This window comes from Sorex araneus, chromosome 3 (genome assembly GCF_027595985.1).
Source record: "Sorex araneus isolate mSorAra2 chromosome 3, mSorAra2.pri, whole genome shotgun sequence".
Classification (NCBI taxonomy): Eukaryota; Metazoa; Chordata; class Mammalia; order Eulipotyphla; family Soricidae; genus Sorex; species Sorex araneus.
In genome coordinates, this window is record NC_073304.1 from 10207030 (window position 1) to 10278492 (window position 71463).

General features: G+C 46.0%; 2 protein-coding genes across 3 annotated transcripts in view; both read left to right on the forward strand.

Moving 5' to 3' along the window:
* Positions 1 to 14052: 14052 nt before the first annotated feature.
* PPP4R3A (protein phosphatase 4 regulatory subunit 3A) lies at positions 14053 to 53095 on the forward strand. Of its 2 annotated transcripts, none has more exons than XM_055131491.1 (15): positions 14053 to 14280; positions 26136 to 26191; positions 29876 to 29974; positions 33038 to 33655; positions 35770 to 35847; positions 35921 to 36037; positions 36732 to 36887; positions 39444 to 39575; positions 39680 to 39782; positions 41000 to 41158; positions 46875 to 47044; positions 49024 to 49166; positions 50305 to 50495; positions 50894 to 51120; positions 52235 to 53095. In XM_055131491.1, exons 1-15 carry the CDS (start codon positions 14139 to 14141, stop codon positions 52346 to 52348), a joined length of 2505 nt encoding a protein of 834 aa, XP_054987466.1. In that variant the 5' UTR covers positions 14053 to 14138; the 3' UTR covers positions 52349 to 53095. The 2 variants fall into 2 exon arrangements, with proteins under 2 accessions (XP_054987466.1, XP_054987467.1); XM_055131492.1 differs by having other exon boundaries at positions 36732 to 36848.
* An 18335-nt stretch (positions 53096 to 71430) lies between these two features.
* Positions 71431 to 71463, forward strand: part of CCDC88C (coiled-coil domain containing 88C) — a 96016-nt gene continuing 95983 nt past the window's right edge. Inside the window, exon 1 of the mRNA XM_055131924.1 lies at positions 71431 to 71463. This exon is cut by the window's right edge and continues 130 nt beyond it. The gene's annotated coding sequence lies outside the window, so the exon portion shown is untranslated.

Sequence of the window (71463 nt, forward strand, 5' to 3'; positions counted from 1 at the left end):
CACCAGAAAATGGATATGTGTACATTTTGCCGGTTGGGTTTGGCTTGGGGGCCAAATGCCTGGTGCTCAGGGCTTAGTGCTGACAAGCTCTGTCCTGTCAGGCCTCTCTGGCACCTGAATGTATATATTTTCACTATAATGGGTTACATAAAGACTTCAAGAAATAGGTTTCGAGAGTTCAGGGGATAATGCACCTGCCTTGCATGCAGCCAACCCTAGCTCCATCCTGAGAATCACATGGTCCAGCAAGCACTGTCAGGTGGAGTCTTGGAAGCCCCCAAGCATGGCCCTAGAGCCCCACTAGAGGTGTCAGGATGGTCTGAGTAGTCCCTGGCACCCAAGGGCACCCGAGGACCTGAGCAGCATCCTCAGGCATGGAACTGCCATTTCTGTTGGCTGGGAATCCCGCAAGGAGCCCCCGGGCTTCTGAGTATAGCTTAGGAAGCTGAAAAGCAACGAAGAAAACACCAAAGACTATATAATGGAGAATATAAAGAGTGTTTTATTAACATAAACTCAATAAAACAAAGCTCTCAAGAAAATGGCTTCTTGGGAGCTGGAGCAATAGCAGAGCGAGTAGGGCGTTTGCCTTGCACGCAGCCTACCCAGGTTTGATTCCCAGCATCCCATATGGTCCCCCGAGCACCGCCAGGAGTAATTCCTGAGTGCAGAGCCAGGAGTAACCCCTGTGCATCCCTGTGCATCGGCGGGTGGGTGTGACCCCCCAAAAAAAAAGAAAAGAAAAGAAAAGAAAATGGCTTCTTTAGAAAGCGTATATTCATTACTTGAAGAAAAGCTATAAACTTTTAATAAACTCTATTTATTTATTATCTGTTTATTATGCCCAAATCCTAGCTTCCTCTTTTTTTTTCTTTTTGGGTCACACCCGGCGATGCACAGGGGTCACTCCTGGCTCATGCACTCAGGAATTACTCCTGGCGGTGCTCAGGGGACCCTATGGGATGCTGGGATTCAAACCCGGGTCAGCCTTGTGCAAGACAAACGCCCTACCCGCTGTGCTATCACTCCAGCCCCCTAGCTTCCTCTTTTCTCTTTTATTTCCCTTCATTTGGTTTCTGGCCACACCAGGTGGTGATGCTCAGGGCTTACTCCTGACTCACAGGACCATACGTGATGCAAGGGATCAAACTTGGGCCCTCCATGTGCAAGCAAAGTGCTCTAGCCGCCGTGCTATCACCCAAGTTCTGAGCTTCCTCTTTTCTGCTCCTGCTCTCTCCAGTGAGTCCTAATCTTCTCAGGAAGAGCAGTTCAGTCCCACACTGATCATGTGATTATCTTTTTTTTCCTTACTCATTTTTTTCTCCTTAATCACATTTACCGGATATTGTTAGGCTACCAAATTAAATTGAAAAATGCCAAAATCTTTTTTAGCAGGAGACCAACAGGTATAAAATAATAAATTAAAGGGGAAAAAAAGACCCTGTCTTGCATGGGGCCCACCTGGTTTCAGTCTCCGGAACCACGGTATGGTCCCTATGTACACCAGAGTGATTCCCTGAGCACAGCGAGGAGTAAGTCCTGAGCACAGCCTGGTGTGGCCTAAAAAAAAAAAAAAAAACAAATAAATAAATAAGCACAAAACTATCCCATGAAACATATTATCATAAAAGAATTTGAAAGTATGATAAGTTTCAAAACGAATCCTGGAGACAGAGAACGTGGAGCCTGTGGCCAAGCCAGGCTCAATCCCCGTCATGCCCATGCTCCGCTGAACACCACCAGGAGTGATCCCTGAGCATAGAGCCAAGAGTATTCCCTGAGCACCACTGGGTGTGACGCAAAGAACAAGTAAGAATACCAATAACTTTACAAATCAATTTAATTTTTTTAATTTATTTACTTTTTTTTTTTTTTTGCATTTTGGGTCACATCCAGCAATGCACAGGGTTACTCCTGTCTCTGCATTCAGGAATTACCCCTGGCAGTGCTCAGGGGACCATATGGGACGCTGGGAATCGAACCTGGGTCGGCAGCATGCAAGGGAAAAGCCCTACCCGCTGTGCTATTACTCCAGCCCCAAATTTAATTTTTCTTAGGGACCAGAGTGATAGTACAGCAGCTGGGGACTTGCCTTGTATTGTGGCCCAACCTGGGTTCAAACCCCGGCATCCCATATAGTCCCTTGAGCCTGCCAGGACTGAACTCTGAGCACAGAACCAGGAGTAAGTTCTGAACTGTTGGATGCCCCCCCAAGAAAAAAAATTAAGTTTCTTTTCAGATGTTACAATATTTTTAGAGAAATTTTCTAGGGACTTTCTCTTAAGTAATATGTTCTCCGATATATAGCAAACTTTCAAATTATATATTTAAAATGTTATATGTTCAAAGAGTATCACTGTATCACTGTCATCCTGTTGCATTGCTTGAGTGGGCAACAGTAACGTCTCCATTGTGAGACTTGTTGCTAAAGAGTAACCAAGCAAAAATTTCTACCTTTATTCATATCCATGTATAGGCTAAAAGTCCAATTTGAGAATATGTTGGTTGATAGATCTCATAGATTTCTTTAATTAAATCTATGGGATAATATTTGCATAATAAGGTTATGTGAATTTGAATGCTAAATGACATATCAACACTTAACAAATTATACTTACAAAAATGTTGTTAATTAAAGCAGGATTCTATTAGGTCTTGCTATCTAATGTTTATTATTTAATTTGTAGTAAATCGGTCAATATTCTGTTTGATTTTATGGTTTATAAAAGTCAGGAGCAAGCCCTGAGCACCACCAGGCATGGCCCAACCTCTTCTCTCTAATGTTTATGTTAAACTTTCTCCTCTTCAGTTGTGCCTTTTCCCCCAGTTCAAGGTTCAATAGATTTTGCTTCGGTGCATAAGGTCATCACTGAAATGCTCTCTACTAACAACTGTCTCAAATCAGAAAGGCAGCTCTCATATTAAACTCTGCTATCTTCTTCCCAAACCATCCACTTCTTTAAGTTTGTGTGTGTGTGTGTGTATTTGGGGGTCACACCCAGTGGTGCTCAGGGGTTACTCCTGGCTCTACACTCAAGGATATCTCCTGGCAGTGCTCGGGGGCCCATATGGGATACCTGGGATTGAACCCAGGTCAGCTGTATACAAAGGCAGACACTGGTTCATTCACCAACACTACATAGTACCCAGAGCACCACCGAGAGCATCCCCTAAACACAGAGCCAGGAGTAGGCCACGAGCATTCTGGAGGTGGTCCAAATCCTCCCTCCCCAAAATACAAAACAAACCCTGAAAATTCAGGCGTCACAACTCCCTACTTAAAATCTCTTGATGGATCCCAGAGAATGTGGCACAAATGCTTCCATGTGAGGCCCTGGGTTCAATCTGTGGCTCCAGTGGGCCTGGCCCTCACAAACAACAACCAAAAGAATATACCTTTGTATCCCCTGTGCCCCTCAGAATTAAATCAAAATAGAGGCTGGAGCGATAGCACAGCGGTTGGGCATTCGCCTTTCACTCGGCTGACCTGTGTTCGATTCCTCCGGCCCTCTTGGAGAGCCCAGCAAGCTACCGAGAGTATGGAACCTGCACGGCAGAGCCTGGCAAGCTACTCGTGTGTATTGGATATGCCATAAACGGTAACAATAAGTCTCACAATGAGAGACATTACTAGTGCCCGCTCGAACAAAATCGATGAGCAATGGGATGACAGTGACAGTGAGAGGTCTTGATGACTCTCTTCTTAGCAAATTCCAGCTCATCCTTCTCAAGGCCCCTACACTTGAACCACTGCAAACTTGCCTGTCCAGGAATGATAGTTCAATATTTCCCAGTCTCATCACAGTGACAAAATTTTCTGAGACAGAATTTTCTGCTTTTCCTTGGCATGAAAAACAGTGGTAATGGGACATAGTCAGTAGCTGGCAATTTCTGTAAAATGTGCTCAAACCTGCATGACAGGGCATCAGACACCCAGGGGAAGCTAACTTAACTGCCATTCTTTCATGCATGAAACCTGAGGCCACATTCCACTCAACTCGAGCCTGTAGTCAGAGATCTGAAGAAGAGTATGGTACCTAAGATTCAATCCAGCTTTTGGAAGACAAAAGAAAAGAATTTTGGATCTGGAAAGAAAGCACATCATACTATAGTTCTATGCATCACAAGGTACCATCATACTATCATAGGGTCGGATGCTTGCTTTGCACGTAGCCAACCTGGGTCCAATCTCTGAGACCTCACGTGGTCCCCGAGCAGCTCCAGGAGTGCAGAGCCAGGAGTAAGGTCTGAGCAGAGCCAGGAGTAAATATCACAGATGTGACTAAAAAAAAAAAAAAGTGTTTTTTTAAATCCCAACCTAACTATTCAAATTGGCCTACAAACAGTTCATGTTTTCTACATACAGCTATTTCAGCCTTCAAAACACAGAAGCCTACTTGTCCAGGAATGCAAGTTGTGACATAACCAAGAAGCTGAATGTTAACCAGATTGATTGTGTAATCATTTCATAACGTGTGTATGCTAAGTCATCTTGATGCATTCTCTCAACTCATACAGTGCTATGTGTCTATTGTTCCCCAAACTAGAAAAAAATGATCGAAGACACTGAGAACATAAAATCTCAGCTCTCAGGGGGCTGGAGCGATAGCACAGCAGGGAGGGTGTTTGCCTTGCACGTGGCTGACACAGGTTCGATTCCCAGCATTCCATATGGTCCCCTGAGCACCGCCAGGAGTAATTCCTAAGTACAGAGCCAGGCGTAACCCCTGTGCATCGCCAGGTGTGACCCAAAAAGCAAAAAATAAATAAATAAATAAATAAAAATAAAATAAATAAAATCTCAGCTCTCAGTAGATAATAAGGCGAGCTTGATGGAAGCACACCCATACCTGATACTGGAATTCTCTTAGTTTCAGTTAGAATCTTATTTTATGCATAAATCAAGATCTATTTCATGTCATTGGAAAAGTTTACTGTGTGGGCCTGGAGAAATACAACAGTGACCTTGGACACCTGCCTTGGGAGTGTGGGGTCCTGAGTGCACATCTCTAGGCTCCACCTACACTGGGTGTGATCCTGGCAGCTCCGGTGTCTGTGACCACTGACACTGCAATGTCCAATCCTAGTGTAACCAAGTGTGCACAAACACCACCGCCACCACCATGGGAGCCAAGGAGAAATAATCTCGAGCGCCATGGCCAGGAAGTGCAACCCTGGTGGGCACGTATATGCTTTTTTTTTGGCAGGGGGGCCACACCGGCGATGCACAAGGGTCACTCCTGGCTCCACACTCAGGAGTTACCCCTGGCAGTGCTCGGGGGGACCATATGGGATGCTGGGAATCGAACCCGGGTCAGCTGCCTGCAAGGCAAATGCCCTACCCGCTGTGCTATCGCTCCAGCCCCTGGGCACATATATGAACAGCGACTCCAGGCAAACACTGCTACCCTAGCACAGATTAGCACGTGACAGAGTGATGGGAGCACCACATCCCAACGTGGGTCTCCCACTCCCCATCACAACAATGAAGCTTGTGTACACCCCTGACCATCACGACATCGATATCAACAACAAAGGAAGGTGGAGGAGGGGATAAAATCCATTAAGGTCTTTGGAGGTCTGGAGTGATAGCACAGCGGGTAGGGCATTTGCCTTGCACACGGCCAACCCGGGTTCGATTCTCAGCATCCCATATTGTTGGATATCATTGGTTTGTCCTTTCCCCCTTGCCACTAGGAGCTTAGGTTTATCAGTCACACCCATCAAAGTGCTCCCGAGTCACTCCCATTCCTTTGTTTATCTGTAACCATTTCTACCAGTTTATCTGCTCTTCCCTTAATCAGGCTCTGTTAATTGGTAAGGTCAGAACTTCCTAGGACACTGAATATTATAACATTGCCTTTCTCTCCTCTTTATGCCTTTTGAATAATTTACTTTAAAGCTATGTCTTTTTTGTATAGACACAAGAAGACAATATTATGTTTTTATAACTTAAGACTTAATTGGCCTCGAATATTATTCCCTTCTGGGCATCTGTTTTCTCCACTTAAGCCTCAGTTGCCCTCAGTTCCTAGCACCCCAAAGTAGGGTCCCCGACGTGGGACAGGAAGGATCCAGGGCAAGCGGTGAGTTATGTGCTACCCTGGCATCGAGATGGGCCTGGCCAAAGTGCCTAATTCTTAACTATAAGTTAAGAGTTTGATCATAGACAAATGCTGTCATGATCCAATAGTAATTACGAGACTGGGACCCTGCCAGGGATAGGAAAGACTGATCTGGCCTGAGCACTGTAGTCTGAGATTGAGATGGCCCCAGGAGAGCAATTCTATAAGCTTTAATGCATCTCTTATTGTGTCCATACAAAATAATTAATATTATGAATTCTTATATGTTTGCTGGCTGAGGAGAAGAGAAACACATTCATGGGACTCTGCCCTTGGGTGGATCCTCCTGCTGAAAGAGAATTAAGTCCTAGGAGAAGCATCCCCTGAGGGAAAAGAACCTTACCCTATTGCTGACCACACCTATGTGTACGCCCCAACCCCCTCATGCGGTGGAGATTTAACTAGGCTGTAAGAGTGGGTTGTGGGCCAGATCCACCGGGGCCAGATCCATGGGAGCCAGATCCACGGGGGCCAGATCCACGGGGGCCAGATCCACAGATCGAGAGAGAGAGACCGAGAGCCGGGAGAGAGGCAGAGAGAGAGAGAGAATGAAGTAGGATGGGGGAGAAAGAAGCAGGAGGAGAATCAGAGGAGAATGGAGATGGACATGAAATAAACCGATCGAGCAACCAGTTTGGCCTTCTTCCTTCCTTCGCCTGCCTCGCCGCCTGCGCGCCCATTCTTTTTATTTTTGTGTTTTACACACCATATGGTCCTCTGAGCACCGCCAAGAATAATCCCTCAGTGCAGAGCCAGGAGTGACCCCTGTGCATCGCCAGGTGTGACCCAAAAAAACAAACAAAAAAATCCATTAAGGTCCCACAGCCTCTCTGAGCTCAGTGTCACCCTGCCCTGCTGTCCTCTTGAGTCAGGCATCTTCAGCTTTTTCCGTTCACAACTCCAGGGATTCAAACTGGGCCTTACTGCGTGCAAGGCAAGTGTCTCACCTCCTGTACAGTGTCTCTGGCAACAGTTGGCCTGTTTGGATGTTGGGGAGGAGTTTCATTTAATTCGGGGTTGGGAGGTGGCCACAGGCAGCGGTGCTCCGGGCTTGCTCCTGGCTCTGTGCTCAAGGACCACTCCTCTGGCTGGCCCAGAGCCCGCCTGGGACCATATGAGGATTGAACACAGATCACCCACATGCAATGCAAGCACGCTTACCTGCTGTATTGTCGCTTCAGCTCCAACACAGGTCTTGTTGGTGTCACCGTCACTGCCGCTGTCATCCCATTGCTCATCGATTTGCTCGAGCGGGCACCAGTAACGTCTCCATTATGAGACTTAGTTGTTACTGTTTTTGGCATATCGAATGTGCCACGGGGAGCTTGCCAGGCTCTGCCATGCAAGTGGGATACTCTCGGTAGTTTGCCGGGTTCTCCAAAAGGGATGGAGGAATCGAACCCGGGTTGGCTGCGTGCAAAGCAAATGCCCTACCTGCTCGGTTTTTGTTGTTGTTGAAAAAAGAATAATAAATTGAATCAATGTAAAATTCAATTTATTATTGAATAATAAAATTTCTATCCTCTTTCTTTTAAGGATTTATTTTTGTATAGGAAACTTTACCATGAAAAAAAAACCAGAATCATGCCACTTTTATTCCCTGAAGTATCTTACATGCTCAGTAACCATGCTAACTGAATGACAGGCTTGGAATTTCTTTTCCGTCCAATTCGCTCTTTGTAAATGCGTTTGCTGCTTGTTTTTGCTTATTGTCAACACAGAGCAAGTTGCTAGTTAGCATCTTGTGAGGTAGTTTCTATATTTAAGACAATGATGTGTGGGGGTGGTAGTGAATTTTAATGGTTGTAGTTGCTCCAGCAATTATCCAGCATTAATTTCATTTCCTGACTTGTTCAAGATAACATTATATTAGGGGTAGGACAAAAGAAGTGGGCACATTTTTATCACGAATGTTACATAGTTAAGTATTTACATCTTAGGAAAATGGAACTCAAAAGAGCAGATGGTTCCTGGGGTATTTTTCTGCTATGTATTTTCTCTTAGGGATTATTTTCATCTATTTTATGTGATACGCCGCTAGGTAGTAAAACACATAAATGTCATGAAAATATTCATGCATAGCATTAACTTTTATGGGAAGAATTTCCTTGTGTCTATTATTCATACCATTATGGTTGCACACTTTTGAAATTTGAAAGCCATGTCTTTAAAGATAATCTCGGGGCTGGAGCTATAGTACAGTGGATAGGATGTTTGCCTTGCACGAGGCCAACCCAGGTTCGATCCCCAGCATCCCATATGGTCCCCTGAGCACTGCCAGGAGTCATTCCTGATTGCAAGAGCCAGGAGTAACCCCTGTGCATCGCCGGGTGTGATCCAAAAAACAAAATAACTAACTAAATAAAGATAATCTCATTAGGATTTGAGGCCCAAAGAGGTGAAGTGTTTTATCTAATACCCTCTGTGCAGACACTGGGCCACACTAGGGCCCATTTCTCTGCCACTCAGTGCCATGTCCCCTTCTTCTTCCTTCTGTAGAGATTATCTTCACTAAACACAGAGGTGTTTGGCACGTTCCAGAGCCAGGCAGTATCCTGTTCTTTTTAGGATGGTGGTGGTGGTGGCGGCGTGTGTGGGGGGGGAAGGGCGCGCGCACATGTGTGATATGCCAAGCATCAAACTCAAGAGCTTCACATGTGCAAGGCAAGTGCTCTAAATCCCATCCCAACTGTTCCCAAGCAGGACTTTTAGTTCAAGTTGGCAACTCTGTAAAGAATGTTACAGGGTGAAAGGTGAGTAGGTCAAATGACAGCATCATGAACGGACTTCACTACATATTTGACAAGGTTCTGTTATGTAGGTAGACACATATGTTGAAAGGGAAAGCATAATATTCAGCATTTTATTTAATCCTTGGGCTTCTAGATGTTTTTACTATTTATTGGGGTTAGAGGTGTGCCGTACCTGTGGTACTCAGGAGCCATTCATGTTCCGGAGTGATTCCTGGTAGTGCTCAGGGGACCGTGTGTGGTATCAGGAATTTGAACCTGGATCTGTTGCCTACAAGGGAAATACCTTAATCTCTGTAATATCTGTTTAGCGCTATTCCTGTTGTTGTTGTTGTTTTTTAAATTTATTTGGGGCCACACCTGGCAGTACTCAAGGCTGACTCTTGGCTCTGCACTCAGGGATCACTCCAGAGGAAGGGGGGTGTCCATGGACCATATGGGATGCCAAGGATTGAACTTGGTTAGCTGCATGCAAGGCAAGCGCCCTATCTGCTGTACTGTCACCACAGCCCCCCCTTTCCTTGTTTTGAAAGAGGTGGAAACTGAGGCGCAAAGAGGTTAACAAAAATAAAATATCACATAGCTACTAAATGGCAGAACTCACAATCCAACTTCCCCATACCCTTGATTATATGACAAAGTGCCTTAACCTTTGTGATTTATAACTCTCATCACTGAACTTCATTCACAATTTTTTAAATTATATGACATTTGCACATGTGGGGTCCCATCCTGTCCCGCAGGGAGGACCCCTCGTGGGGCTAAGGAGGGGACGTAACCGAATGAACAGACGCAGAGCCAGAAGGAGGAGGAGAGAGAGAGAGTTTATTCACAGCAGTTACAATACTTATACCTCTTGGTGGGAGGGGGCGGTATGCATGCTTGGACCCCCATAGGAACAATAGTAAAATGCAGATCAGGCATGGGCGTTGGGCAGATCAGGCATGGGCGTTAGTTAGTGAGAGAGGAATGGCGAACTGATAAGATCAGTGAGGTCAGCAGTGGTGACCTTGTTACAGGAATCCCAAGTAAGCCTCCACTTGACTGGAGGATAAGAGCCGGGCTTGTAAGATGGATCCCTACATGCACACAGCCTAAGAATAAGTGATTACAAAATAAAGTCATTATCTGTTACTGAGATGATTACATCAGTGTCAGTTCAGCTAGACTTTATATACAATTACTTTTAACACTATCCTAGGTACCACTATAAGGCTATTTTGTAGATGTGATTAACATATACAAATTCAGTTGATTTTAAAATTAACCTGAGGGGGGGCTGGAGTGATAGCATAGTGGGTAGGGCGTTTACCTTGCACGTGGCCGACCCGGGTTCAAATCCCAGCATCCCATATTGGTCCCCTGAGCACCGCCAGGAGTAATTCCTGAGTGCAGAGCCAGGAGTAACCCCTGTGCATCGCCAGGTGTGACCCAAAAACCAAAAAAATAATAATAATAAAATTAAATTAAATTAACCTGAGGGACTGGAGTGAAAATACAATGGGTATAATACAATGGGTCACTTGCCTTTGCAAGTAGCAGACTTGGGTTTGATCTGGCACCCCAAATAGCTCCCAGAACCCACCAAGAGTGGTCCTTGAGCACCAAGCAAGGAGTAAGCCCTGAGCACCGCCGGCTGTGGACCAAAAGCCAAGAAGAAAATTAAATTTAAAATAAATTTTGGGTGTGGCCCAAAAAGAAAAAAAATTAATTTAAAAAATAAAAATAAGGGGCTACAAAAACAGATGACTGGTTAAAGAAACTCTGCTACATCTATACAATGGAATACTATGTAGCTGTCAGAAAACATGAAGCCGTGAAATTTGCATATAAGTGGATCAACATGGAGAGTGTCATGTTGAGTGAAATGAGTCAGAATGAAAGAGACAGACATAGAAAGGTTGCACTCATATGTGGAATATAAAGTAGCTGAGAGATACAAGCTTGCAATGATGCAATTTCTGGCAGATATTTCTCTGGACTTAGTTACTAAAATACTACTAAAATACAGAAATCCAAAACCATGTGGCTGCTAGTGTGGCCGCTTGACCTCATATCTCTTCATTCTCAGCAATGGAAAACAAATTATCAAATGCTTCCTTTCAGCAGGTTCGACTTTAGGGGGGAGACACTCCAAATAATAATAATGAGTTTTTTTTGTTGAAATATTGAATGTAATCAAACTAAAGTGAAAGTAAAGTGAAATTTATCAGTTACACACGTGGGGTGGGGGGCTAGGAAGGTGGGAAGAGTGGGGGGAGGTATACTGTGATTCTTGGTGATGGAATATGTGCACTGGTGAAGGGATGGGTGTTCAAGCATTGTATAACTGGGACTTAACTGAAAGCTTTGTAACTTTCCACATGGTGATTCAATAAAAAGAATAAATTTTTAAAAATAAAATAAAATGTACTAAAAAATAAATTCTCAAAAATTTCCCTCAGTCACCCCCAAAAAAATAAATAAATAAAAATAAGGAACTGGAGCAATAGCACAGCGGGTAGGGCATTTGCCTTGCACACGACTGACCCGGGTTCAATTCCCAGCATCCCATATGGTCCCCTGAGCACCGCCAGGAGTCATTCCTGAGTGCAGAGCCAGGAGTAACCCCTGTGCATTGCCAGGTGTGACCCAAAAACCAAAAATAAATAAATTAATTAAATTAAAATAAATAAAAATAAATTAAAAAGCAACCTTATAGATCTTCTAATCAGCTGAGAAGTCCTTTTTGGCTTTTTTTTTTGGCTTTTTGGGTCACAGCCAGCAATGCTCAGAACTTACTCCTGGTTCTGTACTCAGGAATTACTCCTGGTGGTGCTTGAGGGACCATTTGGGGTGCCAGGGATCAACCAGTGTTCTGCTGCTTGCAAGGTAAACGACCTACCTGCTGTACTCTGGCCCCACTTGCAATTTGCTTTTTAGGAAAAAAATCAATTGTTTTGTTCTAATAATTTTGTGTTTGCATAGGATTAAGAGTTCTGGCCTCTCTCTGTGAGGATGTCTTTGCATTTAACAGAGTTGGGAAGTTACAACTTCAGATTTTATCGGGGAAAGGCCTATATCCTGAGAAATGCCTCAGCCTTTTTCTAAATAGTTGGGTATCTGGTTCCCCCTCTATTTACGAGTAGAACTCTCCTAATGATTTGGTTGGATTATTTTAGTTTAGTTTAGTTTTTTTATTTTAAAGTCTGAGCATTTTCAATCCCTCAAAATAACCAAATCATATCAAATATGAAATGTCTAGTAGCAAAACCAAATTTTGAACTTTCATTCAAATGGAAATCTAAACATTGACACCTTGCTTTTGAGAAATCTGTCTCCACTTAGCTGGGCCTCTGAAGCGAAGATTTAAAGAATCTAAATTCAGCATCCGGAGAGGATTACCATGAAGTACTGGCTTGCACGTGGTGGAACTGGGTTCAATCCCTGGCATCCCATATGGTCCCCCGAGCACTGCCTGAATACAGAGCTAGGAGTAACCCCTGAGCATCGCCTGGTGTAATCCAAAAAGAAAGAAAGAAAAAAAAGAACATCGAAACTTAAAATTTGGTCAAGAGGAGGGTGTACTGCATCTTACTGTCTACTGATTAATATTTTGAAGATACATTGTTAAAATAAAATGGGGCGGGGGGAGCGGTGGTAGTGCAAAGTTTTGCAGTTGGAACCCGGTTTGCTCCCCGCCTTGCAGGGGGCCTGGCGAGATCCCCCAGCGGGCAGGGGTAGCCCCTTGAACTCCCTCCCTCTCCTCGCCACGCCGCACACACAGAACCCCGGGAAACGAAGGGAACGGGCCAAGATTTCTGCAGTTTCTTCCTACTTTTGGAAAAAAAAATCTTTTTGCAAGACGATGTCTGTGGGGCCGGGCGCGAGTCTCGGTGCGGCCGCCCCAGGGTGCACCCCCGGCACCCCCAGGGGTCCCCCGAGCCCACCGGGAGCGAGTCCTGACCACAGAGCCTGGTGGGGCCCGAAAGCAACAACCGGGGACCGGGGCCACAGTCCAGCGGGTGGGACGTTTGCCCTGCACGCGGCCGACCGAAAGCCACCAGCAAAGGACGCCTGCGGCTGACGGCTAATTCCGGGGGCTGAAGCCCACCGGGAATGCAATGTGGGCAAGGGGCGCCCCCCACTCGGCGGCACCGCAGCGGGGCGCGTCTGTTCCTGCCACTCTCCCCGCTGCGTTGTTGCGCTCTAGAGGAGGGATCGGGGTGGGGAACCCCCCAAACCGTTGGCACACAGAAACGTGGTCCACGGGGATGGCCAAGGTGGGGGAGGGGGGCTTTCCGGCCCCCCGGGGCGCCGGGGCCGCGTCCCGAAAACAGCCGGCGCGCCGGGTTGTGGGGGGGCGCGATGGCGTCGGAGTCGGAAGCGCGCGGGCGGCCGGAACTCGAGGCGCGAAGGCCGGCGGGCCGCGGCCGGAAGCGGCGCCGATGACGCACACAGGGCGCGACGGACGCACAGGCCGCGCCGCGCTCGCACGACGACGCAGCGTGCGGGCCGCGCGAGGGAGCCCCGGGCCGTCACCGGCGCGACCAGCGTTCCGCCTCCTCGGCGCCCGCCGCGTCTGCACGTCGGGCCTCGGCCTCGCCCCCGCGCCGGGGCTGCTCGCGTCTGCCTGCCTGTCTGCCCGCCTGCGGGCCCGTCTCTCTGCCTCCCTCGCTCCCTCCCTCCAGCTCGACGGGCCGCCCCTGCAGCGGCCGCCCGGGTGGCCCCGCTCGCCGCTATTGAGGGGCGAAGCAAGATGGCGGCGGCTGCGGCGCTGTGAGGAAGACGGAAGCGGCGGCGGCGGCGGGGAGGAGGCGAGCGGCGGCCCGCAGCGCCCGGGCTCCCGCGGCGGCGCCCCCGGAGTCCCCCCGCGCGGACGGGGCCGGCGCCCCAGGGCCGGCGCCCCCTTGGGCCGGGCAGCGGCGCGGCCGGGCCGGGTCGCGGGCAGGAAAACATGGCGGCGGCGGCGGCCTGAGGAGGCGGCGGCGGCGGCGCGGGAAGCGGCTCGGCGGCGGCCATGGTGGCGGCGGCGGCGGGCGCGGGGCAGTGAGCGGCCACCCGGACGCGGCGGCGGCGGCGCGGGCAGCTGCGGGGCGCGGCGCGGGCGCCGGCGGCGCGGCCGAGCTCGCGGGGCGCGGACAATAGCGGGGGCCCCGGCGCGGGCCCGGCGCGGGCCATGCGGGCGGCCGCGTTGGTGCGGGCGGCGGCGCGGGCGGCGGCGCGGCGCCTCTGAGGCCGGGCGGCGCCCTCGGCGCGCGGGCCCCTCCCGCGGGCCGCCACCATGACCGACACCCGGCGGCGGGTGAAGGTGTACACGCTCAACGAGGACCGCCAGTGGGACGACCGGGGCACCGGCCATGTGTCGTCGGGCTACGTGGAGCGGCTGAAGGGCATGTCCCTGCTGGTCCGCGCCGAGAGCGACGGTGAGTGCGGGGGCCGCGCGCGCGCCACGCGCCCGTGACCTTGAGGCCGCGCGGCCGGGGGTCCCCCCGCCCCCACCCCCGGCACACTCGCCCCTTCCCGGGGAACGTTCGGGGCCGCTCTCGCCGGCGGGCTCCGGGGAGGGAGGGAGGGAGGGAGGGGGCGTGCGGGGGCGCTTCCGGCCCCTGCGCGGGCGCAGGCTCGGGGCGCGGGGGTCCCCGCCTCGCGCCCCCCGTTTGCGCGCCGGAGGGGACTGGCCCTCGCGCGCGCCTGGGGGACGTGGCTTGCCCCGCGACGGGAATCGGGCGAGCGAGTGTGGCGCGCGGGCTGGCTTGGCGTGGCTTTTTGTTTTTATTTTAATGACGATCACTTAGTAACCACTGGTCGAACCTGTCTTGGGGTTTGGGGGAGACTTGCCCCGTTCTGTTCGGCCAGGCTCGGGTTTTACGTTGGAAGGAGAGGGATCGGGAAGGTCCTCCTAGCTGCTTCGAGCCGAGTCTGCCTTCAAATCGATCCTCCACCGGCGCAAATAACCTTACTTTGTTTACTCAGGCTCGCCCTCCGGCGTTCTTCGTTCAGAGCACTTGGGAGCACTGACTCTGAGAGTCTGCGGGGTCCGACCATGTTGGGCGGGCTGCTGCCGGCCGGCAGGGGCTTGCACCAAGGTGCTTGGGGGGACCCCGGTGCGGAGAGGGAGCAAACCTGTATCTCCCGCCTGCAAAACCTGCTCTTGGTCCGCCGAGCTGTTCCTCCAGCTTCGCGGTGTTTTGAACCCCCTCTGTTGCTTTTTTTTTTTTTTTCTCGCATTTGTTCCTTTTGTACTCAGACACGAGGTTGATTTCAAAGACATGAGAGCAATTTTTAGCTTAGATATTTGCTTTATGGTTTCTCTCCAAGCCACACGGGGAGTTTTATTGTATTGACTACTATCTGGGGCTGTGTGTGCTTCCCCCCTTCCTAGCGGGAGGGTCATTCAGAACTTTTTATTAGGAGCAGAATGCAAAGCTCGTGGTTTTCCATAAGAATAGACATTAATCTATTCGAAAATAATTGACAATTGTCCACACATGGACTGTATTGTTTCTATTTAAGTATTCCCCCCCAAAAAAAAAAAAACCTGAAATTAAAGGGAGTGGCCATATAAATTGCTAAGTTAAGGTTCCTTGGAGTTTTATTCTATTTTTCCTTTTTTGTTTTTGTTTGTTTGGGGGCCACATCCTGCAATGCTCAAGGATTATCCTTGGTTTTGCACTCGGGGATTACTCCTGGCAGTGGTCAGAGGGACCAGGGTGTCAGGGATCCATGCTGGGGTGGCCTCCTGCAAGGCAAGTGCCCTACCTGCTGTATCTCTCCAGCCTCTTTTCTATTTTCTTTAAATGCATATTTGGTGCTTGAGAGATAGTCCAATAGGTATTGCATTCAGTCCCCTTCCTGAGCACAGCCAGGAGTCAGCCCTGAGTACAGCCAGGTGTGTCCCAGAAACCAAATAAATTCTTGGTTCTAAGCGCGGCAAATACTAATTTTTCTCTGAGAATGTTAACTTGTTCAAGCTGTGCTTCACCTGTTGAGGTGAATTGGGATTCCGATTTTGGCCTCTTGTTTCTGGTTTGGAGCACTTTCTACTGTAGTAGACATTTTCTTTCTGGGGAGATCACTCCTGGTGGACTCAGGGACCATACAGGATGCCAGCCATCCGACCTGGGTCACCTGCGTACAAGAAAGCACCTTACCCACTGTACTATTGCTCTAACCCCAACCCCGCTGGCTATAGGCGTAAAGCCTGCAGCAACCTATCTAAATGGGCGTTTGAACTTTCAGTGACTCGTTTATAATGATGCTTCACACTAGCAACACGATAATTAAAAAATTAAAATAAACTTATTAAATAATTTATAAAACTCATTTTTAAGTGGGGTTGGAACCATAGTATAGCGGGGTAGGGTGGTTGCCTTGCAAATGGCTGACTCACGTTCAATCCCAGGCTTCCCATTTGGTTCCCTGAGCACCACCGGGAGTAATTCTTGAGCCCTGAGCCAGGAATAACCCTGAGCATTGCCAGGTGTGGCCCAGAAACAAACAAAAAGTTTTATTTTAAAGTTATAAATAATGGGTAGGGCACTTGCCTTGCACGCCTCTGACCCTGGTTCAGTCTTGGCACCACCTATGAACAAGCCCTGCCAGTGTGGTCTGTGAGCACAGCGGCATCTCGCCCCCACCCCCAAAATCTTTCACGTTTATAAAGTGACAGGATAAAATCACAACAATCAGGGCAAAGGGATGAGTAAAGCCTTTGTCTTTTGCTTGAGGTCCTAGCACCACAGAACAAAACATAAACATGTAATCCACACCTGTCCCCCACTCCCTGGTTTGAAAAAAAACGGGCACCAATTCCCATGGAACATTTTATAATTACTGAGACTTAGGTTTTTGGAAATCTAAATAAATTTTTATCAGAAGTAGATTAGTGAGTAACGTTTACTTCAACCATTAGCCAAGATTTGTTACAAAATCATGTCTTTGTAACAAAGTTACACAAAATAATATTTAGGAACCTACAATGCTAGAATGATGGGGGTCACAACCTCCGATGCACAGGGGTCACTTCTGGCTCTGCACTCAGAAATTACTCCTGGTGGTGCTCAGGGGACCATATTGGATGCTGGGAATCGAACCTGGATCGGCCGCGTGCAAGGCAAACGCTCTGCCTGCTGTGCTATCATTCCAGCCCCTAGAATGATTTTCTTAAGCAGTATAAATACCTGTGTTGATCAATTAACCTTTTGTTTATAGTGTGTTTCTGGATCATTTTTATTGCTATTTTTTCAACTCTACAACAAATGATACAGTAATTTTGGTGGGGTCAAAGTTCATGGTGTGTTTCTGACTTTATACTCAGCTCTTGGAGGACTTTGATACCATATGTGGTGCTGTTGATTTGACCCTGGGTCAGCCATATGAGTCAAGTGTCCTACCTTCTGTACTATTTCTGTGGATCCTTATATTTTAAGTGTTAAATTTATGCGCTACATATTAAGGTAGGCAAAATTTAATACTCAAGGTAACCCTTTTGAAGATTTTTCCTCCTTTAACTATGTCTTTGTGTGTTGATTATTATTGGGGTAGTTTAATTTTCCTGCACCCAGACAGGTTTTAATGTAACATCTTCCCATTTTGAAACATTTTCATGAATTCAGTATATGAATGCCATTTGTTACATTGGGAATCAGACTGGATTCAGACTGAGGCACTAGTTTTGAGTTCTCTAAATCTTTTTAAATGATACCTGGTACTATCAAAGAGCTCACCCCTCTGAAGGGTGTTTAGATTTGAAGGGAATGTGCAGGAAAACTCTTGCATTTTCTTTTATAGAACGAACAAAGATGTCATGACGTAAGAGAGAGAGCATTTTTAATGGCCTGATTATACATCTGGTATTTGTTTTCTTGCTATTGAGGTGGGACAGTTTTTACCGCTGGTTGTCTTGGTGATGTGCTTAGTGACATTTTCTAAGTGTACGGACCTACTTTTGTTGGTATCTTTGAGGTCTTTTTTTTTCTGCATGTATAGGCATTTCATTTACAGGTACACATTTAGCATAGTATGCCACATTTTTAATTTGCACTGTATTGGTGGTGACATAGAGTAGCATTTCTCAAGTCTTTTCCTCAGAATATCTTTATGCTCTTAAATTTGAGAATCTTCAAAGCTTTGTTTTGGATTATTTGGATTTGTGGGCTGCTTTATGTTTTTGGCATCTTACAATTTTTTTGACTAAGAAAGTTTTCTAGTGTCGTAGAATGTGTTCAGTCATAGAACACTTGTTTTGCATATTTGAAGCCTTGGATTTCCTGGATACTGCAAACACAAACAAAATTAAGCCATTCTGAGCTTTTTAAAAAAAAAAAGAATTTAGGGGCTGGAGCAATAGTAATGGTTTGGTTTGCCATTGGAGCAATAGTAAGGTTTGCCGTGCTGTGGCTGGCCAGATTCGATCCCCAGCATCCCATACTTTTCCCCTGAGCCATCCCCAGGAGTGGCACCGGGCATAACTGGGTATGGCCCAAAGACCAAGAAGAAGTAAAATAAAGCCAGAATGTAATGGATCGGAGAACTAGTACAAGGGTTAAGATGTTTCTCTTGTATGCCTGACCCCTGTTTGGTCACCTGCACTATCCAGTAATTCCCTGGAACGCAGTGAAGAGTAACCCCCTGAACACTGCTGCGTGTGGCCCAAAAGTATGATCCCCACTGTTGTAGTTTAACAGAAGCTATAAGCAAACTTAGAAAGGGTCGTGTTTGTGTATAATAAGCCTCAAATGGAGGCTTTTCCAGTTGATTGGAGGAGTGCTCCGCTCTTAAATTGACCCAGTAACCTTAGACAGGGGTAGGAAACCTAACGGATAAAATATGACTAAAACTAGAAAAACATCCTTTGCCTAATAAAAAGATTTAACTGTGTTTCAGCCTTACAGGTCTGTTAGGGAGTATGGTATTTGAGGACCAAACAGACTTGGTCAGCTTGATTATCAGTGACCCTCCAAAAAAGCTGCACTGATTTTCTGTCCCGGAAATAGTAAATGAGGATTGTTCTAGCGTAAGTTTATTGGTTTTGTTGAGGAGTGAGGGGCTGCAGGAATGGAGTCATTCCTGGCTTTGTTGTTGGGCATTAGATGGGAGTGCAATTGGGGTTGCTCCTGGCGCTGTGCTCAGCAGTCACTCCCAGAGGGAATCAGGGACCATATTGAGTACCAGAGCAAAACCTAGATCAGCCATGTGCAAGGCAAGTGCCCTACCTATTGTACTATCACTCCAGCCCTAACGTCACTAAGAGTTTTTTAATCAGATGCATACGGGACTGGTGCTAAAATTACAGATTGGACCCTTGATGGATTGTTTTGTGTGGAGATGAGGGTTGTCCTACCCAGTGATGCTTGGATTACTCTTGGGAGCCACAGCACAGCGGGTAGGGCATTTGCCTTGCACGCAGCCAACCTGGGTTCGATTCCTCTGTCCCTCTTGGAGAGCCCAGCAAGCTACTGAGAGTATCCTGCCCGCACGGCAGAGCCTGGCAAGCTCCCCATGGCGTATTCGATATGCCAAAAACAGTAACAAGTCTCACAATGGAGATGTTACTGATGCCCACTCGAGCAAAATCAATGAGTAACTGAACGACAGTGACAGTGATATTCAGGGAACCATAATGGGATGCCGATGATATAACCCAGGTCTGCCTCATAGAAAGCAAGTGCCTTATTTATTGTACTACACTGTCCACTGTACTATTTAGCCAGCCCCTAGATATGTTTCTTGAAAGCATAGTTTGGGGGCCAGAGCGATAGTACAGCAGGTAGGACGTTTTCCTTGCATGCAGCTGACCCAGGTTCAATCCCCAGCATCCCAAATAGCCCCCCCCCCCCCCCCCCCGCCACTGCCTGGAATAATTTCTGAGTGCAGAGCTAGGAGTAACCCCTGAGTGACCCTTCTGGGTGTTTCCCAAAAACCCAAAGTGGGGGGAGCGGGCATAATTTGAAGTGAGAGTTAAGAGCTTCAGCACCCCTGTACCATGTTTTGTTTTTCCCCTCAAACACTTTCCTAGCCTTATTTAAGCACTGGTTTATGGAGTTGTTCATAATTCAGTTGTTTTGGACGTTGAGTGTTTTGACACCACTTCCATCACCATTGTAACCAGCTTCCCCCTGCCCCTTAGCAGGCACAGAATAATTTTATATTGCTTGTTGCAACAGAATGGTAAATGGAATTGTCCCCCAAAAGTTCAGGGTTTTTTTTGTTTTGTTTTTGTTTTTAAGCGAAAATTGTTATGTCTCACAATGATGTTATTAAAGTCGTTGGGGATTTACTGGGCCTTTACTGCTTGAGCCTTTTTTGTTACTGTTTTCACTTACTGAGCTTCGTGGGCTTTTGTGCTTTTTGTTTTGTTTTGTTTTGCTTTGGGGGGCCACACCAGGCAATGCACAGGGGTTTCTCCTGGCTCTGCGCTCAGGAATTACTCCTGGCAGTGCTCAGGGGACCATATGGGATGCTGGGAATCAAAGCCCGTCACATGCAAGGCAAATACCCTACCCGCTGTGCTATCGCTCCAGCCCCTTTTGTGCTGTTTTTCACTGTAACTTGTTCCTACTGTGTGTTCCTACTGGGCTGCGGTATTGTGGAGCCTGGAGGTATCTCTCGCACAGCTGCAGAAGTGGGATGATTCTTTCAGCCTGAAGACTGGAGAACCGGGGACTTCCGTTGGTTTGGCATAATCAACCTGGAGTCTGTGTTGCGTTCCTCTTCAGTCGCTCTTTGCCATTATTCTCCTAGTAACTGCTAGCCTAACTTCTAACTGTACAGTCCTTTTGACACTCTTTGAACTTGATGTGCTCTTTTTTGTTTCAAGCTCTTTGGAGGAGGGGAGGGCCGGGCCGTACCAGCAGTGGTGCTCAGGGCTTATGCCTGGCTCTCTGCACTCCGGGGGCACTCCTGGCCAACCCTGGGGACCTGGGGTGTTAAGGTTTGAACACAGATCTGCATTCACATGTTTGGTTAGCATTGCTATGATAGACCAAATGTATGCACATTTACATTTTACACTTGGGGGAGGGGAAGTTTGGGCCATACCCACCAGTGCTCAGGGATCATTTCTGCCAGGCTTGGGAATCAAATCCTGTCAATGCCTGCAAGGCAAGCAAATTACCTGTCCTGCTATCGCCCGGACCCCTGAACATTTACATTTTAGTAGTAGTCACATACCATAGAATTTATCCATGCAGGGCTCTGCAGCCATCACCACGGGCTAATTCCAGAGCATTTTGTCCTCTCCAGAAGAAAAGATGTGCCCACTAGTGCCCATTCAGGCCCCTTCTTCCAAACCTAAGTAATGCCTGATTCTCTAAATTCGCACATTCTAGGCATTTCATAAAAATGTAATCATAGTGCATGATCGATTGTGGCTGAGAGCATGTATTGAATTTCATTTCTGATACAGATGAATAGTATTTTATCCATTCCTTAGTTTTCAGACATTCAGATTGTTATCCTTGTTATTTCAAATGATGCTCCTGTGAGCAGCTGTACATATTTGTAGATCATATTTATACCAGAGTGGTGGTGATTGTTTCATTTTGTTTGGGGTTGGTGACTCATGTTTCATTGTTTTGGGGCCACAAGCAGCAATGATCAGGAGTTACTCCCAGCTCTGAGTTCAGGGATCATTCCTACCCAGGATCTGGGAACTGTGTGTAGAGATGTGAATGGCCATGTGTAAGACAAATGCTATACCTGCATGCATTGTTCTGTCTCCCTAGTGACAGATGTTTTGAGGTACCACCCAGCTAAATGGATAAGGGTTCCGGTTTCTCTTGGTCGCCAACATGTGTACAAGTAGTGTTTGCTTTGTGTATGTGTTATTTGTGGTTCTGGGGTTTGAACCCCTTATTTTTTACACATGTAGATAAAGGTGCCCCTGTAAGCGGTGCTCAACCTGAAAGTTAAATGCTCAGTGGCAGTGCTGCCAGTGATGGGGGCCTTAGGGCAGCGGTGGGGTCAGGAGCCATGCAGTGCTGGGGTCAAGGGGGCAAGGGGCTCACCCATGCCAAGCCTGTATTCCGCCTCTGAGCCATGTTCTTGGCCCCCTCGTTTGTGGTGGTTATTTGCATTTCTCTGGTAACAGTGGTGCTTAGCATGTTTCCTAGTTACATGTTTTTAGTCTTTGGAGAAATGGTCATTCAAATCCAGTGCCCGTTTTAAAATTTAAAACAATCTTACTAGGCTATGGGGCTGGAGCAATAGCACAGCGGGTAGGGCGTTTGCCTTGCACGCGGCCGACCCCCCCGGTTCGATTCCCAGCATCCCATATGGTCCCCTGAGCAACGCCAGGAGTAATTCCTGAGTGCAGAGCCAGGAGCAACCCCTGTGCATCGCCGGGTGTGACCCAAAAAGCAAAAAAAAATAAATAAATAAATAAATAAATAAATAAATAAATAAATAAAACAATCTTACTAGGCTATAAAGGTTTGGGATACATTATATGATTTTCAAAGATACTTTCTTTGTGGGATGTCTCCTAACATTCTTGATTGATGTAAATGGCAGAGCCCAGTTTTGAATTTTGATCACATGCAGTTGTCATCATTTTTCAGTGTTGTGCATTTTTCCCTTCTGTGTATGTTGAACAGCACAACTCCAAGGGGCTTGTCTGCTCTATGCCATTAGACTTTTGCATCTTCTGAAATGTGTCATAAAGTAATCCAGTTCTTTCACTTATCTGATTTAGTTTAGAAATAGGTTCCCACCACCGGCCAGGTTGTTTCTTTTTAAGTAGATGCCCAAAACAGTAACAAGTCTCACAATGGAGAAGTTACTGGTGCCTGCTCCAGCAAATTGATGAGGAGTACAGTGCTACTTCAAATTGTAGTTGGGGGAAAGGCAGGCTTTGGGCTTGGGCAGTTTGGTCGGTGCTGAGGCGGGGTGAGGAGAGTATGGGGTGCCAGGATTGAATCCAGATCAGCCATGTACAAGGCACGGGCCCTACTCACTGTTTTATTGCCCCAGCCCCTGGAATGTATTATGTAAGAAAATACATCTGACTCTGTACTTGGAATAACTGTTGATGGGGCTCTTGGGCTGCCATATGGCTTGCCAGGGATCGAACCCAAGTTCTCTTACCAGGGATTCAAAAATCGTCTTGAGCGTATTTCATGTTTCCTCTTTAAAAAGCAAGTCTGGACTCGAGGACAGAGATCAACCAACCCTGGTTCAATCCCGGATGCTGTATATGGTCCATCCCCACCACGGCCCCCCCCAACAAGTTTGATTCTTAGTATACCTAACATGCTTATATTTCATTGGGAAGCAATACGATGTAAATTTTATGCCTGTGGTTAGTCAAAGTATTTACAAAGATGATTGAAAGCTCTTTGTGTATTGGGTCACATCTGGTAGCGTCCTGGCTCTACACTCAGGGATGACTTCTGGTGGGCTCGGGACCATATGGGATGTCAGGGATCAACCTGGGTCAGCCATGCACAAGACAAGCGCCCTACCCACTGTACTATGGCTCCAGCCCTGAGATGGTTGAAAACCTTTTTGTTTGGGGGCACACTTGACTGTGTTCTGGGCTCACTCCTGGCTCTGTACTTAGGGATATTCCTGGTGGGGGTTGTGGTGGACCACCGTGTGGGGTGCCAGAGAACCCCACTCAGCTGCATGCATAAAATGCCTTACTATCACTCTGGCCCTAGTTTGTTGAAAAATTTGAACACTTTACGAGAACTTTGGGCTTCTAATTCATAAGCTTGAGGAATACATGATTTTCATTACTCTGGAATTAATTGTGAAGATTAGGCAGTTTCCTAAACGAGACAGTGCGTTTCTCAACCGTTAAGCCATACGGTTAAAAGAAAGGAACCTAGGGGTCAGGGAGGATAACAAAACTGGTAGTGCCTTACAGACAGCCCCCCTGGTTTCCATTTCCGTACCACATAAGTTTCCTTGTGCCCTACCAATAGTGATTCCTGAGCACAGAGCCAGGAAGGAGTAAATCTACCATTGGGTGTCACCCTTCCCCCCTCACACACAAGCAACAAACAGCCTAAAGATACAAGTGAGAAGAATGTGGAGTGTTTTTTTTTTAATTGCCTTTGTTGTTGTTATTATTGCTATGACAGCAAGTTAACATGAACCTGGTGACCCAGGGTCACATTGCACATTGGGTTCAGTGTACACATTGAGGTTTATACTTGTAATTGTGTCTGTTCCTGATGAAGGTCACACTTCCCAACTGGGACACTCAACTTCCTTGTAGTTGTGGTGCAGCTCAGGCTTACTTGTGGAGACGGAGAGCTCACACTTCAAAGCTGCCAGGATACCATTCAGCACAGGGACACCAGGGATTTGAACTCAGGGCCCTGTGCTTGCAAGGACACAGCTCTGTGCCTTGCTGCCCTATTAAGTACAGAAAGGATAAGAAATAGATGAAAGGTTAAGCAGTTTGCCTGTGTTGCGCAGTTGAAGGATTCAAGTAAAATGCTGTGTGCAGTGTTTGCAAATTTAAATGTAGTGTATATGGTCAGTGGCTCAACATCATGGGGCCAGTATCATAAAGTTAGTGAATTGCCATAAAAGCAAGTTAAATTTGACAATGTTAAGAGCACCCTTTTCTCAGCCATCTAGCCACTTTTTGTAATGTGTAAGGCAACTGTTGTAACAAGAGAAGAAATAAAAGCTAAGGATGAGAGAGACAGCTGTAAACTGCTTCCTCAGAAGCATTTTGAGACAGAACTTGCTTTAGATAATTCTTTGGGGAATAAAGTAATATTGGTTATTGAATGTGAGAGAGCTTAATCTTTAAGCATGCTTTTTGTCACTTGTATCACTTGTCATCCCGTTGATCTTCAATTTGCTCGAGCCGGTGCCAGTAATGTCTCCATTCGTCCCTGTCGCGTGCTAGTGTAGCCCATTATATCTGCTCGCTCCAGGAACACGAAGAGCCTCAAACCATTTGTTCAGGGTTTTGACAAAGAAGTCTGACCATCTCGTAGGTGGGCCGCCATGCGGTCTTTTGACGTCCCGTGGAATCCAGGCGGTAACAGCTTTAGTCCAATGGTCGTCTCTAAATCGCATTACGTGTCCAGCCCATCTGATTTTCGACGCCTTGGCAAAGGAGACAGCATCCCTGATTGTTGACTGTGGATGGAGGTTGGAACTCCAGATTCCTTCTCTCACTTGAGTGAAATGTGATATTCCAAGCAGAGCTCTTTAGATTCCTCTTTGGGATACCCGAAAAGCATTCTCATCCTGTTACTTTTTGTCACAAAGCAATTATTTCTGAATATCATGCGCCTTACTAATAGAAGTGTGCTCAATTAGTTTAATATGAGAAATGATTGTTGTTTTTGTTTGGTTGGTGTTTGAGGGTTTTTTTTTTTTTTTTTTTTTTTCTTTTTTGGTCTCACCCAGCGATGCTCAGGGGTTACTCCTGGCTCTGCACTCAGTAATTACTCCTGGCGGTGTTTGGGGGACCATATGGGATGCCGGGGATCGAACCCGGGTCGGCCGCATGCAAGACAAATGCCCTACCCACTGTGCTATCGCTCCGGCCCCGAGTTGGTTGTTTTAAAGTTATAATTTCTGCATTAATAACCAAAATATGAAAGTGGAATGAAATTTAGGAATCATTCTTGATGTTTTCAAAGTCTTGCAAGTGAATCTCATTTTCTGTCTTGTGAGATAAATCAGATTGCTTTACCAGATTTTGCTTGTTTTGAAGTATTTCTCTAAGCCATATCAGATTTAAACCTGTTATATGACTTCATGTTTTGATGTTTCACACATTGCGTTATGTATGCTGCCCGTTACGTTGTTAGACTTCTGTTACTGTCCATGCTCTAAATAAATGATTTATCTCTTGATAAACATAAGCATGTATATGGGACTGGAGAGATAATACAGTGAGGAGGGTGTTTGCTTTGCACACAGCATCCAGGTTTAATCCCCAGCACCACAGGGTGTGGCCCAGAAACCAAAATAAGTAGTGAGTTTGTGTGTGAAGTAGGCATTTCTAACAAGTTTTATTTTAACTTAAAAATCTTTAACTGAGGTCTACAGCGATAGTACAGTGGGTAGGGTACTTGCCTTGTACCTTGGTTCCATCCCACCACCCTGTATGGTCCCCTGAGTTCCTCCAGGAGTGATGCTTGAGTGCTACTAAGTATGACCCCAAAACTGAAACACCTCATAGTCTTAACTGAAATGTAATGCATCAAGTATTCTGAGAAGTAAATAGTTCTGTATGTAGGAAATATAATTTTACTGCTTTGCAATAAGATAATTAAATGTCTTTTTTTTTTCTGTTTCCTAGGTTCTCTACTTTTAGAGTCCAAAATAAATCCAAACACTGCATACCAGAAACAACAGGTAAAAATTTGAAGATGTTATGTTTTACATATTGTCCTCAGTTTGGTGATTTAAAGGAAAATTGCCATCTAATTCCTTACGTTTAAAAATTTTCAGAACCTGTTACAACAGACTTTTCCCAAATTATTTATTCATTCTAATTGTGTATAATAAAGCAATAATTTAAAATGCTGTAAGGCTGTTTTAACTTGAGTTCAGTTTATGTTTCAGATAGGTTAGCATCTTAATTCTCAAAAGTTACTGATTGGTCATACCTTGGGAGGGCACTGATACTCTCTGACAGAGGTCCTGAAATCAGTATCAGTTCTTTCATTGCCATAAAATAATTTAGAATAAATACTTCAGTACATTCTTTTATAGTTCTATGGAGCAATTTATTCATAAATATATTTTAAGTGTATTGCTTCATGATTTTCCATTGGCTTATACTACTAGATGAAGTTTAGTATTGGTTTTATTTTACATATTAGGTGATGCCTCGTGATTGTGACTTACTTAAAAATCATACAGATAGAAAAACTGGTATTCCTAAATTTGCTTTCTGGTGGTTTGTTCACCAAATGGTGGTGCAATATAAAAATTTTTCTTGATAGTTTAATGATCTGTTCACTTTTCCTTTAGTCAGTTATTTTAGGGACACAAGGGGCAACATTCCCGAGCAGTACTCAGGGACCGCCCAGGTAATCATAATCCTGTCTCTTGGTTCAGTGATAGGACCGGAGGATGTTGTGCTGCTCAGTCCCTCTATTTAAATTCATGTTTTGAGGTTTTGGTCTGAAAAGTAAAAGCACAGTTTTGAAAAAGGAAAGATCAGCTCTAGTTTGAGGATGAATGTCACTGTCACCCCATTGCTCATTGATTTGCTCAAGCGGGCACCAGTAACGTCTCCATTGTGAGACTTGTTACTGTTTTTGGCATATCAAATACGCCACGGGCTCTCCGAGAGGGGCGGAGCAGTCAAATCCGGGTCAGCCCTGCAATGCTATCACTCCAGAGCATGAATGACTGCAAATGTCTGAGTTGATATTGCTGATAGGTCATTTGGTGAAAAAGAAGCTCTTAAGGAAAATATGCAGTTTTTCAAACTTCTAAATTTGTAGATCATGAAGAATTTGTTTCTTATTTTATTTTGTTTTTTGGTCACACTCACCAATGTGCAGCACTTACTCCTGGCTCTGCACTCAAGAATCACTCCTAGCAGTGCTCAGGAGAACCATATGGGATGTTGAGAATCAATCGCAAACACTTTACCTACTGTACTGTCTCCAGTCCGTCCTCCACATGATTTTGCTTTATATACAGCTGTATTATTAATGGCTTTAGTTTTAGACTTGTTTTGTGTGGGTCTTCCCACCAGTTTTTGCAACAGAATGATGGGGAAACTATGGCTTAGGGAGGTTAGAAATATCTGCCTTGTTGATATTACAAAATTAAGATTATTTTGAGTTTGAACAGCTACTCAGTCACTATCGAATAGATTGCCTGACAGGAATTCATCTCTAGAGTCCCTAAAGTTAATTTAATTTAAAGTTAATTTAATTTTTTTAAATGATGAATAAGAATTGTAGATTCATGAGGGAGGGGATTTACTTGCTATGCATTAAGAAACCTTTGACCATCTCAGACAAGGACAATTTCCTGAGCTACATCCCTAGCCCTGTGGCCCTGTAGATTTATCTGACTGATAAAGCTGCATAGTCTAGTCAAATAGTCATTTGTGCGCTTGTAACTGTCATGCCTGTAAATTAGTGAGTGACTTCTAGTCTCATGATTGACAGCTAAATGATTAAACTAAGCAGCAGTTTGGTAGACCTTTTTTATATATGGGGCCTATTTGTGTATAAGTCATTGGTTAACAGTATTAGAAATTGCTGCAGTAGAACCTTAGATAGTTTAGATATTTTCAACTTTCCTGTAGGTGGTCAGCCAACCTGGGCTTAATCAGTAGTTTATCTTGTGCTTAGATGCTATTATAATCTCCACTAATTTGTTTTCTATAGCCAGCTTTAAAAAAGTTGCATGATAGTTATTATTTTAGACACTTAACATTCCATGTAAGGGAGCATTCAGACACCTATCTCTAGAATAGACCTTTTCTTAAACTTGTCTGAAAGTATATATGTGTATTTGTAATTAATAAACTTGAAAATCTGTATTAGTTGCAATCATGTATTGTAGATCATAGACTGCTTGTCCTCTGGAAATATAAAATGGTTTCAGAGTTGTGAGAGTACTGTTTTTCCTCTAAAATTATGCCTTAATAGAAACCTGTTTAGCTGTTTATTAAATGTAGTATTATTGGGGCCAGAGAGATATAGTATAGCTGATGAGGCATTTGCCTCGCAGGTAGCCAATCCAAGTTCAATCCTCAGCATCCTATATGGTTTCCTGAGCATCACTGGTTGTGACTGACACACACACACACACACACCCCCCCCCCCCCCCCGCAAAAAAAAATGTAGTATTGTTGCAAATGTTTGAACAGGTAAAAGAACATCTTGCTACTTGAACTTGGTGAAAGGAGGTGGTAGTAGTTTTTCTTTAAGGTCCTCTGTGAAGATAGGTAGTCGCATGTTACAAAGTTAGAGATTTAAAAGACTTAGCAGGCCTCCTATACCCCAGCTACACCTGACATTGACAATAGAGAGATGAGGAAGAGGGGCTAAATGACTTGATCCTTGCCTACTGTGCCCTAGTTATTTGGCACTCAGCCTTCTTCAGTTTCACTATGGCATAAAATGTAATGGAATGACCTGGCACAAGACTGATAAAATTTAATTTATGTCTTTTTGTTCATCTGTTTTGGGGTCACACCTAGTAGTACTCAGGGCTTAGTCTTGGTTCTGAGCTCAGAGGTCGCTCGTGGCAGGGCGCAGGGCTCCATACAGGGTATCAAGGACCAGGCCTGGGTTGACCATGTACAAAGCTAGCACCCTGCCCACTGGACTATTGCTCCAGACCCTGGTTTACTCAGGAATCACTCCTGGCGGTGCTCAGGGGACCATATGGGATGCTGGGAATCAAACCCAGGTCGGCCACGTACAAGGTAAACGCCCTACCCGCTGTGCTATCACTCCAGCCCCTCTTTTATTACATTTAGATTGTGCGTTCATTTTGGGGTGAAATTGTTTTGTTTCTGGGTCACACCTGGTGGTGTTCAGCGGTTAGTCCTACCTCTGCACTCAGGAATTACTCCTAAAGGTGCTTTGGAGGACCATATGAGATGCCAGGGATCAAAACCAGGCCAACTGCATGTGAGGCAAACACCCTGCCTGCTGTACTATCGCTTCGGCCCCTGATTAAACTTCTTGAAGAAAACATTGTACTACTGTTCAGCTTGCCTTTCAGGGGATTTGCATGGGTTTGATCTCTAGCACCCCATGTGGTTCTCCCATGCCCTGCCAAGAGTAGTGAGCCCTGAACACTGCTGGGTATGGCCCAATCACACAGACTCCCCCTACCCTCCAAAGGAAAAAGAAGGAAGGGAAAATTGTTTTCATTTTCTAGATATAGGTATATAGCCTGAGCATTAAAAAGGCGTTAATATTTACCACTATGAGAGTTGCAAGAAGTAAAAGTGCTATTCTTGGTTTCTGTTGCTTTGTTTATTGGCCTTTTAGCTTGTGATAATGCCTGTTAATCACTCAGACTTTTCTCTCTTTCTCTCTCTGTGTCTCTCTCCAGGACACTTTGATTGTGTGGTCTGAAGCAGAAAATTATGACTTGGCCCTTAGCTTTCAAGAGAAAGCTGGATGTGATGAAATTTGGGAGAAAATATGTCAGGTAATTTAACTATTAAAATCAGTATGCTAAGTTTTTTGGGATTTGCTGTGCTTGGCTATTGCCAGGGTCTTAATAAAATAGGCATCATATAGATCTCTTAAACTAACTCTCAGTGAGGGGCTGGAGCAATAGCACAGCGGGGAGGGCATTTGCCTTGCACACTACCGACCCGGGTTCGAATCCCAGCATCCCATATGGTCCCCCAAGCACTGCCAGGAGTAATTCCTGAGTGCATGAGCCAGGAGTGACCCCTGTGCATGGCCGGGTGTGACCCAAAAGGGCAAAAAAAAAACTATCAGTGAAAAGTTTGATATATAGGAAAGTGCATTTTATCGACATCAATCCTTTGCAGACCTTTGATGAACTTCAGTTTTATATCCACCAACATTCTGAAAGCTGGTCCACGTGTGCATAACTAGTGTCTCACCCTAAACTATTGTAACCCAGTAGCTGTCGTTTTAGTAAACACCGTCCAGTTGCTGAAACCAGAAACTTCGATTGTTTTTAATTTTCCTTCATATCTCTCTCTTCCTCTTTTTTTTCAGTTTTTTTATTTTATTTTATTTTATTTTATTTTATTTTGGGGGGTCACACCTAGTGATACACAGGGGTTACTCCTGGCTTTACATTCAGGAATTACTCCTGACAGTGCTCAGGATACCATATGGGGTGCTGGGAATTGAACCCGGGTCGGCCGCGTGCAAAGCAAACACCCTACCTATTGTATTATCTCTCTAGCCCCCCTTCCCTTCATCTCTTATCTGGTCCTTTAGTAATAAATTTGGGGTCCAGTCACTGCGGTTCAGTTATTTTCACTATCACAGTTTATCAAGCTGCCATCATGTCTGGCCTGGTTTATGCTTTCATCTCGATTGTTCTTCCTGAGTCCACCCTATAGCTAAAGTGATTGTAAGGCTTGTTTTGTTTTTGCCATGTTGTGCAGCCTCAGGGGCTACTCCCACTCAGGCTGGTGCTGAGGAGCTATTTCTGGTAATTTTCAGGGTACCAGGAGGTGTCTGGAATTGAACCTGGGCCTCCTGCACACCAAGCATGTGCTCAGCCTATTTTTTCATATATATATATATATATATATATATATATATATATATATATATATATATATATACTCATGTATATTATATATTATATATATATACACGAGTACTGCTATTTGTTCAGCCATTGGTTAAGCTGATTGAATTTCAGCCCATCATTATGGTCCCTATTTTTGTTGGTTTCGTTTTATTTTGGGGTCACTCCCAGCAGTGCTCAGAGTTTATTCCTGTCTCTCCTCAGGGATTACTCCTGGTAGGCTCAGAGGTTGCCGGGGATTGAATACTCATCAGCTTCATGCAAGGCAATCTAAAATCACTTTGCTCGGTAGAGTGACTCATGGCTGTCCCTGCAGCTTCATCTTTAGTGTTCTTGATTGATTTTATAACTCCGTGGTAACTATTTCTTCGTTTTTATAACATAACCATGTTTTATTGTGAATATACTTTTTGTGTATTGCTGGAGCCATTCTTTTTTTTTTTTTTTTTCTTTTCTTCTTCTTCTTTTTGGGTCACACCCAGCGATGCTCAGGGATTACTCCTGGCTTTGCACTCAGGAATTACTCCTGGCAATGCATGGGGGACCATATGGGATGCCGGGGATCAAACCCAGGTCGGCTGCGTGCAAGGCAAACACCCTACCCGCTGTGCTATCACTCTGGCCCCCATATTCTTATGGACTCCTTTATCCTTTAGACCATTGCTGCTTCAGGATTTTTTGCCCCTCCATATTTTCTCTGGAAAATAATCTTGTGCAGTTTACTATTTCTTAGCAGTGTGGTTCTCAGACCAGCAGAAGGGACATGGCCTGGTAATGGATATAGATACAGGTTGAGATTTGTCCATCCCAGATCTATTAAATCAGAAATTTTGTGGGTAGGTGCCAGCTGTAGATGTTAACCAACCTCTGTGTCAGATTATCTGTTTAAAAAAAACACACACAGAATTTTAAGTCGTAAGAGCCCCGAATAACCCTGGAGCATTGCTTAATATGATTCCAAAGGGCTGGAGCAATAGCACAGTGGGTAGGGCGTACGCTTTGCACGTAGCCAACTCGGGTTCGATTCCCAGCATCCCATATGGTCCCCCAGCGCCGCCAGGAGTAATTGAGTTTCTAAGACCAGCTGTGACTAGGTTTGGCTAGTGTCAGCCTTCGCTTTGGATGGTTTTTGGCTGAAGTTCCAGGGTGCTCCTTGGGCAGGGGCGGGGCGTTGGTTGGTTGGTTGGTTGGTTGGTTTGCCTTTGGGATCACACCCAGAGATGCTCAGGGGTTACTCCTGACTCTGCCCTCAGGGGGACCCTATGAAATACCAGGAATCATACCCGGATCAGCTGTGTGCGAGGCAAATTCCCTCCCCACTGCACTACTCCTCCAGTCCCAAAGCTAGAGTGTGGAGACATTATTTACCTTTGCCGTGTATAATTTTTCTACTATTTATATTTTATACATCTGTAGCTTGGTTTGATTCTAGGCCACATCTGGCATTGCTACTCCTGGCTTGATGCTTGGGGAAACCATGGAGAGGTCAGGCCCAGGGCGTTGGTATGCTTTTCCTGCTGGAGCCCAGGTCAACATGCTGTATTCTTTGAACTGTCTCCCTGACCTTCTCATTTAAACTGCTTTCTTCACACTCTTTATAGTTTATAGCAGCTTCCTCGAGGTTTTGTCTTGTGAAGTCCTACCTTAGGGAGTTGAGGGGCTGGAGAGATAGTACCATAGGTAAGGCACTGACCTTGCATGTGGCTAACCCAGGTTCAATCTCAGCACCCCAGTTGGTCTCCTGTTAGAATGTTTCTCTTGCTGGTAAAATCTGAACTTTCTGATGAAGCTCTTTCCATTTCTGATGAAGTTAAAATTCAAAGTATTTGGTTACTTGTGAACAGGTGGCATTTGCATCATTTGAAGAGACTTAAATTTGGAAATAACTATTATAATTTCACTTTCATCTAAGAATATTGTTCATATTTGCTAGCTTATATTTCGTCAGCTTTTTTAAATCTTATTCAATAGGTTCAAGGAAAGGACCCTTCAGTGGACATCACTCAGGACCTTGTAGATGAATCTGAAGAAGAGCGTTTTGATGATATGTCATCACCAGGTTTAGAATTGCCATCTTGTGAATTAAGTCGCCTTGAGGAGATTGCTGAACTTGTGGCATCGTCTTTACCTTCCCCGCTTCGTCGTGAAAAACTTGCACTAGCACTGGAAAATGAGGGTTATATTAAAAAGCTCTTGGAGCTTTTTCACGTGTGTGAGGATTTGGAGAACATTGAAGGACTACACCACTTGTATGAAATTATCAAAGGTATATTCCTCTTGAACCGAACTGCTCTTTTCGAAGTCATGTTTTCTGAGGAATGTATAATGGACGTCATTGGATGCTTAGAATATGATCCTGCTTTATCACAACCACGAAAACACAGGGAATTTCTAACAAAAACAGCTAAGTTCAAAGAAGTGATTCCCATATCAGATCCTGAGCTGAAACAAAAGATTCATCAGACATACAGAGTTCAGTATATACAAGATATGGTTCTACCTACCCCTTCAGTCTTTGAAGAAAATATGTTGTCAACACTTCACTCCTTTATATTTTTCAATAAGGTAGAAATTGTTGGTATGTTACAGGTATGTTATCCTTTTTTCCTACTTAAAAAGTTAAATCTTGATTGATAACACTTAAATTGTTAAATTGTTATGTTTAATAGATAGTTTTAGTGGGTTTTTTTGATATACAAGTTTACGTTTCTGTCAGCAAGAATTTTGGCAATGTTCCAGGAGATGCGTAGTATGATGTGTTTGGGTTAAGGAAGGTGATGAAGTTGGGAGGGAAAAACGGGACTAGAGCAATAGTACAGTGGTTAGGGTGCATGCCTTACACCCCAGATGCTGACCCCAGCAGTACCAGGATTAATCCCTGACCATATAACCAGGAGAAAAAATCCTGTGAACCATTTATTGTTTCGCCCAAAAATAAGTAAAAAGAAAAAGGAATGAAGGAATGATCTTCAGGAGTGATTGAATGTGTAGAATATTAGGAGTGTGAACTGTTGTTTATAGAATAGAAAATAATGGAAGAGGAAAGAAAATTAAACTCTGGCATATCATTAAATGTAGAATGTAAATTCTTGAGGAATTTATAGATATCCCAGCTAATGATAATGTTGAATACCCAATTTTAAGATTAAGGGAATAGCAGATGCCAGCAAATAATTGCCCACTTTTCTTCTACTGGAATACATTTTCGTGGGAAAATTTGATGTAAATATACATTTCAGTTCTGTCAATAAACAACAGTGTGAACTGGGCAAGTCTCTTGCTCTATTCACATTTTATTTTTCCTGATTCCCACTTTCCCTCTTCGGATTTTGGGATTTTTGAATTTACTCGTAGGTGCTCAGAAACTAGTCATAGCACCCAGATGGGCCTACAAGCACGTTATCTACTGTACTATCACGCCAGCCTGGGTTTGCTGATTAAAAGAATATTAGTGACTAGCCTGTAGAGTCATTTGAAGATTAAAATCACACATGTAAAGCATTGAGTGTAAGACTGTTAAGCATGGGAGGGGATTTGTTTTTAATCTTCTTACTTTGGTTTTGGGGCTACACCCAACTGTGCTCAGGGATCGGAACCTGTGTCAGCTGTATGCAAGGCAAATGCTCTACCCACTGTACTGGCCCCTAAGCATTTGTTTTGTTCGCTTTTTGGGTCACACCTGATGATGCACAGGGGTTACTCCTGGCTCTGACTCAGGAATTACTCCTGGCGGTGCTCAAGGGACCATATGGGATGCTGGGAATCAATCCGGGTTGGCTGCATGCAAGGCAAACGCCCTACCCGCTGTGCTATCACTCCAGCCCCAATGTTTTTTAATGTTAAGGATTGCTTGTTGCTGGGGCCGGAGTGATAATACAGCGGTTAGGGCATTTACCTTGCACATGACCAGCCCAGGTTCAATCCCTGGCATTCCATATGGTTCCCCAAACAACACTAGGAGTGATTCCTGAGTGCAGTCAGGAGTAACCCCTGAGCATTGCTGGGTATGACCACACACCACCACCAACAACAACAGCTACAACTCACTCACACACACACACACACACACACACACACACCATAAATAACTGCGTGTTGAATTCTCCAGGGTCGTGTTTTGTTTTGTCGCAGTGTGCTCAGTTTCTCAGGTCTGGGCTTAAGGGTACCTGCATAGGAATTTCTAGAGAGCAATTTTGAGGAATGTGCCCAAAACATAGAATTAAGATATCTACAAATTGAGCCATCCTTTGCATTTGTGTCATCAGAGTGTCAAAGGCCTTCTCAGTGATACCCTGTCATGTGTGGATAGTCTAAGTGGAACAGATTTATCTAAAAATCTAACCCTTGGACACCTCCTTTGTTTCTTGGTGGCCATGACACTGTGAGAATGACATGATCAACTTCTAAGTCCTACTGGGATGGGAAAATTGTGGCATGTCATTTGGTTTTGTTTGTTTTGTTTTATTTTGTTTTTTGTGGCTTTTTGGTTCTTACCCTGCAGTTCTCGGAAGTTACTCCTGGCTCTGCACTCAGTGCTCCTGTTGGTGCCCAGGGGCCCATATTGGAGGCTGGGGGTTGATCCCAGCCACTTGTAAGGCTGTCACCCTATCCTATCATTCTGGCCCCACATAGCATATCATTTTATTATCTTGAAATTATATGTTAATATAGCTCTAATATTAACAAATGTACCCTTTGCATAGGAAGATGAAAAGTTTCTGACGGATTTGTTTGCACAATTAACGGATGAAGCAACAGATGAGGAAAAGAGGCAGGAATTGGTAAGTGATTGGTATTATGAAGGTTGCAAGACTAATAAAGATTTTACACTCACTCATTTTTTTCTAATTTTAGGTTAACTTCTTAAAAGAATTCTGTGCGTTTTCCCAAACGCTACAGCCTCAAAACAGAGATGCTTTTTTCAAGACATTGTCAAACATGGGCATACTACCAGCTCTAGAAGTCATCCTTGTAAGTGTATTTCCTTTAATTTACAAAAATTAAATTCTTGTAAGTTTTGAAATAAGAGTAGTAGGAAAGTAAATGGGAATAAAAGTACAATTTTAGGGGCTAGAGTACAGTGGGTAGGGCATTTGCCTTGCACACAAAAGTTGGAATGGGAAAATTACATGGCATGTCATTTGTGGGTTTTTCCTTTCTTTCTTTCTTTCTTTCTTTCTTTCTTTCTTTCTTTCTTTCTTTCTTTCTTTCTTTTCTTTTCTTTTCTTTTCTTTTCTTTTTGGGTCACACCTGGCGATGCACAGGGGTTACTCCTCGCTCTGCACTCAGGAACCACCCCTGGTGCTGCTCTGGGGACCATATGGGATGCTGGGAATTGAACCCGGGTTGGCCGCGTGCAAGGCAAACGCCGTACCCGCTGTGCTATTGCTCCAGCCCCCGCATGTCATTTGTTTTTTAGTTTTTGTTTAACCCAGGCCGACCAGGGTTTGATCCCCGGCATCCCATAGGGTCCCCTGAGCACTGCCAGGAGTTAATTCCTGGGTGCAAGACAGGAGTAACCTGTGAGCATTTCTGAGTGTGACCCAAAAAGCCCCTTCCCTCGCCCCCATATTTCCTCTTTATTTGGTTTGGGATTTACATAGCCATTGGTTCCAATGCATGTATGCATGTCAGTATAAGAGGATTGGGTGCTCTTTTTCTGCAGGGTATGGATGACACGCAGGTGCGAAGTGCTGCTACTGATATATTCTCATACTTGGTTGAATATAATCCGTCCATGGTACGAGAGTTTGTCATGCAGGAGGCACAGCAGAATGATGATGTAAGTAAGAAGTTAACAGAGCAAAAAATAAACAACAAGGTAAATATTATTTGTACTCATAGTAAATATACATGGGGAGCTGTGACTGTTAGTTTTTAAAGATGTAAAGAGTTAATGTTTGGGAAAATTGTAGCCTTTCTCAAATGGCCTTCCCCCCCTAAATTGGCCCCAGTCTCAGTTTGAAAATTGTCTTAAAGCAGTGACTATTATTAAGGTTTTTATTTTTCAGGTTTTTTGAGATCAGTTTTCCTTTTGTGGGCTTCGGGGTTCCTCCCAGAGATGTTCATAGAATGTGCTGTACTAGGGATTAAACCCGGGTTCCTGCATGCAGAGCATGTACTCTTGCCCTTTGAGCCATCTTCCCAGTCCAGAGGAAGCTTTTAACTTCTAACAGTAACATAGTCTGTGAGCTTTTCTAAGTCATTTTACTAAACCACTTCTTTCATATATGGAATAATGAGTTATTACCTACAACTTACTACTGACTTTGTTGGTGATATGTTCTCAAAATTAAGAATGAAACCAAGGAGAAGTGAGAGGACAAGCGGATAAGGTGCTTGCCTTGTGCAGTGAGCCTAGGTTTGGTCCCCTGCACCCTGTGTGTCCCCGAACACACTGGTAGTGATGGCTGAGCACAAATTGGGTATGGCCCAAAGAGTAGTCGGAATGAAACATAGTCCCTGGGAAATGACTTGGAGTACTTTCTACCCCCCCCCCCACACCCCACTTGGATACTTTGGCCACTTGGGATACTTTCTTTAACACCTAGCCACAGGAGAGAAGGTATCCTCGTGTTTAAAACTGCAGCTTTTCAGTAGATGGAAGAATGTCCTAGTTATGTGAAGGACACTCCTGAGTATGGATGCCTACCTCGTGTGGCAGCCCTAAATGTGGGCTCTCATTCAGATAATTAAGCCAGTACTTCTTACTCTTTCCTTCTCCCGATTTCCCTCCTAAAATCTTAGGGAAAAAATGTTTTACTTAAATATAAACAGAGGGGTTGGAGAGACAGTACAACAGGTAGGGTGCTTGTCTTGCATGCTGCCGACCCAGGTCAGTCCACCAGCACACCATGGTCCCTCGAGCCCCTGTGGTAGTAAGTGTTGCTCATAGCTGGATGTGGCAAAGAAGCAAGGGTCCAGAGACATAGAATAGCAGTTACTGTTTGTCACAGCAGCTTGACCCAGGTTAGATTTCCCGCACCGAGTATGGTCACCCGAGCACTGCCAGGGCAGGGTGTGACCTAGAGTGACTTAAAATACTCATCAGTATTTTACATCAGAATGAAGTGGGATACAGTAGTTAAGCTTATATTTCACAGGTTTGGTTTTTTTTTTTTTTTTTTAACTGTAGTGTCAGGGTAGGTGCAGAAAACTGGTGCCAGCGTGAACTGTGAATGTTTTGTCACGTTTCAGTTTTTTTTAAAATAGTCCAGTCTTGGACCCGAGAGATAGTACAGTGGGTCGGGCACTTACCTTGCACACAAATGGACACACTTAATCCCCAGTGTCCCACATGGTCCCCAAGCACCACCAGGAGTGATACCTGAGTTCTGAGACAGGAGTAACTCCTGAGCATTGCCAGGTGTGGCACAAAAACAGCCACAAAAATAATCCTGAGACTGGAGAGAGTGATTGCAGGGGTTAAAACCTTACGTACAGCCAGCCCCTGTTAGATTCCCAGCCCTTTCTGGCATCCCGGGAGCACCCTCCCCCAACACACACGCAGAAAAATAAGTTAAAACTATCTTGAGAACCAAATTTTCTTTATGACTAAAAGTGAAATGCTATTTTTGTTGGCTCCGTGACTTAGTAATACAGTATTCATATATGTTAGACCTTTTGACCAGTATAGTTTATTATTATTTCCATGTATTGTCTGCATTTTCATCCTGCCATTGCATTTAGAGATAAGATAGGGATTTTTCTTGCTGAATCCTACTCCTGTACTCCTTGGACCAAGAACAGTAGCTTTAAGAAAACTAGCACTCAGTTTTCTAGGATTGAAATCTCTTCACCTCTTTGCTCTGTAAATATTTAGATACTATTTTTCTTAATTTCTGACATTCAGCTATTTTCTCTTAAATTTATTTTAAATGAAAACTTTATTTTATTCTATATATGGGAAATATTTATCTTTTGCCATATGTAGGAACTATTAGTGAAAATAGAAGACTGCTACCAATTGTAGTTAAATAGTTTTGCTGTTGGATAGAGTGCTCCCAGGAAGTGCTCAGGGGGTTCCAAGCTTCTTCCCAGTGATAGTGGGAAACTGTCTTGGCAGTTCAGTACTGGAGTTTGAGGATTCAGTGCTGTTTGTATCCTCTGAAACTGCAGGACTGCTGGGACCAGGTCATATGATGCTTGAGTGACCTTGTGTTCCAGGAGTTGGGCTAGGTCGGCACATGCCTAGCATGCCCCTCGCTACTGTGCTGTCTCTGGCCCCTGGTGTGCTTAGAGTCAAGGCCATAAACCTAGTAAGGCCCATTAACTTTATTCAGAAGGGAGTTTTTATTAGGGATAGGTATGATGTTTTATTGTATGTGCCTTTTCAGTCTTTGTAAGTGCTTCTAACTATGTTTATTTTTCACACCAGGATATTTTGCTCATCAACCTCATCATAGAGCATATGATTTGTGATACAGACCCTGAACTTGGAGGAGCAGTCCAACTTATGGGCCTGCTTCGAACTTTAGTTGATCCAGAGAACATGTTAGCTACGGCCAACGTAAGCCATAGGTGTTTTTCTCCTTTTCATAACAGTCTTTATTTTTTTATGGAGGATAGGACCCAATGCGGTTAACGCTCATGAAAGTGTTTTTAATCCCTTAGAAAACAGAAAAGACTGAGTTTCTGGGTTTCTTCTATAAGCACTGTATGCATGTCCTCACTGCTCCGTTACTGGCAAACACAACAGAAGACAAACCTAGCAAAGGTAAGATACCAGAGACTCTTGAATTCTGAGACTTAGAGTGTTATTAAGAGTCATCAAGGGGCTGGAGCGATAGCACAGCGGGTAGGGCGTTTGCCTTGCATGAAGCCAACCCGGGTTCGATTCCCAGCATCCCATATGGTCCCCCGAGCACTGCCAGGAGTAATTCCTGAGTGCATGAGCCAGGAGTAACCCCTGTGCCTCGCCAAGTGTAGCGCAAAAAGAAAAGAAAAAAAAAGAATGGTTCAAACCATTTGTTTGCCATATAGAACTAATAAACAAAAATATTATATTATTGTTTCTATATTTTGTGGACACATTTGTATTTTTGCATTTATATAGATGAAATATAACAGTATGAAAAGTGTTTTTAAAGTATAAACTAAGTTATTTATACTTCACTGTACTACTGAAGCTAAAGTTAAACTGTTTTTGTGTGTTTAGAAAGTAAGTTGTGGGGTCTTCATTGGGAAAATGTTGACATTTTGAGAATATAGTATGATTTATCAGCATATAGCAACTTACATAATTATAGCAATATTAAACCACACACGTACATGCTCACTCTCTCATACTCACTCGAGAATCAAGTTTAGAAAACACTTTTCCTTTATTCTTTTATTTGTTGTAGGTAAGTCTGAGGCTTCTCTCCAAGCTCACGTGTAATACAGCACACATTAGAAGTTCATTGTGTGGTTCATTGGTGCCTTTTGCTGTGTAGTCCATAAGGGAGGGTTATGTAGTAGGGCGTGAAGAATGTCAGGTTTGCTGCCTGGCGAGGGAGCATGATAAACCAGTGATTGTACTGCACTGGGCTTCGGGTGTGGTAAAGGAGGTACCAACACTGGAGTCAGAGTAGTAGAAACCAAGTAGTTTCTGATAAGATCTCTGGCGATCCATGCATCTCTCTGTTGAGATGCCGGGATGGTAGGACATTCTTTCACTTGGGTAAAAGCATATCTAACAGCATTGCATCCCTTCTGTGCCTTACCAAAACAATTCAGCCATGGGTCTTCTGAAACTAATTTCTCACAGGTATAGTTGTTTGAATTAAATGATGTTTGGTACATGGCAGCATTCAAAAAATACTTGTTACTGTTTCCTTAACTTTTTGTTTTGTTTCTGGGTAGCTTGATACAAGGATTTAACTTGATTGACATCTGGATTCTTAAAATAGAGAAAAAAATGTCATTAAATGTCCTTTTTTTGGTTTATTTTAGATGATTTTCAAACAGCTCAGTTGTTGGCACTTGTGTTGGAATTGCTAACGTTTTGTGTGGAGCATCATACCTACCACATAAAGAACTACATTATTAATAAGGACATCCTCCGGAGAGTGCTTGTCCTGATGGCGTCAAGGCACGCTTTCCTAGCATTGTGTAAGTGTTACTGTAGGTAGAATTGTCTGTTACAGTGCATTATGGTCTGAGAAGAAAATACACTGATTTTTAGGTCAGGCATCCGAGAGTCTAATAAACTATACTGATTATGTAGTTCTCCCACAATTTTTAGCAGGTATTACTATTATAAAATATTAAAGTACTTCTATTTTCAAATTAAATTTTTGATAGTTTGGTCTCAGGTAGTTTTTATTTGGGTTGTTGTGGGGGCTTTTTCCCACTTTTGACTTTGGTGTATCAATTAAAAATTAAATGTTTTGGGGCCAGAGAGAAGGTTCAGTGGGTAGGGTGCTTATCTTGCACACATTTGACCTGGGTTCAATCCCCAGCTTCCCATATGGCACCTGAGCCACTACCAGAAGTGATCCCTGAGTGCAGAGCCAGAACTAACCCCTGAGCATTGCCAGATATGACTCCCCACCCACCCCCCAAAATATATTGGTGTTCATTAGACTGCAGTCTCCTACTCAATCAAGAATGGTTATGTAATTTGGAAAACGTATAATGGTACTGAGTTCCCCAAAACCATTCTGTGTTACAGAATAAATGCAAACTCAGATGTCTGCAAATGATTTAGTCATTATTTCCACGGGTACTTCCCTCCAAGATTTGCTAAAATGTATTTGCTTTATTATATTGTGTTAGCTTTGTTGCTTTAGAATAGAGGCGGCAGGCACACTACCATGGTGACCATATCCAATCTGTAAACACTACACCCACGTATACCATCTTAAAGGTTGTATTTTTAAGGAAAAAAAAAAAACTAACAGTATGTAGCCTGTATGGGGATAATACATAGTTCTTCTAGTGTAGATTTTTCAAAAGATGACTGTTCTCATGAGAACCTTCTGAATTGAAAGTAAAAGCACCGGTTTTCTCTGGTAAGTTGGTAGGTGAAATTTAGAGCCTTAATAAGAGATACCTGTTGGCAATTCTCCTACATTTTTGCTTCTTAGTTGAAGATTGGTTGTTTTTGTTGTTGTTAAAAGGCATAATCACCTACTAGAGTCCTGAATAGACAACATTTAATGTTTTTCCAGCTTGTTTTATTCAACTTTTTTTTTTTTTTTTAAACAAATTATAGGACTAGAGTGATTAGCGCAGCGGGTAGGGCAGTTGCCTTGCACATGGCTGACCCGGGTTTGATTTCTCCGTCCCTCTCGGAGAGCCCAGCAAGCTACCCGTGGTGTATTCGATATGCCAAAAACAGTAACAAGTCTCACAATGGAGATGTTATTTATTGGTGCCCGCTCGAGCAAATCGATGAACGATGGGATGATAGTGCTGTATTATAGACATTCTTCTGTTAACTTTTTTTTTTTTAAATATTATTTGATGGGTCAGGAGAGATAGTACAGCAGGTAGGGCATTTGCCTTGCACATTTCTGACCTGGGTTTTAGTCCTCAGCATCCCATGTGGTCCCTGAAGCACTGCCAGGAGTGATCCTGAGCTCTCAGCCAGGAGTCAGCCTGAGCATGTCTGGGTGTGTCCCCAAAACAAAGCATCTCAGCAGACTGAGCGTGGCATGCTTTGCATGCAGGAGGCCTAGGTTCAGTCCCTGGCACCACATGGTCACCCCTCTACCCTCCCAAGCACCCCCCAGAGATGACGTGGCTGCCTCGACTTAAGCACAGAACCAGGATTAGCCCCTAAACACACCAAGTGTGGCCCCAAAACAAAAATTAGTAATGAAAGAGCCCAGGAGCACCACAGAGGATCAGAGCACATGTTTTGCTTGTTGAAGGCCTGGCTTCAGTCACCAGCATTGCATTGTCTCAAGCACTGTTGTGTGTGCTCCCCCCCCCCCCAAAAAAAAATAATAATAATAAAGCTAGATGTCCTTTGTTAAACATTCTATGGAGTGATGATTATAACTGTTGTTTACCTTGTATAGAACATATGCGGTCAGTTTCAGTTGCTCCACTTTGAGGTTACAGTTACTGAAAGGGTAACATAATAGCACTTGGCATTATTCTAGATTGCAAGTGACAGCAAAAATAAATTCAGTGTGTCAGTTTTACATTCATCAGAGCAAAAGTGAAAATTTAGGAAGGAGCAAAGACAGAATTTAGAAGAGTTCAGAATGCTTCTTGGAATAGTTCTTTCACATAATAGAATTTTTTGTCTGAAGGAAGTCCGAACAGAAATTTAAAAGTTTAATAAATGATGGGGCTGGAGCAATAGCACAGCCGGTAGGGCGTTTGCCTTGCACGTGGCCAACCTGGGTTCAATCCCCAGCATCCCATATGGTCCCCTGCGCACTGCCAGGAGTAATTCCTGAGTGCAGAGCCAGGTGTGACCCAAAAAGCAAGAAAATAATAATAATAAATGATAAACAGTCCATTTCAATGAATTTATGACACCTATTATATCTTAGGACTGGAACGATAGCACAGCAGGTAGGGTGTTTGCCTTGCACGCAGATGACCTGGGTTCAATTCCTCCGCCCCTCTCGGAGAGCCCAGCAAGCTATTGAGAGTATCTCGCCCGCACGGCAGAGCCTGGCAAGCTACCTGAGGCGTATTCAATATGCCAAAAACAGTAACAAGTCTCGGAATGAAGGCGTTACTGTGCCTGCTTCAGCAAATCGATGACAGTGATAACAGTGATGCTGTATCTTAATGATTTGAAGGTTTTTATATATATTGAGTCAGTGAATAACACATATGTCTTGGTTATCATGTAGCTAGGAAAATTGAGGTGATTAAAACCTGCACTTATTAAAGAACTAAATTCAACGGGGGGGCATAATCATATAAAATTTAAATACAGGGCCGGGGCCAGGGTGATAGTACTCCAGGAATATGCACTGAGTACTACCAGCTGCGGTGCAGAAACAACACAGAGCTGAGAAATCGTGCAGGTAAGGCACTTGCTATGCTCTCTCCGGCCCCATTATAGGACTTTTGCCAAGAGCGTATGAAAGAAAACAAACTGGGCTGGAGAGATAGCCCAGCGGATAGGTAGGGCATTAGCCTTGCACATGTGCAGCACGGGTCCCAGCCCCTCCATCTCATGTCTCCCCGGGCCTGCCAGGAGAGATTCCCGAGTCAGAACTAAGAATAAGCCCTGAGCATTGCCAGGTGTGGCCCGAAAACTAACCCAAAAAACGAGAAGAAAAAATGGGGAAAAAAGGAAAACTAAGTATGTAATTGAGGGTACTTACGCCATTTTGGTCTTAAAAGGAAAAACATAAAATACTAGGTGTTTTCATATATGTATGTGTATTTTTTTTTAAAGAGTTGTATAAATTTAGATGCCCACTTGTTAAAACAGAAGATCGTGGTAAGTGGTTAAATGCTGCTTAATAGTATCCTTACTTGATATTCTATGGATGACACCAGTCTTCTCCAAATGTAGTCTTTATAGATTACTTCTGTGTGCATATATCCATAGCATACCTATCAGTTTTACTACTCTCATTTTATCGGTCTTGTCAGTAATTACTAACCTTACGCCATACTTGCATGTTGTCTGGGTTTTTCTGTTTTTGTTCAAAGATGGCAGTCTATGATAGGAATAAAAGTGTTTTTGTTAAGATGCTTTAATCACTGTTGATTCCGTTGTCATTAATCACATGAGACAGTGTTAAGCTTTACTGTATGAGCATGAAGTCTCATGTCGTATAATGTGGAGATGAATTATTTTGTTTTAGAAATGATTGAAACTAAAGGAAATCCTGCCATGTTAATGGAAGTTATAGATAGAAGTGGAAGCAGAATGCACTTTACATTGAAAATTCTATGGTTATGCCAGTTTGATCTGTCTCAGATACTTTTGTTTTCTTTGAGCAACTTCATAGAATTTACTGGTACATTTGAGAGCAACTTTTTACTAATAGTAAAAAGTAGAAGTTTGGGGGCCGGAGCGATAGGACAGCGGGGAGGGAGTTTGCCTTGCACGCAGCCAACCCGGGTTCAATCCCCAGCATCCCATATGGTCCCCCAAGCACCGCCAGGAGTAATTCCTGAGTGCAGAGCCAGGAGTAACCCCGCTGGGTGTGACCCAAAAAGGGGGAGGGGGAGTAGAAGTTGGATTTTTTTTGAGGCAATTTTCTTTTATGGGGAAGTATTTGAGTGGAAAATCCTAGTTCTTAAATTCTTGGAGGCACATAAAGAAAAGCAGCAAAAACAAGATCTTCAGAGCTACTCTCTGAATCATCAGTTTCTAGACAGAACTGCATTCCTGTTGTCAGTGAATTTTAAAAAGGGAGTTTGCTTTGCTTATCTAGAAACTGCAAAAAAAAAAAAAAAGGTTGAACATGAGTGTGTGTTCCAGTAGGGCACAAGTCTTCACAAAACCTGCAGAATTGAAGTACCAATTTGTAAGAATAGCTTTTGCCTTAATTACTAAAATCTTAGTTTGGCCTCTTTGGTATTCATTTTCATTCTTAACAAATGGAAAAGCCTAAGTTTCTTTATAAAGAAATCTTTTGTTAAAAAAAATAAGCCCACCAAACTTTTAAGATCATGGTTTTTGGGTAATTAAATTCTTTTTAGATTTTGACTTAATACACAGAAGGATGCCTCATGTTTAAAATGTCTTATTTCACCATGCTTCTATATTTGAAATAGTAGTTTAAAAAAATAAAATGCAATTACAATTCTATAAACATTTGAAATTCCCTGCCCAGAGTGTCTCTAAAGAGACACTGTTAAATAAGTTGCATTGTTAAGGCAGTTTATAGTCAACTGTACCTAATTGGGCATTCACTTGTGGACCTCTTTTCTGCCATCTAAAGAAAAATTGAGCTGCTTTACTCCTCTGCCTTCCCACCCAGAAACCGTGTCAGCATGGTTGCCTGGCTACCTGCTCATGAAGGACTTGATTAATAACAAATTGGCAATTTAACGGGCCACTTCCATGATCTCCAAAGAAATCAAAATACAAACACAATATTTAATCTTGCCAACCGAAGACGATGTGACTGCATGAAGTGAGTATGCTTTTTTGAACTGTTTACAGTAACTGGGGCATTAACTTACTGGTAATCCCACCTAGATAAAGAGGGCTTTGTTGAAGTCTAGTTGTCGAGTATATTTGGATCTTGATGAATGGTGACTTAACTCTCCATACCTCAGGATGTAAATATACCTTTTAATCTGTAAGTTAAAGCCTGATTACAAAAATGAAAACTAGAAAACATTTAAAAAGCATACTCGCTACAATAAGCATAAAGAACTACTTTTTTTTTTTTCTCCAATTTGAATAAACGATGGGAAGGCAAATTTTGGGTCTGGCAGATTTTTGTGGTTTTATACAAACGTCCACAAATAATTCTGATACATAACAAGAGTGTCCAAAAATAATTATACAGTGGATTGCCCAAATAAAACAAATGGCTTTTCTATTTTTAAGGTATACATAAACGAATGTCATCTTAAAGAGTATGAAAGGATAATGCGCTTTTAACCCTTAGCTTTTATTTCAGTCATAAAGTATATTTTGGTCATTAGCAACTTCTAGAAATTTTTTTCTGATGCTAGAAGACTTGTATCTTATGATGACACACACTAATTTTAAAATACCTTTTCCTGATAACCCTTTTGTGATCCCTTATCTTCAGGTTCATACTTCTGGAAACTCAACTAGTGTTTCACTGCACAAGGAACTTTATTTGTAAAATGGATGTTTTTTTCTAAGTCTGAAATACAGAAGTGTGGTATATAATTGCAACAACAATATCTGTTTCAGGTGCACTTCGTTTTAAGAGAAAGATTATTGGATTAAAAGATGAGTTTTACAATCGCTACATAATGAAAAGTTTTTTGTTTGAACCAGTAGTCAAAGCATTTCTCAACAATGGATCCCGCTACAATCTGATGAACTCTGCCATAATAGAGATGTTTGAATTTATTAGAGTGGTAGGTTCTGTGTTTTTTTTTTTTTCAGTTGAATTTTGGTTTTAGTATTTCGACTTGAGATTCTGCATCTGGTTTAAAAAAAAATCAAGTGTTGCCAAAAGCTTGTTAGAGGTTCAATTCCAAGTTTCTTAAAGAACAGTCATCTTTCTCAGCATGATGAATTCATTTAATTCTACTATGGCAATCAAGAGTATAAAATTACAATTGGATATTTTTTAACTGTGATAAAAATTATCTCAGAATTAAATGCTTGGTTTTCGCCTACATGCAGTTCAGTTTTGGGTATACAGTTCTTTGCTGGCCAATGAGGGGGCTCTTCCTGCTCTGTGCTCAGTAATGACCCCTTGTGCTGCTCAGGGTGTGTGTGTGGTGCTGGAGATTCAAACCAGGGTCCATCGCATGCAAGGCAAGTCGTTAACCTCCAGCCCTTTGCTGTCTCTCTAGCCCTGGGTGTGCAGTTCCTTGCCAGAAAGAACACTGGATTTCCTTCACTAATATTGGGAATATCTCTTAATGCTGGAATGACTTCCCGTTTATCCTCTATTTAGCCTAATTGCCTGTTACTGTATGCGGCAATCTCAGGAACATGTTTATTCCAGATAATCTCTCCCAAGTCTGATATACTAAAGCTCACCAGAGAAGGGACATGGGGACATGGAGGGAAGGGACCAGAACCTCGGGCAGCGGGGCACATGCTTGGAGGGGGAGAGAGGGGGGGAGGGGGAGGAGAGAGAGAGCATGCTTGTCAAGACGACCTTGGGGGGGGGGGCGGAGCGATCATACAGCTGGTAGGGCATTTGCCTTGCACGCGGCCAACCTGGGTTTGGTCCCCCAAGCACCTGATACTGTGGTTTGCTTTTGTGTTTTGTGACTTAAGACTTTTCTGAGTTTTCCCAACCTTGGCTAAAACATTCATACCTAAAACACAATATCTCCTCTCTCATGTTCTGGGTTTTTTTGTTGTTGTTGTTGTTGTTCGTTTGGTTTTGGTTCTAAGAATAATAAAATGGAACAGTGGTACCATAGATGGGATGTTTGCCTTGCACACAGCCAACCCAGGTTTGATCCCTAGCATCCTATAGCATGCCCTGAGCACAGAGCCAGGAGTAATCCTTGAGCACCACTGGGTATGCACTCTCCCCACCCAAAAAATTTTTTTTAATTATTTTTTAAATGATGGTATGGGCCCCCTAATTCACACGGTGTGATGAAGTGTACATAACAAAATTTGTCTTTTTATCATGTATATTGCATTATTAAGACATATAGGGGGTGGGGCGATAGTACAGTGGTTTGGGCGTTTGCCTTGCATGCGGGTGTCCTGGGTTCAATCCCTGGCATCTCATATGGTCCCCCAAGCATCTCCAGGAGTAATTCCTGAGCGCAGAGCCAGCAGGAACCCCTGAGCATTACTGGGTATGACCTGAAAAAAAGAAAGAAAAAACTCATATAATAATACCGGGCTGGAGCGATAGCACAGTGGTAGGACATTTGCCTTGCATACAGCCGACCCGGGTTTGATTCCTACGCCCCTCTCAGAGAGCCCGGCAAGCTCCTGAGAGTATCTCGCCCGCACGCCAAAGCCTGGCAAGCTCCCGTGGCGTATTGGATATGCCAGAAACAGTAAGAACGAGTCTCACAATGGAGGCGTTACTGGTGCCCGCTCGAGTAAATTGATGAGCAGCGGAGTGACAGTGAGAGTGATAACAATACCATCCATGCTCATTTTATGATCTGTCCAGGTTCCAAATCAGAATCACTTAGTAGGCACTCACTTTGAAAAATTAATGGAGTATACTGAAAACTGGGGTTCTTGAAGGTGCTAATATGTTATTCCTGTTTTCATCATTTGACTGCAAATTTGGAGGCTTTTATGAAGTTAAATTGAGTGGGTTTGTGAATTTATTACAGTTGTCTTTGTATCTTGCTCAACCTACCATTTTCCTTTATTTTTTAAAGTTATCATTCTCTTTCTATAGGAAGATATAAAATCTTTAACTGCTCATGTGATTGAAAATTACTGGAAAGCCCTGGAAGATGTAGATTATGTACAGACATTTAAAGGATTGAAACTGAGATTTGAACAGCAAAGAGAAAGACAAGATAATCCCAAGCTTGATAGGTAAATTCCCACATATTTGAACCTGTTTATTTAGTGACCTGGGGTTTGGTAGTGGTGTGCTTGGTAGGGGAGAAGGAAAATGGCAGATAGTAAGCAAAAGTTTGATCAGTGTAAATAGATGACTGAATTGTGAGGTCAGTGATTTCCTGAAGGTGTAGGTCATTATGCTCTGTGGCGTGAGGTCCCAGGGTTTGGTTCCTTGGTATCACTGGACCCAACACAATTGCACTGCTGAGCCCAAATGGCATTGAACTGTTTGACCAGCTTTAGAATATTGCCAGCAGTTGGCCCTCAAGACCTCCTGAGCATTATTTTAAGGCCCCTCCCATCCCGCTCCCAAGTATTTTTATGCCACTTTCTAAATACCTGGGTTCACCTACTTAGTATAAATTTTTAAGTCTAATTTCTTTTAATTGTGATTCATTAATTTCTGGTGTTAAAAATAGCGTTTGGTAAGAGATCTGGGTTGGGTTTTGGGCGGGTTTTTTGTTTTGTGTTTTTTTGTTGTTGTTGTTGTTATCGTTTTTGAATTTTGTCAGGGAGGTGTCAGAAGTGGCCCTGTTGGTACTCAAGTGATCATCTCTCGACCCCTGGGTTTTCTGTTGGTTTTGGGTTTAGGAGCACACCTGGCTGCGTTCAGGGCTTACTCCTGGCCTTTTGCTCTGATGGACTGATTAGGGTTTCCAGGATTGAACCCAGATTGGCTGCATGCGAAGAAAGCACCTTAACAATTATAGTACATTTCTGACCCTTCTTTTTCTTTCTGCTCTGGGACCATACCTGGTAATGCCCAGAGACTCCTCCCGGGTCTGTGCTCAGGGTCTCTGCTGGTCGTGCCTGGAAATCCTACTGGGACCTCTTGCATGAAGTGCAGGCCTCACGTCTGGCTTTTTATCAGTTTAATATTTTGTTTATCCCATTAATCTATTAAGGTCGAAGCAGTGTTTGACTGAACAAATCTTGACAGGTTGGGGAAATAGCTTCAGAGGGCTGGAACACGTGTATTGCATGCAGGAGCCCATGGTGTCCTGAGTGAGACCCCCAAGCACTGCCAGGTGTGGCCAGAAGCTTAAATTTTTTTTAATTAAATTTTCATGTGAGTAATCTGTTTGCTCTGCTTTTCTCTCTTTGCTCCCAGTATGCGTTCCATTTTGAGGAATCATAGGTATCGAAGAGACGCCAGAACATTAGAAGATGAGGAGGAGATGTGGTTTAACACAGATGAAGATGACATGGAAGATGGAGAAGCCGTTGTGTCTCCATCTGACAAAACTAAAAATGATGATGATATCATGGATCCAATAAGTAAATTCATGGAAAGGAAGAAATGTATGTTGAATACTGGTAGGGGAAAGTGACAAAATGATTAGTGTTGCCAGTTGTATCACCAGATATTTAATGGCTGTTGCTTTTAGAGTGTGAGTGAATTGAATTTCACCTGTTCTGAAGGTGAAGACCAAATTTTCTGTGAGTGAGAAGTAGTTACTCCATTAAATATCGGAAGACTGAAAATAATACTGAAGGCTTTTTTCCCCCTCTTCTCAGTAAACCTCTCTGGCTATGTTTTAGTGTTGTGATGGTGTTTGGTCCATAAACTGAGCTTGAGTATTCTCCTCACCAAAGGAGAGAAGTAAATTGGTTATATTTTACTGCTTCCTTATTTGGGGGTTTTTTGAAAAAAAGAGAGATGAGTGTGAGTGGTACTAATGACTATCTTCTCTTTCTAGTAAAAGAAAGTGAGGAAAAGGAGGTGCTTCTGAAAACCAATCTTTCTGGTCGGCAGAGCCCAAGTTTCAAGCTTTCCCTCTCTAGTGGAACAAAGACAAATCTCACCAGCCAGTCACCTGCAGCTAATCTGCCTGGTTCTCCAGGGTCCCCTGGGTCCCCTGGATCCCCGGGCTCTCCTGGATCCGTCCCTAAGAATACATCTCAGACGGCAGCTATTACTACAAAGGTACACTCTCGACTCCCGCTCTAATTTCAGCTTTCTCAGCGATTGTAACTGGGTTTCTCTTTGGTCTATAATTGCCTTCTAAACCTGATAGAACATTTGTCACCCGTGAAATACTTCTTCCACCATCTCCTGAACTTAACTTAAAAGTGGAGTCTATGGGAAGGTGGTTTGTTTGGGGGTGGGGAGGTTCATTTCATTTGGGTTTGGGGGCCACGACCAGAATCACTCTGGTTTATTCTGGCTCTTTGCTCAGGGATCAAAGCAGAGTTGACTACATATAAGGCAAGCACTTGAGTCCCTACACTCTTATTTTTATGACTAATATAAAAGTATAAGTGGAAAGATAGGAAAGAGCATAAGGTAAGACACGTGCGTTACCTGTGGACTACGCTGGTTTGGTCCCGAATACACATATGGCTTCCCAGCACCACCAGGAGCACAGTCAGGAATGGCCCCTGAACACGCTGAGGCGCTTGCCTTGCACACCGTCAACCCAGGTTTCATCCCCATCGTCCTGAACACCACCAAGTGTGACCAAAAAGACCCCCACCCCCCCAAAAAATAATTTTGCTCACTTACTAATAGATTTTTGTTCTGAAAAGTCAGCAGGGAAGTAGGATCTTCCCTACTTGATTAGAGATCAAGTGAAACTCTAGATGGGGTGTTGGGCCACGTCCGGAAGTGGTCAGGTGCTACTCTGCTGGCAGGGGACCATGCTGTGCCAGACTGGAGCCTGGACCTCTCGGCATGCAAGCTCTACCTCCGGCTCCCTGCTCTGCCAAAAGAAAGAAAATCCTGATTTGGTTTAGGTTTGGGGGGGTCCTATCTGGCTGTGTTTGGGTATCCTCATTCTGCTGAGGGCACCGATTTTGTGGTGCCAGGGATCAAACCTGGGTCAGCTGTGGGCATGATGCTCTGACCCCATGGGGTTTTTGGTTTTTTTTGCTTTCTAGACAGGTGGTTTGGGTTGGTTTTGGTTTTAATTCTTTGCACACAATCTCAGAATAACTAGCCACACAGGTTAATACATTGAGGTGATAGTATCTGATTGTCCAGGTTAAGGTGTTTTTAAAAACCTAGTGTTTCGTTTTAATAAGTCCTTATTTCTGAACAGGGTGGCCTCGTGGGTCTGGTAGATTATCCTGATGATGATGAAGATGATGATGAGGATGAAGACAAGGAAGATACGCTACCGTTGTCAAAGAAAGCAAAATTTGAGTCCTCATAATGGCCACTGCCTATGATCAGTACCTGTTGAAAAAACTGGTTCTCTGCCCTCCCCCTACAAAGTCCACACTAAGCAGTGGTCTCTTGTGAGTGACTGACGGGTCAGCCTGCACACTTGACTTCTGCTCATCAAGTGCCAATTCAATGGAGCAGGAGGAGGGGATATCACACATTTAGGGGAAGGACTTAAAAGCCTTTGAGCTCTCCAGCTTGGACCACACGTTGCCCTTTTCTCAGGGAAGGAAATGGAAATAAAAAGCCAACAGGGCAGGGGTTTTTTAAGTGGAACTCTGGATTGGCTGGTCAGTTGCAACGATCAGAACATGCTTTCTCGGACCGTGTTTGAGACTCAGAAGAACGGGCTTTTCTGCCATGATTCTTCACGAGTTACGAATGCCAGCAGTTTCTTTGGCAAAGAGACCTGCCTTTAAAATCGTCCGTTCTGAACATTTTAGTCAAGCTACAACAGGTCTGGGAAGCCTCTGTGGGGGAGGGCGAGTATAAAATTCCCTCTTTTTTATCTGTTCCCTTTGCCCTTCAAACTGCAGTTTTTTTTTAAGTAGGGTTTTTCCCTACTTGATTAAAGATTGAGTGGAATTCTAGATGTGGTCATTTGTGTCATATGTTTTATTTGATTTTGTTTTGATTTTTTTTTTCTTCCCCTAAGTGTATGCTTAGTTGTTGAGTATATATATTTGGGACCATTAAAACTTTTTTTGATGTAATATAACCTAACGTTGTGCTGGTACCTATTTTTACCATGTGTAATTTTTGTTCTACATCACAGTTCTTAATTTGTTTTAGAGTTTTATGAGAGATGGTATAGTTTTTATTGACGAAAAGCAAAGTAATCTTACAACTATGTGCATACAAAAGCAATACTATTTTGTGACTGAATATTTTATATTAAAATTTACATCAGCAACTGTCTCGAATTCAGGGAAATAGAGTGGAATTTAAAACTTCAAGTTTTGTTAAACCTAGAAACATGAAATTAGTATTCCAAAGAGATTCTGAAATTTCATATCTTGGGGAAATGACGGTACATTTAAATCAGAATTGAGGATGAATGATTTAAAGAAAATAACATTTGACTTTTGAATAATAAAAAAAAGTGAAGAGTAAGAGAAATTGTATTAGTTGTATGTTTCTTTTCTCTCTTTTTTAAACTATTCCCTTAGGAATACCAATTGGAGATGTAAGTTGGTGGTTCCTAAATATTTACCTTGCCAGAGGACCATCAGATAGCACCTTAGTGAAAAGTGAAACAGTGGTTTTTTTTGTTGTTGGTTTGGTTTTTGGGCCCACCCAGTGCTGCTCAGGGCTTGCTTACTCCTGGCTCTGTGCTCAGGATCACTCCTGGTTATGCTTAGGACGCGTACTTGGTGGTGGTACCCAGGTCAGCTATGCGCAAGGAAAGCACTTTACCCACGGTTCTCTCTAAATACTGTTTTGCAAGGCCCTAAAACAGTATTTTTAAGAATATCATTTTTATTATCTTAGATGTATTGAGATTTGTTTAAAGAAATAGAATCTACCCTTCTTTTTAGTAAGTTAATTAAAAATCTAAGTAAAAATTTATCCAGGAAGGAGTACTGTTTTAAGTTTTTCTGCTCTTTAACTGCTAAGTATCTGGCAAACTCTGTTTCTGTCTTTGTCTTTGGCTTAGTCACTCAGTATTTTTTTTTTTATGGTTCCAAAAACAAGATTATACTGAACAATTGAATAAGTAACACAACTTTGTACATAGTTTTATTGTTTGGTTTTATTAGACTCTTTGAGTACACGATTAAGTTGGGTGTGGTTCAGTGGTGGAGGTTTGCCTTGCTTGGAACAGGGGTGGGTGGGAAAGAGTTTCAGAATATTTTATCAACTTGCAAATGAATAACAAATGCGAACTAAGTAAATTACATTGTCCGTTGCCCAGAAAGTTCTATGTAAAGCGATATGCCTTAAACACGTAGTCTCACCGTCCTTTACTGATCCTGGAATACTGATTTATCTGTGTTCTTGGAGTTTCTGAGTTGAGGAAAGAACCCTTGCCTTCACCCATTGTTACCCAGCGAAAAGGAAAGTTACTGTTGTTTTGACATTTAAGAGTTGCCCTTTCTCTTTTGTTTTTGGGGCACACTCAGGTATCATAATGGTGCCAAGTGTCCGATTGGGGTTGGCCGTTGCTAAACAAGCACCTTCCTGCACTATCTCTTCAGCCCCTACTATCTACCTCTTCATTGGTGGTTTTTTCCTTGGGGGGGGGTGTTTGTTTTATGGGTTATACATACCTGGCAGTGCTCAGGAATCAACTTGGGTTGCCCGTTTGCAAGGCAAGCGCCCTACCTGCTGTATTATCACTCCAATTTCTCTTTGATGAATTCTTGCACTTCCTTGATTATTGATTTTGGTGCAGAAACTAAGAAATTTGACTTGGAAAAACTAAAGCATGTTACAGCATTTTTCTGGAGATAGATTGAACTGGAATTGTTGGAAAACAAGTGTACATCACCCCCAGTTTTCGGGAAAGGGGGTGGGGAGAAGTATAACACTCGGATTGACAGTTGGTCCATACTGGGGGGCAGGGGCATACAGTACTTTGGCCATACCCAGTGGTGTTTAGGGATTTTTTTTTTAAATGGCCCCTCGTGCCTGGAGTACCATACATGATGCCAGGGATTTTTGTTTTTGAACCACATGTGGCGGTGCTTAGGGCTTAGTCCTAACTCTTAGTTCAGGTATCACTCCAGGTGGGGCTTGGGGGCCGTATGTACTGCGGATTGAACCCAGATCAGCCACAAGCAAGGCAAGCACTGTACCCACTGTACTATTGCTCCAGTGCCAGGGATTGAACCGGGTTTGCCACACACAAGAAATATGCCCTACTTCCCCTGGCCCCTGGAGTTCGTACTCTCTCTGGCCACTGGCCAGGGGTGCACACACCAGGAGGTTCTCCAGGCTTACTCCTGGTCGAGCTCAGAGGACCTTGTGGGATGCTGGGACCTTGTAGGACCTAGATCAGCCGCCTGCAAGGCAAGCACCCTATCTGCAGTACCATCTTTCCAGCCCCCATAGTCCATGCTTGTTTAGATTTGAGGCCCTTCCCTGCGGTGCTGGGGCCCACCAGGGCTATAACCAATATTATTGATCAGATGATGTTAGGGGTCAAACTAGGGGCCAGCTGATACCCAGTGCATGCCAGGTGTGTATTCCAGTCCCCGGCACTCTCCCCAGCCCCTTGTCTTCATAAATTTAATGTTACCAGCCCTTTTGGTTAATTTAGTGATTACCAGATTACCAAATAATTTCTGGAAAATACACATTTATAGTAGGTAATATGCATAATCCAAAAGTGCTGTCAATGATAAAAATTGGGGAGGGGTTTCCCAGCAGGGCCAAGAGGTCTTCGGTGCTGGGGGTTAAACTTGGGGCTGCCATGTCCAGTCCCATTGGCTCTGCCCTTTCGGATGACTTCTTGACAGGTTTTCCCTTACCTGGGCATACTCAGATCCTGCTGAGTTTTTTCCTGAATTTGAACTCATGGAAGTAAGTTTTTGTGCCTTTGGACATGAATAGAAAGGCTTGGGTGAAAAGGACATTCCTAACGTATTTTATTCTTAGATGTAAGTGGTGGTCTTAAGTGGAAGATTGTTTTAAGAAGGAAACTTAAAGGGCTGGAGCAATAGCACAGCGGGTAGGGCGTTTGCCTTGCACGTGGCTGACCTGGGTTCGATTCCCAGCATCCCATATGGTTCCCCTGAGCACCGCCAGGGGTAATTCCTGAGTGCAGAGCCAGGAGTAACCCCTGTACATTGCCGGGTGTGACCCAAAAAGCAAAAAAAAGAAGGAAACTTAAGGTTGTCAACAGATTTCTAGAACTTCCCATTTGTTCAAATATAACTGCCAAGGACCAGAGAGATAGTTCAAAAGACTAAAGACTTAGCCAGTGCGAGTCCCCTCCCTCAAATACCACCAGGTGAGGTGTGGTGGCCCCAGGTGATCCATCCCCTCCCCTTCAAAACAGCCCTGTCAAAACAAACTGGGCTGGAGTGATAGTACACTTGTTTTGTACGTGCTGACGTTTGATCCTTGGCACCCCATAGAGTAATAGAGTACCCCAGAACTGCTAGGAGTGAACACAGTAACAGGGCTTTCCAATCACTTCAATTTTTTTTTTTCTTTTTGGGTCACACCCGGCGATGCTCAGGGGTTACTCCTGGCTCTGCACTCAGGAATTACCCCTGGCAGTGCCCAGGGGACCATATGGGATGCTGGGAATCGAACCCGGGTTGGCCGAGTGCAAGGCAAATGCCCTCCCCGCTGTGCTATCGCTCCAGCCCCTCACTTGAAATTTTTTGGTTTGGGTTTGGTTTGTTGTTTTGGGTTGGGGCTAATTCCCGGTTCTGTGTCTTTAGAGACCATACAGGATCAAACCTGGGTCGGCCACATGCAAGGCAAGGAGCCTACCCGTGTACTATCTTGCCAGTCCCACAGGATTGAACGTTTTGACTCTTGCTACCATAATTATTTTGAGCAGGGGAATTATAAGTTTATGATATTGCTGCGTCTCCCTATTTCCCCTACAGATACACATACTAGGACAAATGGTGCCTATTGCCTTGCAGCGCCTGATCCCCAAATGATTCCCCCCAGGCCCACCAAGGAGTAATTCCAGCGTGCAGATCTAGGAGTAAACCCTGAGCCCAGCTGGAGATGCCCCCACCCCTCACCACACCACAATTTAAAAAAAAATAATAGAATGGGGAAAGCAAGTTAAGGCACTTGGCCTTGGATGGGGCTGACCTGGATTCAATTCCAGACGTTGCGTATGGTTGGTCCCCTGAGAACTGCCAGGCATAAACCCTGGGTATAGCCCAGTGTGACCAAAAAAAAAAATCAAAGGGCGGAGGGGAGCAAGCAATAGATTATATCCATTGCTAATGTTCTGATTTCTCTCCCTGGCATTAAATGCACTGGCTCACAGGGCCGTGATACCTGACACCGCAGGGTTCCCAAAGCAGGAGTTTGGAGTAGCCTCTGCTGTTTCACCCCCACCTCCTTCCAGCCCCATCATGACTCTTCAGGGGTCTGAGAGATTCCAGGACCAGGCGCCACCAGCAGTCACCCTGTCCGCCCCCCCCCCCCCCCGCCCCCAACACACACACACACTCACCACTTCAAAGGGGGAAAAAAAAAACACCTTGCTTTCTTTCCCATGGCTCTCTAGTGCAACACCAGGTGGTGCATGAATTCCTTCCAGAGGTGCTTGGAGATCTATACACGGAAAGGCAGTGAATGTGAGCCTGCTCCGTGCAAAGCAAGGGCCCCTCCTCTCATGCTCTCTCCAGCCCCTAATCTTGATTCTTTAGAGTGATGGCTCAGAAAGGACTTCCCAGAAATACAAGAGGAGGGGGTCCGGAGCAATAGTACAGCAGGGAGGGTGTTTGCTTTGCACACAACTGACCCAGGTTCCCACATAGTCCCCCCCAGCACTGCCAGGAGTAATTTCTGAGTACAGAGCCAAGAGGAACCCCTGTGCATCGCTGGGCGTGACCTGAAAAGAAAATACAAGAGGAGGAAACTCCCAGTTTTTATAAGACAGTGTTAATCTGGTATCAAAATCCATCAGGCAGCAGGATAAAATCACAGGTCTCTATCCCTGGTGAACATACCTGCAAAAAATTAACAAGGGGCTGGAGCAATAGTGCAGCGGGGAGGGCGTTTGCCTTGCGTGCACCCGACCTGGGTTCGGTCCCCGGCATCCCATATGGTCCCCCAAGCACAGCCAGGAGTAACCCCTGAGCATCGCTGGGTGTGACCCAAAAAGGAAAAAAAATTCTTTTTTTTTTTTTTTTTTTGCTTTTTGGGTCACACCCAGCAATGCACAGGGGTCATTCCTGGCTCATGCACTCAGGAATCACCCCTGGCGGTGCTCAGGAGACCATATGGGATGCTGGGATTCAAACCCGGGTCGGCCGCGTGCAAGGCAAACGCCCTACCCGCTGTGCACCAGCCCCAGGAAAAAAAATTCTTAACAAAAGATGACCAAACTGAATTGGACAGTCATTAAAATAACCAGGCAGGAAGAGTTCCGTGCTTGCACACCGCACCAACAAATGCTTCTTGGGAAGGGCTAAGCGCGACCCTCTTCCCGGCCTGTGGGGGCTCAGGAGATGGCTGATCGGGTGCAAGTTAGAAGGGCAGTGCCCCATAGGGCTGCCTGCTGTCCAGGAGCCACTCAGCTCTCTGCTCCTGGGCCCTACGTGCAGTGTCTACACTGGCTGCCATCACAGAGACAAGTGACTACCTGCTCTCCTTGCAGGGAGCAGTGACCCCAGGTGGACAGAGCTGGCCTACTGGGCTAAGAGGGCCAAAGAGGAGGAACCCCGTCAGTGACGGCCAGCCGTGCGCCACCAGCCTCCGGCTCTGTCCTCTGTCCCCGTGGGCCGAGGGCTGCTGGCGGATGATACAGCACCCAGACAGGAAGACGACACAGGCAGAACTGGAGAGGAGGTTGGGGAGAGAAAGACTGGAGAGGGGGTCCGACGGGGAAAGTGAGGGGTGCAGAGGAGGGAGAGGGCGACACAAAGGACCCGACAGTTTGACGAGTACGGGGTAGATGGACATGAGCTGTAGAGGAGGCGGGCGGGGGGGGGGGCAGCCCAGGACAGGGTGTGGCCCAGCACTCGGCGGTGAGGCCGAGGTCGGGGCATCACAGGCCCCCAGGGCATCAGGGGCACCACTGGCGCCCAAACTGGCACGGGAATGAGGTTTCCATAGAGGACACTCACCATCCAGCTGGTGGGCCACCTCTGTCAAGAGCAGTTAGTGGCAGAGTTCTGTGTCCCCATGTTCACTCCTGGTCCCTCCCACTGCCACCCTTTTTCCTATCAAAATACCAGGGGCACTGCTCGAGGAAATAGCCAGAACAAACCTACTGGGGTTCAGGATCACACACCCCCAAACCCAAATCACCAGGCAGTCTTAAAGAAACGGGCAAGCAGCAGAGAACTCCCCGTGTCAAACTAGACTGCAAAGCTGCATTCATGGGGCAGTGTGGCACTGGAACGGAGGGACACATAGGCTCATGGGAGGAGCATCAGAGTCAAGTCCACTCAGCAGATCCCGCACCAGGCCTCCGCCAACAGCCCATGGGTGGCAAAGGCGTTAAACACAGACAGGGCCAGAGCGATAGGACAGCGGGAGAGTGCTCGCCTACACGCGGCCAACCCCATTCGAAACCCGGCACCCCAGATGGTCTCCCGAGCACTGCCAGTAGTGATTTCTGAGTCAGGCATAATCTCTGAGCATGACCCCAAAATTTTTTTTTTTGGCTTTTGGGTCACACCCAGTGATGCACAGGGGTTCCTCCTGGCTTTGCACTCAGGAATTACTCCTGGCGGTGCTCAGGGGACCATATGGGATGTTGGAGATCAAACCCAGGTTGGCTGCGTGCAAGGCAAACGCCCTCTCCACTGTGCTATCGCTCCGGCCCCTCAAATTTTAAAAACTTTAAAAAAGAGAGAAAATAAGAAGGGAAAGAAAAAGAGAAAAAGAAAGAAAAAGGAAGGAAAGAGAAAGAAGAAAGAAAGAAAGAAAGAAAGAAAGAAAGAAAGAAAGAAAGAAAGAAAGAAAGAAAGAAAGAAAGAAAGAAAGAAAGAAGGAAGGAAGGAAGGAAGGAAGGAAGGAAGGAAGAAAGAAAGAAAGAAAGAAAGAAAGAAAGAAAGAAAGAAAGAAAGAAAGAAAGAAAGAAAAGAAAAGAAAAGCAAGGCAGACAGTCCTCACAAACTTGAACAAGGGGCGGGTAGGGCCTTTGCCTTGTATGCAACCGACCGGGTTTAATCCCCAGCATCCCGTATGGTCCCCCAAGCACCACCAGGAGTGATTCCTGAGCACAGAGCCAGGAGTGACCCCTGAGCATGGCCAGGTGTGGCCCAAAAACTTAAGCAAGGGATGGACCGAAGGCAGTGCTGAGGAGACAGCCGGCCCTCACATTGACACACCAAACAGGTCAACACTGGAGGGCGCCGTGGCATAAGCACGCGGGGCGTGTGGGTTGTCCTTGAGATGTTCTGGTCTCCTGTGGTAACCTTGGCAACCTGGGACCGTCCTCCACGTGTGCTCATGTCCTCAACGGGGTCCTGACCCTGCTCTGCAAAATAACATCTTGGGAATTGCTGCTGCTGAGCTCTCCTGCCGGCTGCCAGTGCCCCCACGGCCACCCCGTCAGGTAGCGGCTGAGGGGCCCCGGGATCAGGGGCTTTCGGGCCTTGCAAGTCACTTAGCCTTCACACTTGTTCAGTAACGTGATTTCCAGGGCTTGGGTGCTGCCTCTGCTTATGGGCCGAGCACAGCACTCGGGTCAAACCCGGGTTGGCAGCTTGCAAGGCATCACCTTGATCTCTGTAGCATCTCTCCAGACGCTGCTGTTTTTTTTTTTTCCAGCCACTGTTTTTGTTCTGTTTGTTTGTTTGTTTGTTTGTTTGTTTGCTTTTTGGGTCACACCCAGCGATGCTCAGGGGTTACTCCTGGTGAATTACTGCTGGCGGTGCTCAGGGGACCCTATGGGATGCTGGGAATCGATCCTGGGTCGGCTGCTTGCAAGGCAAACGCCCTACCCGCTGTACTATCACTCCAGCCCCCTGTTTTGTTAATTTTTTTAATTTGGTCATACCCAGCTGTGCTCAGGGATTACTCTCGACTCTGTACTCAGGGTTCACTCCTGCAGGACTCGGGGAACTGTATGTGGTGCCAGGGCTTCACACGGGCCAATCACCCTACCTGCTGTACTGCTGCTCTGCCCATCCGACCCCTAACGTTTATTTTTATGCATCTGCATATCTGAACCCAGCTAAGGATGTCACCTACTTGTTCGTTCCTCTTAGGTGTCCGCCCTATTCACAGGACTATTGGCCTGTTACTGCTCGGGTATGACCCAAAAAGCAAAATAAAATAAAATAAAAAATAATCAGCGAAAAAATAAGGCTCCACGAAGAGCCAGCAGCAGGACTGGGTGGCTGCACAAAGCCTCAGTGAGTCGAGCACTTTAGGCCACTGTGGATCAGGCACGTCCTCAGTTTTTTTATTCCTCAGACTGAACTGCCAACCGGTGCCATTTTTATAGTCAAAATCTGACGGAAACTGCAAGTTTAAGCAGCCTGTAAGAGAAAATTACAGGAACAAGAAATTGTTTAGAATTCATTTGCATGAGCTTTCTGGTTTTCAACATGGCATTTCAAATCCAGCACTGCTAACATTGGCATCTTCTTTTGTTTTGCTTTGTTTTTGTTTTTTGGGTCATACCCGGCAGTACACAGGGGTTACTCCTGGCTTTGCACTCAGGAATTACTCCTCAGGGGACCATATGGGATGCTGGGAATCGAACCCAGGTAGGCCGCATGGAAGGCAAACACCTTACCTGCTGTGCAATTGCTCCAGCCCAATATTGGCATATCATTTCTTTCTTTTTTTCTTTTTTTGGGTCACACCAGGCGATGCACAGGGGTTACTCCTGGCTTTGCACTCAGGAATTACTCCTGGCGGTGCTCAGGGGACCATATGGGATGCTGGGAATCAAACCTGGGTTGGACACATGCAAGGCAAACGCCCTGCTCACTATGCTATCGCTCAAGCCCCGGCATATTATTTCTTTTTTTTTTTCCTTTTTGGGTCACACCTGGCTATGCACAGGGGTTACTCCTGGCTCTGCACTCAGGAATTACTCCTGGCGGTGCTCAGGGGACCATATGGGATGCTGGGATTTGAACCCGGGTCGGCCGTGTGCAAGGCAAACGCCCTACCCACTGTGCTATCGCTCCAGCCCCGGCATATTATTTCTTGATTTCTGAAAGAGAGGGGAAAAAATATTTGGGGCCAAAGTGAACGGGCCAAGGTGCTTAGCCTGGGTCTAGAGTGATAGTATCATGGGTGGGGCGTTTGCCTTGCAACCTAGGTTCAGTCCCCGGTATCCCATATGGGCCCCCATGCACCTCCAGGAGATTCCTGAGTGCAGAGCCAGGAGGAACCCCTGAGCATCACAGGGTGTGGTCCAAAACAGTGGAGGAGGGGGCAGGGGTGGAAAGGTATTTACCCAAACCCTGTTTGATCCCCAGCAACACAAGGGGTCCCCTGAGCACTGCCAGGAATGACTCCTGAGCACAACCCAAACCCCAGTCGGGGCTGGAGCCCTTACAATAAATACCACAGGCATTCTGCCAACCTGGATTTGAACCCTGGATCATATGTTCCCCCCGGTTCACCAGGAGTGACCCTCGGTGAGCACAGAGCCAGGAATAAGTCCTGAGCACCATCGGGTGTTATCCCCAAAACAAAAAAGACAGACATGTAAACTAATGTGATAGAGCTGGAGTGTGTGTGTGTGTGTGTGTGTGTGTGTGTGTGTGTGTGTGAGCGCGTGCATGCGCGCACATGCATGCATATCAGGGAACACCTGGCAAGCATGGAGCCCTGAACTCAGTCCCTGACACCACACACCCCCAACACTGCCAGGCATAGTCCTGGTGGCCCCCAGCATGCTGGACTCAAGCACTGAACATCAGACCCATAACAGCTGGGCTGGGTATCATTGAGAGTGTCCCCTGCCACCCCAGGGATGCCCGTCCCCCACCCACCCATAGCCCTAAATATATGGTGCAATGCTCTCTGACAAGGGTAGGGGACAGTCTGCAGTAAAGGGCTGGGAAACAGGACATCACAGGCAAAACAATGAACCAATGAATGTTCATACACAAGACGTTGTATATAAGCATCATATACAAGAACGAAATCAAAGTAGATCAAGGACCAAGTATCACTGTGTCACTGTATCACTGTCATCCCGTTGATCATCGATTTGCTCAAGAGGGCACCAGTAACATCTCCATTCGTCCTAGCCCTCAGATTTTAGCAGCCTCTCTACTTGTTCTTCCCAGCGGTGCCGCATTGAAGGCTCTTTCAGGGTCAGGGGAATGAGACCCATCGTTGTTACTGTATTTGGCGTATCGAATACGAGAACCAAGTATAAACCCTAAAACAATAAAACTCCTAGAGGGAAAAAAGCAAGTTTCATGGCACTGAATCAGACAAGTCATTTCTCAGCTATGACACCAGCAAGATGGGCTTCACCAAAAAGAGGCAAAATGGACTATATATACTTCTGTTTGTTTGGAGGATCATATTCTGTGGTGCTCAGGGCTTACTCCTGTCTCTGTGCTCAGGGAGCAGCCCTGGTGGGGCTCGGGGAAACATATGTGGTGCCAGAGATCAAACCAGGGTCAGCCATGTGGAAGGCAAGCACCCTACCACTGTATTACTTCTCTGGCTCCGTGTATTTTTTAATTTAATAAAACACATATCGCGGCTGACCCAGGTTTGATTCCTCCATCCCTCTCAAGAATCAGGGATGCTGTCTCGTTTGCCAAGGCATCAAAAATCAGATGGGCCGGACACGTAATGGGATTCAGAGACGGCCACTGGACTAGAGCTGTTACCGACTGGATTCCACAGGACGTCAAAAGACCGCGTGGCTGCCCACCTATGAGATGGTCAGACTTTGTCAAAACCCTGAACAAATTGTTTGAGGCTCTTTGTATTCCTAGAGCGAGCAGATACCATTGGGCTACACTAGCACGTGACAGGGACGAATGGAGACATTACTGGCGCCCACTCAAGCAAATCGAAGACCAATGGGATGACAAGTGATACAAGTGTCATCCCATTGATACAAGTGATACAAGTGTTATCCCTACCAAAATAAATAAATAAATAAACACAGAAGAGCCTGACAAGCTTCTCGTGGCATACTTGATATGCCAAATAAATACAGTAACAATAGAGCAGTCTCATTCCCCTGACCCTGAAAAGAGCCTCCAATTGTTGGGAAAGACAAGTAAGGAAAGGCTACTAAAATCTCAGGGCTGGGAAGAATGGAGATGCTACCGGTGCCCACTCGAACAAATCGATGAATAACGGGATGACAGTGATACAGTGATACCCAGGGATGCTTAGGGGTTACTCCTGGCTCTGCACTCAGGAATTATTCCTGGCAGTGCTCGAGAGACCATAGGAGATGTCATGGGTCGAACCCAGGTTGACCGCACGCGAGGTAAATGCCTTACCCACTGTACTATTGCTCCAGTCCCATAAAACAATTTAAAAAATTAGAAGTGGATCAATTATGAATAGATAATTCTCGAAGGGCTGGGATATAGCTCAGTGGTAGAGCACATGCTTCACATGTGTTCACATATATGTATGGGTTCAATCCCTAGCATCAAAAGGACACACACACTCCCAAACAAACACACAAAAATCCAAAAGACACTTCTCCAAAGAAGATCTCGGATTGGCCGGTATGCACGTGACCAGACACGCCTCAGGGCCAGAGAAGACACAGCAGGGAGGACACGTGCCTTGCACAATGCCCTGAGTACCACTTCCTGAGTACCACTGGGTATGGGCCACCCCCACCCCGCCCCCCACACCCAAAATAAGCAATAACACAAATACCCCAAAGATACTCAGGAGCATCACGAATGCCAGGGAAGGGCAGCCCAGAGCTGCACCGGGGGCTGGAGAGCAGTCAGCAGCGGGCAGGACGCTCGCCTGCACACGGCCCACCTGGGTTCCGTCCCCGGCACCACCAGGAGCAAGTCTTGAGTGCGGATCCAGGAGGAAGCCCCCAACAGAAGCTACAATGAGGGCACGTCACACCCACAGCGGGACCCAAGCCCTTACAGGAGTCTGGGCCAGGAGGGACACTGTGCGAGGCCCTGCAGAGCGCCCCGGTCTCCCAACTCTGAGAGCAAGAGGCGCGGGGCAAGAGCCCAGGAGATACAGTGTTTGCCTACTGCACCACGAGGGCGCGCCCCTGAGCACAGAACCCGGAGTAGCTCCCGAGTACCACTGGGTGTGACCTACCCTCCCACAAAGCCCCCTCAGCAATCTCCTACCCAGAGATCTGAAAGAACTGAAAAAAGAAAAATCAGTGTTTCAGAGAGATATTTGTGCCCCATATTCTCTCTCTCTCTCTCTCTCTCGTTCTCTTTTCTCTCTTCTTTCTTTCTCTCTGTTCTTTCTTTCTTCCTTCCTTCCTTTCTTTCTTTCTTTCTTTCTTTCTTTCTTTCTTTCTTTCTTTCTTTCTTTCTTTCTTTCTTTCTTTCTCTCTCTCTCTCTTCTTTCTTTCTTCCTTCCTTCCTTTCTTCCTTTCTTTCTTTCTTTTTCTTTCTTTCTTCCTTCCTTCCTTCCTTTCTTTCTTTCTTTCTTTCTTTCTTTCTTTCTTTCTTTCTTTCTTTCTTTCTTTCTTTCTTTCTTTCTTTCTTTCTTTCTTTCTTTCTTTCTTTCTTTCTTCTCCCTTCCTTTCTTCCTTTCCATCCGCTTCCCTTTCCTCCCACCCCTTCCCTCCCCCTCCCTTCGAAATTATTGGCCCACACCTGGCGCTGCTCAGGGCTTATTCCTGGCTCTGTGCTTGGGGACCACCACTGGTGAGGCCTGGGGGGCTCTATGTGGAGTGCTGGGGACCGAACCGGACCAACCACACGCAAGGCAAGCGGCCACACCCACTGGACTATCTCTTCAGCCCAGTGTGGGCATGTATTTAACAACTGATTCACAACAGCTGAAACAGAGATGCAACCCCGGCCTCATGGGTCAATAAATGGAGAATAAATATATACAGACAATGGCATAGACTTTCAGTCCTGAAAAGGAAGGAAACTGCCACGCCGTCTTCAGCATGGAGGGTCCTTGAGGACACTCTGCTCAGTGAGCAAAGCCAGTCACACAGACAAATGCTGTGTGATTATGCTACTTGTCCCAATTCACAGCGAGCAAATAGAATGGGTGGGGGGCGGCTTCCTGGAGCAAGGAGGTGGCAGAGAGTAGGAAGTTACCGTTGAATGGGCCTAGAGCTTCAGATTTGCAAGATGAAAAGAGTTATGTAAATAGTAGTGGTAATGGCTCCATTATGGGGTAATGGCTCCTGTCATACTTGGTATTGAATCTTGTTGCTTTTTTCATTTGCTTTTTTTTTTTTTCTTTTTGGGTCACACCCAGAGATACTCAGGGGTTACTCCTGGCTTTGCACTCAGGAATTACTCCTGGTGGTGCTCGAGGGACCATATGGGATGCTGGGAATTGAACCTGGATCAGCCGCATGCAAGGCAAACGCCCCACCCGATGTGCTATCACTCCAGCCCCTCATTTGCTTTTTGTTTTGGGGATTTATTTGTTTGTTTGTTTTTGTTTTGGGCCACACCTGGAATTGCTCATGGGCTACTCCTGACTCAGGAGTCAACTCCTGGTGGTGCTTAGAGGACCCTCTGGGGTGATGGGGAGCAAATCTAGCTTGGCCGCCTGCCTGCGGGGCAAATGTCCTTCCCACTGGACTATCGCTCTGGCCCCGCACTTCAGGACCGCTCCCAGCTGGAGGCTAGAGGGTCACGTGGAGCTGGGGGCTGGACCAAAGCCTTCCAGCGCTTGCCAGGTTGCCTCTGAGTACCGCCAGGTCCCAACTCCGTAGTCCAATAAACTAAAACTAAGGATTCTGTTTCAGACAGAGGGATGCCATCCAAGGGGTAGTATCGGGCACATGTGTGAGCCTGTTTCGGGGTCTGGAGGGGGCCAATGTGTTTGGTCCCTGAAGCTAAGTGCCCCAAGCCTGTGGAGACTTAAGGGCAGACCACCCCGCCCCCCCATTCTTTCCCTGCATGGCTGTGATCAGGGCTGGTGCACGCCCATTGGGAGGCGGGAGCACCAGGGGCCACTCGATTGAGTGGGGGCGCTGGGGACCGGATTCAGCTGGACACCCGGAGTCTCTGGCCTGCGCTGGGCATATGCAGGCAGCACTGGGGATTGAACTCTTGGTCTCATGCTCACCAAGCCCCATACTCTCGCCACAGAGTCAGCTCTGGGCCCAACAATCTTTTTTTGTGGGGGAGGGGGGACCCACACCTGGCAGTGCTCAGGGTTTACTCCTGGCTCTGTGCTCAAAGCTCGTTTGTGATGAGGCTCACAATTCAAAGCGGGGTTGCCCTTACTGTCATGTGTGACTCAGAATTTACTCGTACATTCCGTGAACTACAAGATCCTAGGGCTGGAGTGATAGCACAGCGGGGAGGGCGTTTGCCTTGCACGCGGCCGACCCGGGTTCAAATCCCAGCATCCCATGTGGTCCCCTGAGCAACACCAGGGGTAATTCCTGAGTGCAGGAGCCAGGAGTGACCCCTGTGCAATGCCGGGTGTGACCCCCCAAAAAAACAAAAACAAAAAAAACCCTACAAGATCCTAAATGATCTTGCCCAGCTTCTCTCTCTTTATTTTTTCCTTTTGCTTCTTGGGTCATACCCAGCAATGCACAGGGGTCACTCCTGGCTTTGCACTCAAGAATAGGAATTACCCCCTCCTCAGGGGACTATATGGGATGCTGGGAATCGAAACTGGGTCGGCCGCGTGCAAGGCAAATGCCCTACCCGCTGTGCTATCACTCCAGCCCCTTGCCCAGCTTCTCTAGACACTACCATGATTATAACGCCCGACCTTACGCTGTCCCTCCTGTACTGCAGCCCCGGCGTCGTTGCTGTGCTTGACATGCCAGTACGCCCTGCGCTGCCGACATGTCATCCCGAGCACGAAGCAGAAAGGATGAGTTTGCAGAAAATGCCCTATAAAATGGCTTGTGAGGGGGCTGGAGAGATAATCCAGCAGGTGGGGCGCTTGCTTTGCAGGCAGCCGACCTGGGGTTCAATCCCTGGCATCCCATTTTGTCCTGTGTTGGGGAACAGTTTCCCCCCAACGTGCCCAGACACATTGCACACTGGATCCAGGCAAACGTGGGGCGAAGGATGACGGGCGCTCGGAGAAACACCCTCCAGGAGCAGCTGCTGGCTGTTCCCTTTAGTGCCAGACACACACATATTTGTGTGTATATTTGTGTGTACACACTTTCCACGAGTGTGGAAAAGTCAGATTGCAGTTGAATCTCAACAAGACGATGTTCATGAAAAACAAACTAGTCCCTGAAGCTCCTTTTGCTCTCAATGGAATGAACATCTCTGAATGCAGCAGCTATGGGTGCGTGGGTCGAGAAATCAACATGAGGAACGGCTTGGTGCCAGATCTGCGCAGGAGGAAGAGAGCAGTGTGGAATGCCTTCAAGAGCGTCAAAGAAGTGGTTAAGAGAACGAAGAACCTCCGACTCCGGGCACATCTTTTTGATTCCACTGTTCTTCCTGCATTAACATATGCCTCAGAGACCTGGTCCCTACGCAAACAGGATGAGAACACTATTAGGGTATCCCAAAGAGGAATCTAAAGAGCTATGCTAGGAGTATCACGTCTCACTCAAGTGAGAGAAGGAATCCGGAGTTCTGATCTCCGTCGACGATCAAGAATCAGGGACGCTGTCTCGTTTGCCAAGGCATCAAAAATCAGATGGGCAGGTCATGTAATGCAATTCAGAGACGACCGCTGGACTAGAGCTGTTACCAACTGGATTCCACGGGACGTCAGAAGACTGCGTGGCCGCCCACCAACTAGATGGTCATATTTCTTCGTCAAATCCCTGAATGAACGATTTGAGGCTCTTCGTGTGCCTGGAGCAAGCAGATATCATTGGGCCGCACTAGCACGCCACAGGAACAAATGGCGACATTACTGGTGCCCACTCGAGCAAATCGAAGATCAACGGGATGACAAGTGACACAAGTGATTTGTGTGTATATTTGTGGGCTGGAGCGATAGCACAGTGGCAGGGCATTTGCCTTGCATACGGCCGGCCAACACGGGTTTGATTCCTCCACCCCTCTTGGAGAGCCCGGCAAGCTACTGAGAGTATATCGCCCACACAGCAGATCCTGGCAAGCTCCCCGTGACGTATTCGATATGCCAAAAACAGTAACAACAAGTCTCACAATGGAGAAGTTACTGGTGCCAGCTCGAGCAAATCAATGAGCAATAGGATGACAGTGACAGTGACAGTGACACACACATTTTATAGAGGGTCTCGGCTTAGAAGAAGGTCTAATCCCACAGAGTTCAGCATTATTGGTCTATCACCGCTCCCTCTCTGCTTCGCCCTGGTCCAATCCCAGTCAAGGCTAGGCACTGCGGTTAGGATGACCTGCTAAGCACACGTGACAGTTACTGTATCTCGGGCACATGTGACGAGGAGGCTGAGTGAGGCTCAAGGCCGAACACCCCGTGCGGACGCCCTGTTCTTGCCAGCTTTGCCAGGATACTCCCTCGTGTGAGGCTTCGCTTCCGGGCCGTGTGGCCAGGTCGGGTCTTTTCTGCTCCACTGCCCGTCACCATAGTCTCCAGGCCGCCGGAAGTGACTCCTGAATAGAGCCAGGAGTCAGCCCTGAGCATCTCCAGAAGTGACCAAATCAATCAATCAATCAATCAAATGTTTTGTGAGATCACTGCTCTTGGCTGGTGCTCCCAGACACCCCTGCTGTCTGAACTAAGCCCACCGGGTGAATGAAACCTTGTTTTCCCATCATAAGCTTTGTCTTGGTGTGCGTAAGGGAATTTCCAGTACAACATTCTACCTCCTGTAACTCTCCGGCACCTTGGCCCATCAATCTTTTTTTTTTTTTTCTTTTTGGGTCACACCCGGTGATGCACAGGGGTTACTCCTGGCTCTGCACTCAGGAATTACTCCTGGCGGTGTTCAGGGGACCATATGGGATGCTGGGAATCGAACCTGAGTCGGCTGCATGCAAGGCAAACGCCCTACCCTCTGTGCTATGGCTCCAGCCCCAACAATCTTCTAAAATTTACTTTATGGTCTGCTCAGGAGCCACAGACAGGCAGAAACGCCAGGGAGGCAGGGCTCAGTTTCTCACTTCCTCCGGTCCTGTCCTGTTACCCGCTTTCCCACCCCAGGGAAAGGGGCCAATCTCCCCCCTGTCCAGGCCGACCAGGGGCGTCGGCATCCGCCTGCCATGCCACAGTCCACCAGCAGGTGCCGCAGCGCGGACACCGGAGGGGTAACGGGCAACGGGCTGAGAGCCCAGTCCGGCGGGTCACTCATTGAGTGCCCAGTCTGCACAGTCGCGCGGCAGGCCAGCCTCGGACCCGGTGGCCCCGCTGGGAAACGCGTGAGGAACTGGATGCGCGGATCAAATATCGCGCTCTGAGCAGGGGCTGCATCCTAATGCCAAACTGTGGGCAGCCCCAGAGGAGGTGGCCGCTGCGGGCCAGGGCCCGGGTCCACCTGGCTGTGCGGGCAGCAGCAGCCGGCGGCCCAAGGCTGGCTTCTCCTCGCCTGGCCTCCTGCGTCTGCCGCGCTGCGGATGCCTCGCAGGCGGGAACCCCGAGTCTGGCTCCTCCCTGTCGCGGTGGCCCAGGGGCGGGCGCCGGGCGTCCTGCTCCGCCAGCCCCCGCGCCGGGGGTCCCCTTCCGGCGCACCTGGGCGCTGGGGGTCTTCACCTGCCTGGCGCGGCCCGGGGAGCAAGCGAGCGATCGAGCGAGCTCGGCAGGGGCTGATCCCCGCGCCCCAGCCCCGAAGGGGCGCGCAGGGAGGTGCTACCCCCGCCCGGAGCGCACAGAGAGCGCGCGGGGCGACCCTGGCTACGCGACCCCCCATCCAGGGCCACGTGCGGGTAGCCCGGCCCCTCTGCCCACGTGCGGGGGTTCCCACGCCGGCCCCGCCGCAGGACGCACGCGTGCAGGCCCCTCCGTGCCCTCCCCACGTGCGAACCGACCCCTCCCCGGGACCCTCCGTGCCCTCCCCACGTGGGAACCCACCCCTCCCCGGACCCCTCCGTGCCCTCCCCACGTGCGAGCCGGCGTCTCCCCCTCCGTCCTCCACCCACGTGCGGGCCAACGACACCCCCGCGCGTCCCCACGTGCGGGCCGACGCCCCCCCACCCGGTCCCCCATCCCCCGTCCCCGTGCGGCCCGGCTCTCCCATCCCCCGGCTCCCCGGTCCCCAGAGCCGGCGCCCCCCCCCCGAGCCCCGCCCCCTGCCCGCGGTCCCCCGCCGGGGCGCGGGAGGCGGCGCGCGGCCCGCGGGGCCGCCCAGGGGCGGGGCCCGCGCCGCCCCTCCCCTTCCCGGCCGGGCGGGGCGCGGGGCCGCGGGAGCCGGGGAACGTGCGCTCGCGCCCCGCCTTTGTCTCCGGGGCT

Excerpts from the sequence above, each read along its gene's own strand:
- PPP4R3A (XM_055131491.1), top strand. The coding sequence starts at position 14,139 with ATGACCGACACCCGGCGGCGGGTGAAGGTGTACACGCTCAACGAGGAC. Across the intron at positions 47,045-49,023 it reads TGTTTGAATTTATTAGAGTG|GAAGATATAAAATCTTTAAC; the intron begins GTAGGTTCTGTG and ends CTCTTTCTATAG. Across the intron at positions 50,496-50,893 it reads ATTCATGGAAAGGAAGAAAT|TAAAAGAAAGTGAGGAAAAG; the intron begins GTATGTTGAATA and ends TTCTCTTTCTAG.